Source organism: Mchenga conophoros, linkage group LG10 (assembly GCF_057382185.1).
Source record: "Mchenga conophoros isolate Kocher_MC1m ecotype Shallow Benthic linkage group LG10, M_conophoros_male_GT1.1, whole genome shotgun sequence".
Lineage (NCBI taxonomy): Eukaryota > Metazoa > Chordata > Actinopteri > Cichliformes > Cichlidae > Mchenga > Mchenga conophoros.
The window spans coordinates 31,656,948-31,729,036 of record NC_140535.1 but is presented as its reverse complement, the minus strand read 5'-3'; the positions used below and the strand labels follow the sequence as shown (position 1 = coordinate 31,729,036).

The 72,089-nt window shown below is 41.7% G+C and overlaps 2 protein-coding genes, 1 long non-coding RNA gene and 1 other non-coding gene across 9 annotated transcripts in view; 1 reads left to right on the top strand and 3 right to left on the bottom strand.

Annotated features, from left to right (window-relative positions):
- The first annotated feature begins 17,918 nt into the window (after positions 1–17,918).
- Positions 17,919–43,421, top strand: klf5l (Kruppel like factor 5 like). Its single transcript, XM_085289819.1, has 4 exons — positions 17,919–18,170; positions 29,605–30,538; positions 31,468–31,527; positions 39,921–43,421. The coding sequence occupies exons 1-4, from the start codon at positions 18,030–18,032 to the stop codon at positions 40,097–40,099; spliced, it is 1,314 nt and encodes a 437-aa protein (XP_085145945.1). The 5' UTR covers positions 17,919–18,029; the 3' UTR covers positions 40,100–43,421.
- Positions 43,422–46,525: 3,104 nt separating this feature from the next.
- trnav-uac (transfer RNA valine (anticodon UAC)) lies at positions 46,526–46,598 on the bottom strand. The gene has a single exon. It is a non-coding gene; the product is annotated as a tRNA-Val (tRNA).
- Positions 46,599–53,159: 6,561 nt separating this feature from the next.
- On the bottom strand, positions 53,160–54,106 carry LOC146566227 (uncharacterized). Its single transcript, XR_014894027.1, has 3 exons — positions 54,010–54,106; positions 53,583–53,865; positions 53,160–53,455 (listed from the first exon to the last, which is right to left on the bottom strand). It is a non-coding gene; the product is annotated as an uncharacterized LOC146566227 (long non-coding RNA).
- A 4,957-nt stretch (positions 54,107–59,063) lies between these two features.
- The window catches only part of klf8 (Kruppel like factor 8), an 89,323-nt gene continuing 76,297 nt past the window's right edge, over positions 59,064–72,089 (bottom strand). For 5 of the 6 annotated variants that reach the window (XM_085289828.1, XM_085289826.1, XM_085289825.1 and 2 more), the window contains 3 exons: positions 67,456–67,567; positions 65,058–65,197; positions 59,064–64,493 (listed from right to left, as the gene is read on the bottom strand). In XM_085289828.1, the coding sequence (XP_085145954.1) occupies positions 64,312–64,493; positions 65,058–65,197; positions 67,456–67,567 (434 nt within the window). In that variant the 3' untranslated portion in view covers positions 59,064–64,311. The remainder of the gene's footprint in view (positions 64,494–65,057; positions 65,198–67,455; positions 67,568–72,089) is intronic. The other variant, XR_014894192.1, reaches the window with a different exon arrangement.

The window sequence follows — 72,089 nt, the reverse complement described above, 5'->3', positions numbered from 1 at the left end:
TTTATTTTATATGCTGGAAAATGTAGAAAATAGGTTTAAATGATAAGATAAGATAAGATAAGATGACCTTTATTAGTCCCACAGCTGGGAAATTTGTTTCGTTACAGCAAAAGTGCAAAGTTAGGTAGCAGAAATTAGAAAATAAAATAAATAATTAAATAAATTTCTTTAAGTCAAAAACTGTTACATATAATTTAATTTTTGCTTGATGCAATGTGAATAAAATCAAAAGATTAAAGCTAATAAAACAAATTTTAAGAAGAGACTTTTTCATTTGATTCAGTTTTATATGATGGATTATGCAGAAAGGTCTATTGCTTTATATTATATTCAGGTTGTGTTTCATGTTTTTTAAAAGTAGCTAAGTAATAAAGTAACTAATTACTTTTGAAAATAATTAATCATTAAAGGAACAGGATTACTTTCTTGGACAAGTAATCGGTAATTAGTAACTAATGACTTTTTTCAAGTAACTTGATCAACACTGTTCTCAAATGTATGGAAACCAGAAAAAAAACACATTTGTATTAAAGCATTTCTCTTTTTTTCATTTAAGAAAATACTTTAAGTCATTTTAAATTATTAACTGGTTTGATCTGGTATTTGGTGCTCACGCACAGTCAGAACATCATAATGTGGGTGGCTTGAGAAGACATGAAGAGTAATGTTGCAATAACATTTTTGATGTTTTTCTCACTAGGTGGAACTTCCTCTTTCAATTGCTTGCTTGATTGATTGAGCTACCGTATCAGCACATTACTGTGGTCTCTGAGATAAGTCCTATATACTGCAACCCGGCTGAAACACAACAAGGGGGTATGGGCAATAGATTACACACACTCACCACCCACTGCGTTATGTGCTCTTGTTCAGCTGCCAGTTAATGGAAATATCAGCGTATCGTGTAGCACCATCTCACTGCATTTAGGCATGTAGACACTGTCAAGATGATCTTGTGAAGTCCAGACTGAGCATCAGATTGGGGAAGGAAGATGTTTTAACTGACTTTGAACGTGCCTTGGTTATTGGTTCCAGAAAGGCTGATCCCATACAACCATCTCGAGAGTTTGGTCCGAAAAAATATCCAGTGAGCAGCAGTTCACTGGGCTGTTGATTATAGAGGTCATTAAAATAAAAACTTCTTACAACCAAGGTATGCAGAGCAGCACGTCATTTCTTGAAGCAGATGGGCTACAGTGGCAGAAGCCCACATGTAGTGCCACTCCTGTCAGATAAGAACAGGAAAGTGAGGCTGTAGTTTACATGGGCTCATCAAATTGAACAACAGACCGGAAAAACGTTGAACCTCTTAATAATGGCTGATCATCATTTAAATGCCACAGCCTGCTTGGAGATTGTTGTTGACCATATCCATCACTTTATGACCAGAGTGTACCCATCATCTGACGGCTGATTCCAGCAGGGTGGGTGTTTTTGTTGACAATGAATTAACTGTACTCAAATGGCCAACAGAGCACCTTTGGGATGTGGCAAACAGCAAAATCACGTCATAAGATGTGTAGCAATCAGCAGAAACTTTGATATTATCAGGTCAATATGGGCCAAAATCTCAGAGGAATGTTTCTAGCACCTTGCCAACCTTTGCCACGAGGGGTAAAGCAGTTCTGAAAGCAAGAAGGGACCCCGTGCTATATATAATATAAGGTGTATATCCACTTCTGAAGCATTTTGGTATTGGCTATAACATGAACATCACAGAGCCATGTGATTCTATGCAGAGAGACCATAAAAGAACTTAAAAAGTACCTATAATTTGCAATTAAATACTTAAAAGCCACCGGCCAAGTTATTCGCACAGCTCCAGCAGGTGTTTACCAGCTTGTGGGAACGCTGTCCTCATCTGTCCTCTGGCTAATTACAACATACTGCCACTAGAAAGAGAGCGAAACAAAGGAATGTTGTGCACCCAGTTTCTTAACCTCACATGTTGGCTTCGCTCTAATAGGCGATTAAGCTTTAAAGAAAACATTTCTTATGTCGTCTCTTTCTCTTTCTTTTTTTGTTTGTTTATGCCACCCGCCACACAAAGATACAAATGCACCGAAAAATTGAAACCGACAAAGTTCTCACACAGGTTTTAACATTAGGCAAGGCAAGGCAAGGCAAGGCAAGTTTATTTGTATAGCACAATTCAACAACAAGGTGATTCAAAGTGCTTTACAGAGACATTAGAAACAAGAACAAATAAAAAGCATGATTTAAAATTGAATAAAACAAGCAAATAAACTAACTAACTAATTAACAAACAAACAAACAAACAAACAAACAACAGTATATAAAATCAAAACAGATAAAATCAGAACAGTAGATAAAATCAGTAGTTAAATGTAAGTTTTGAAATTTAAGCTTAAAGTGTGGATTTGGTGCTTTATTCAAATGCAGCTGAGAACAGGTGAGTCTTCAACCTGGATTTAAATAAACTGAGTGTTTCAGCTGATCTGAGGCTTTCTGGGAGTTTGTTCCAGATATAAGGAGCATAAAAGCTGAATGCAGCTTCTCCGTGTCTGGTTCTGACTCTGGGAACTGATAAAAGACCGGATCCAGATGACCTGAGGGATCTGGAAGGTTCATACTGGGTCAGGAGGTCATTGATGTATTTTGGTCCTAAACCATTCAGAGCTTTATAGGCCAGCATCAGAACTTTAAAGTCTATCCTCTGACGGACAGGCAGCCAGTGTAAAGACCTCAGAGCTGGACTGATGTGGTCCACTGTTTTGGTCTTAGTGAGGACTCGAGCAGCAGAGTTCTGAATGAGCTGTAGTTGTCTGACTGATTTTTTAGGTAGACCTGTAAAGATGCTGTTACAGTAATCAAGCCTACTAAAGATGAATGCATGGACTAGTTTTTCCAGGTCCTGTTGAGACATCAGATCTTTTATCCTTGATATATTCTTGAGGTGATAGTAAGCTGACTTTGTTATTGTCTTAATGTGTTTTTCTAAGTTTAGGTCTGCATCCATCACTACACCCAAATTTCTCGCCTGGTTTGTGGTTTTTAGATGTATAGATTGAAGTTCTCTGGTGACCTGTAATCGTTTTTCTTTGGCGCCAAAGACTATTACCTCAGTTTTGTTTTTGTTTAGCTGGAGAAAATTGTGGCACAACCAGTCATTGATTTCCTCAATGCATTTACCAAGAGCCTGTACAGGGCCTCGGTCTCCTGGTGACATTGTGATATATATTTGTGTGTCATCTGCATAGCTGTGATAGTTTATTTTGTTGTTGTTTATAATCTGTGCCAGTGGGAGCATGTAGATGTTAAACAGAAGGGGTCCCAAGATGGAACCTTGGGGAACTCCACATGTGATACTTGTCTGCTCAGATGTGAAGTTACCTATTGATACAAAGTATTTCCTGTTTTCTACGTATGTTTTGAACCAGTTTAGTACAGTTCCTGAAAGACCTGTCCAGTTCTCCAGTCGTTTGAGTAATATGTTGTGGTCAACTGTATCAAATGCTGCACTGAGATCCAGTAAAACTAGGACTGACATTTTTCCACTGTCTGTATTCAGACATATGTCATTAAACACTTTGGTCAGAGCGGTTTCAGTGCTGTGGTTCTGTCTAAAACCTGACTGGAAGGCATCGTAGCAATTATTCTGTTTTAAGAAGTAACTGAGCTGTTGAGAAACTGCTTTTTCAATGATCTTACTTAAAAACGGGAGATTTGAGATCGGCCTGTAGTTGTTCATTTGTGTCTTGTCAAGATTGTTCTTTTTCAGTATAGGTTTGATTACAGCAGTTTTTAGTGATTCTGGAAACACACCTGATAATAAAGAAAAGTTGACGATCTGTAACAGGTCTGACTCTAAACTCTTTGAGACCTTTTTGAAAAAACTTGTTGGCAGGACATCTAAACAGCAGGAGGAGGAGTTCAGTTGACCTAAGATGTCCTCCAGGTCTTTGCTGTTAATAGGTTGAAACTGTTTCATGGTGTTTAAACAGTTTTTTGGTGGACACAGTACATATCCTGGATCTGCTGTTGATGTACCAATTGCTTGTCTAATTTTTTGGATTTTTTTCAGTGAAGAATTTGGCAAAGTCATTGCAGGCCAACCTGTGCGAAGATCTCTGGTCATGATACTTCTTCATATTCATTTAGTCTTTATTTTGTCTTCTGGGTTACATAATAAAGGTGTTATGAAAGCATGATTATAATGATCATCCTTTTTAAGGCATCCAGCCTTGACTTGCATGCGTATTTCCCTGTGCGTCTAAAGAATTTCAGTGACAGGTGATCTCTGCAGTAAACCAATTTAATTCAGCTCTTGTTAGGGTTACAGTGACAACGTTTTATGCATTAGTGACTGTTTTGACTATGTTTGATTTGCATATTAGAAATGCATCATAAACATGATGCAAGAGAACAGTGGGAAGGTACCTGAAACTGACAGAAGATGACACGCCTGGAGGTCTTTGCACACAGGTTTTGTCGTGACAGGTTTGCAGGTAATCAATCTTCAACATAAAACATTAAAAAGTTTAAAAGGTTCTGTGCATGTACAATCATAATAAATAGAATTTTCCTCTGAAATACCTTGTTTTAAATCCTTGCTGCACTTTCTGGCAGTTATTTTCTACAATATTTAGCTTTAACCCACAAGTTTGTATGGCTGTATCAATGAAAATAAAGATTTGCCGGCACTTGTACCTGTTGATCTTCACATCAGCAATGTCTAAAAAGGAATAGATACTAACAGAGGTTTTCATGAAATAACACACTTACTGTAGTGCCTTCATTAAAGATTGCTACCTTTGAATACAGTAAATTAAAGGTACACTTTATTTATGTCTTACTTTTCAAGATAAATATCATATGGTGCTTCACAACAAAATACCAAAAGCGCAAAAACAAAATGTTACCCAAAAGAAGTTTAAAATCATGAGTTTTTAGCAGCTTTTTGTAAGAGATCACAGATCTTAGGATCAGAGGGAGACTTCCAGGGTCCTTCAGTTCTTAGCCTTGCATTCTGTATAGCCAGCAGGCTCTGATTACATGAGCTCAGCTATCTGCTGGAGATAGAAAAGTTCACAGATGTACACCTGTACATGTCTATGAAGATCTCTAAAAATCTAAACCAGACTCTTAAAGAAGACTTACGTCAACTGGGAGCCAGTCTAACTGAATTACCACGTAACACGTGAGTGGTCAGAAGACCTAGTGAGAAGAGCAGCAGCAGCATTTTTAACAAGATGCAGATGTTCCAAGGAAGCTTTGTTATGGCAAATGAACAATGGATTACAATAATCCAGTGATGTAATAAAGTCTTTAATAACACTTTCCAATTCAAAGCATGACACGCAATATTTTAATGAGTAATGTATAAAACAATAAAATACAGTAAAAGAAAGAGTCAACCAGTGATCCAACACTAGCATCTAAAAAGTGGTTGGAGCCCAAAGTTACCCCTAGATTATTGATAGAAGATTCATAAAAACTGGCAAGAGAATTGAGAGTTTATATTATAAAAACAGACTCCCGCATTCTCTTCATTACATTGGAAAAAATTGTCTGCCATTCACCTTTTGATTGAGTCGAAGTAACTGTGCAAAATCTGCAACTCAGAGTCATCTGAGGGTTTAAAGAGATATACAACTGACTGTCATCTGCATAGCAGTGATAAAAAAATGTCCTTAACAGTGTTCTTAACAGTGTTAAGATGGCGCCGGTGAGGTCGGCTGCCGTCACGACTGCTCCGACCACTTTTTCTTTGTCTTTGTTTTTTAAGTTAGTTTTCAGCGTTTCTAAATCGGCAAAATCATCACCATTGGGTACATTAGGTATGACAGTGACACTCTTGTTTCTATTGGTATACAATGTACTCACAATTCGAAGTTTTTAACTCCGGATCCGAGCTGGCCGAGTGAGATCTCGAGGGAGAACAAAGGGAAGCGGCGGCGGCCTAGAGGGAAGCGAGCCGGCGTCAGGAACAGGCTGAGAGCTCGTGCACACCGCACACCTCTGCCTAGCATCCTGCTCGCCAACGTCCAGTCACTGGAGAACAAGCTTGACGACCTCAGGGCCAGGATAAAGTTCCAGAGAGACATTCGGGACTGCAATCTCCTCTGCTTCACCGAGACATGGCTGAACCCAGCGGTGCCGGACCACGCCATCCAGCCGGCCGAGTTCTTCTCGGTTCACCGCATGGACAGGACACGGGACTCGGGGAAGTCAAGGGGAGGCGGCGTGTGTTTAATGGTGAACAACAACTGGTGCAACAGTGCGAACGTTGTTCCTCTCACACGCTCCTGCACACCAAATCTGGAACTACTGTCCATCATGTGTCGTCCTTTTTATCTACCTCGGGAATTTACATCGGTCATTGTAAGTGCCGTTTATATTCCACCACAAGCGGACACGGTCACCGCCTTATGCGAGCTGCATGAGGCACTCACACAGCACCAGACACAACACCGGGACGCTGCGCTTATTGTGACGGGGGACTTTAATAGCGCCAACCTCAAACGCGCAGCGCCGAACTTTTATCAACACATCACCTGCCCCACCAGGGGTGAAAGGACACTGGACCACTGCTACACTACGGTCAAGGACGGCTACAAGGCACAATCCCGCCCCCCGTTTGGCAAATCTGATCACGCCGCCATCTTCCTCATGCCAAAATACAAACAAAGGCTGAAACAGGAAGTTCCGGTTCAGAGGAAGGTCGCGCGCTGGACGGATCAATCGGTGGCCGCGTTACAGGACGCACTCGATGACGCAGACTGGGGCATGTTCAGAAACAGCTCCGACGATGACGTCAACGTGTTTACGGAAGCGGTTGTGGGATTCATCGGGAAACTAGCGGATGATACCGTGGCGACAAAGACTATCACAACGTTTCCCAACCAGAAGCCGTGGGTGGATAAAACCATCCGCAACGCTCTGAGATCCCGCACCGCTGCCTACAACACGGGACTCATGACGGGGGACATGGACCCGTACAAAGCCGCGTCATATAACGTGCGGAGGGCGGTGAAAGAGGCGAAGCAGCGCTACGGGAGGAAACTAGAGTCACAACTCCAACAGAGTGACTCTAGGAGCCTGTGGCGGGGACTAAGGACAATAACGGACTATAAAGCACCAACAACCGGTATGACGAACGCGGCCGTGACTCTGGCAGACGAGCTGAACACTTTCTATGCTCGCTTCGAGGCTGCAGCTAAGGTCTCCAACAATGCTAGTGTTAGCGGCGCTAACGGCTGCAGACAGGAAGATACTGCCAGCACCGGAAACGTGCTCGTCATCTCCGAGCATGAAGTAAGGAGAGCCTTCAAGAGAGTGAACACCAGGAAAGCAGCAGGACCAGACGGCATCCCAGGTCGTATCCTAAGAGACTGCGCATACCAGCTAGCTCCTGTGTTCACTGAGATATTCAACATCTCTTTAACTCAGTCGGTGATCCCCACATGCTTCAAAGAGTCCATCATTGTTCCTGTCCCGAAGAAACCCCACCCTGCTTCTCTCAATGACTATCGCCCTGTAGCCCTCACCTCAGTAGTGATGAAGTGCTTTGAACGCCTGGTCAGAGACTTCATCATTTCTTCACTACCAGACACACTGGACCCACTACAGTTCGCTTACCGTCCAAATCGTTCCACAGACGATGCCATCTCTCATCTCCTCCACACATCACTCACTCACTTGGACACTAGAAGGGGGAATTATGTTAAAATGCTCTTCATAGACTACAGCTCTGCATTTAATACCATAATTCCCTCCACACTCACCACCAAGCTGGAGCATCTGGGACTCAGCTCATCTATGTGTCAGTGGATCTCCAACTTCCTAACTGGCAGACCACAGGCAGTAAGGATGGGCGGACATGTCTCAGCCTCCACCACTCTCAGCACTGGAGCCCCCCAGGGGTGTGTTCTGAGCCCCCTGCTGTACTCTTTGTACACATATGACTGTGTGGCCACTACCACCATCTTCCTCACCTCCTCTTTGTTGCCCCCTCTGAAAGAGGGCTTTCAGAGGGGGCAACAGAGAGGAGGTGAGGAAGATCCAGGTGTTACTAAAGGACAAGATCAGAGAGGCTAAGGACAATTACAGGAGGAAGCTGGAGTGGAAACTCCAGCAGAACAGCATGAGAGAGGTGTGGAGGGGCATGAAGACCATCACTGGATTCAGGCCAACCAACAGCAGGGGAGGTGAGGGAGGTGAGAATAGAGCCGACGAGTTGAATCTGTTTTTCAATAGATTCGACACCACAGTGTCTGCTCCCACCCCCACAACCTCACCTGCAGTCAGCCTGGAATCCAGAGCCACACCACTATGCCAGCCTCTCTCTTCACATGTTGCCTCCTGTGAGATTCCTGACACCCCTCCCCCACCCATCACCTTCACTCAATACCAGGTTGAGATGCAAATGAGGAGACTTCACTCAGGCAAGTCTGCTGGACCAGACGGAGTGAGTCCCCTTGTCCTCAAGGCCTGTGCCCCCCAGCTGTGTGGAGTCTTTCATAAACTGTTTATGCTGAGTCTGAGTCTGCAGAGGGTCCCGGTGATGTGGAAGACATCATGCCTCGTCCCTGTACCAAAGACGCCTCGTCCCAGTGGCCCCCAGGATTACAGGCCCGTGGCACTGACCTCCCACATCATGAAGACCCTGGAAAGGCTCATCCTGGACCAGCTGCGACCCATAGTAAGACCACATCTGGATCCCCTTCAGTTCGCTTATCAGCCTCGTCTCGGAACAGAGGACGCCATCATCTACCTGCTCAATCGTGTCTACACCCATCTGGACCAGCCGGCGAGCACTGTGAGGGTCATGTTTTTTGACTTTTCCAGTGCTTTCAACACCATCAGGCCGACCCTCCTGGGTGATAAGTTAGCAGCGATGCAGGTGGATGCTTCTCTGGTGTCCTGGATTGTTGATTACCTGACAGGAAGACCACAATATGTACGTCTCCCACAGTGTGTGTCTGACAAGGTGATTAGCAACACAGGGGCACCACAGGGGACTGTCCTCTCCCCCTTCCTCTTCACCCTCTACACCACAGACTTCAGCCACTGCACAGAGACCTGCCATCTTCAGAAGTTTTCTGATGACTCTGCGGTGGTTGGATGCATCAGCAAGGATGATGAGACAGAGTACCGGGCTGTGGTCGACTCCTTTGTCACGTGGTGTGAGCAGAATCATCTGCAGCTCAACGTGGCAAAGACCAAGGAACTGATCGTGGACTTCAGGAAGACCAGGAAACACTTGACCCCTGTTTCAATCCAGGGGGTCCGTGTTGACATTGTGGAGGACTATAAATACCTTGGAGTACACATTGACAATAAACTGGACTGGGCTAAAAACACCACAGCACTTTACAGGAAGGGCCAGAGTCGTCTCTATTTTTTGAGGCGACTGAGGTCCTTCAACATCTGCCAGAAAATGCTGAGGATTTTCTATGAGTCTGTTGTGGCCAGTGCGATCCTCTATGCTGTTGCATGCTGGGGGAGCAGGCTGAGGGTCGCAGATGCCAACAGACTTAATAAACTGATCCGTAAGGCCAGCAATGTTGTGGGGATGGAGCTGGACTCCCTCAAGGTGGTGTCGGAGAGGCGGATGCTGTCCAAGATAAAGACAATGTTGGATAACACCTCCCACCCACTCCATGACATGTTGGTCAGTCACAGGAGCTCGTTCAGTGAGAGACTGAGATTACCGAAAAGCACCACTGAACGACACAGGAAATCATTCCTGCCTGTGGCCATCTCCCTGTACAACGCATCCACTTAACACACTGCTTGCTGCTACAACTACACATGTTTCTTTTCCAACTATTTATTTATAAGTGACTTATGTATGTATGTATGTATATATATGTATATATTGTACTATTCTTAGTTAGCGTATTGTCTGTCTTGTCTTAATGTTGGTTTAAAATGGAGCACTGTAACAAAAAATAATTTCCCCCAGGGATCAATAAAGTATTCTGATTCTGATTCTGATTCTGATACCAGCTCCACCACCATCATCAAGTTTGCTGACGACACCGTCGTGGTGGGCCTGATCTCTGATAACAACGAGACGGCCTACCTGAAGGAGATTAGGAATCTGGAGAACTGGTGCCAGAGGAACAACCTCCTTCTAAACGTCAGTAAGACAAAGGAGCTGATAGTGGACTTCAGCACTAAGCAGGAGAGGAACTACCAGACCCCCGTCATCAACGAGTGCCCAGTGGAGAGAGTGGACAGCTTCAAATACCTCGGAGTTCACATCACGCAGGACCTGTCATGGTCCTGTCACATCAACACCGTGGTGAAAAAGGCCCGACAGCGTCTCTACCACCTCAGACGCTTGAGAGACTTCCAACTGCCCTCCAAGGTGCTCAGGAACTTTTACTCGTGCACCATAGAGAGCATCCTGGCGGGAAACATCTTAACCTGGTTCGGGAACAGCACCATGCAGGACAGACGAGCTCTACAGAGGGTTGTGCGGTCAGCTGAGCGCACCATCCGCTCCGAGCTCCCTGACCTGCACTCAATCTACAGCAGGCGGTGCTGGACCAAGGCCAGGAAGATCGTGAAGGACCTCAGCCATCCCAACAACAGACTGTTCTCTCTGTTGAGGTCAGGAAAGCGATTCCGCTCCCTGAAGACCAACACAGAGAGACTGAGGAGGAGCTTCTTCCCGCAGGCGATACGGTCTCTCAATCACACCACCACACAGTACTGACCCACACATATGGTTCTTACACACACACTGGACTTTCTGGACATTGTTTTTGCACAACACTGGTCACTATATTCTTCATTTCCAGTTAATACTTGTACAGCTGCTGTTATTGTGTATTTATTTATATTTAGATTTCTTCATACATTCTTATATAGTTCTATATTGTGTATTGTGTATTTTGTTGTACAGTTATTTTATTTTCAACTTTAATTTATATATTTTATCTTATTCTCCCAGTTAAATTTACCCTTCATTCTAATTTGTGTTGTACAGTTATTTCATTTTTAACCTTAATTTATATTTTATTCCTTCCTAGTTAAATTGACCCTTTTTAATTTTGCATATTTATCTTATTCATAGCCTTTTCCTTTCTTTGTTTTCTTTAGGTCACGAGCAGTTGTCCAAGCATTTCACTACATATCGTACTGTGTATGACTGTGTACGTGACAAATAAAATTTGAATTTGAATTCAAAATGTGCAGAAGACAGCGCAGATCTAACAGATAGAATAAAGGCCCCAGAACAGAGCTGTGTGCTCACTGTGGACTAGAGAAGTGGACGAATAAAACCCAGGTGGACCCACCCGGTATTTCATGGTTAACAGCATCCAACCGAGAAAACGAGTCCATCATCAGCAAAACAGAACATACACTAACATGTCATTACGCATTAACGTGGCATTAGAGACTCTAAGAAAAGCTGCTTTGATTAAATGAGGCCTGTGAATGACAGATTGATTTTATGCAAAATGCTTAATTTGTCTAAAACAGCTGTTAGCTGCTCAGCCTCTAATCTTAATGACAAAAGATCATTTTTAGATTGCTCTAAAACTGCTGAGATGACAGGATTCTGGGCTACATGGTGGCGAGGTGGTTAACAGCCTCAAAGCAAGAGAGTCCTGAGTCTGACCTGTGGAGTCTGCATGTTCTCCCCATGTTTGTGTGTGCTCTTTCCAGGTACTCCAGCTTCCTCCCACAGTCCAAAGACATGCAGTTAGTGGGGTTGGGTTAATTGGTTATTCTAAGTTGTCTGAATGTGAGTGTGAATGGTTATCCATCTCTCTGTGTTATCCCTGTGACAGACTGTCCAGAGTGTACCCTGCCACTCGCCCTATGGTAGCTGGGAAAGCCTCCAGCCCAAGACATTTTTGAATAGAGATGCAGGTAAAACATCAAGAGGGAAGCAGGACGTATTTATTGAGTCAACTAATTTGATTAGCTTGGGTCTTTACCCAAACAGATAAAAAGCTTTTAAAAATAACAGCATGAGCTCTGAGTAGGACAATCTTAATTTGAAAAACTTGGGAAAGCAGGTGAAAAACAATATGACTAAGAGTGTCAAATAAGATCTGAGGATTACCTCTGGTCTTAGAAACCAGGAATGGAAAATAGGCAGCTGTCACGTCTCCTACTGAAGTGTTTAAATAAACTGAAAAGAAGGAGATGAACTTTTAAATGAGTTGATCGCCACCTTTGGATATTTTGTAAATGGATTTATTCAAAGGGAAACGTTTCAAAGAGGAGATAATCTAATTTTAACAGGTCAGAATGACATGAAATGAAAAGACAATGATCATTAAAATTAAAAAGATTAATTACGAGATCAAGTTTCATCCTGGGGGATAAAAATACATTGAAATTAGCAGAAACTTTATTAGCAAAAAAGAATACGGATGGGATACAGATGGTCAGAAATCAAAAGTGTCCTCAGAATGAATAAAGTCAATATTTAAACCCAAAGTAAAAACGAGGTCCAGTGTGTGCCCTTTGGTATGCGTGAATCCCAGCACGCTCAATAAAATGAATCAGAAGAGTAAACAGTAATAAAAACCTCATGACAAAGTGGATAAAACCTTAATCAGAGTTCAAGCATGTGTGCTTTACTGAAATTCTGGCGAAACCGTGGTTAGCATTTTGCCTTAGAGGTGTGTTTTAACACTTAAGGCCTTTCCGTGTACATTTTCCTTTATGAATGCTCCAGTTTCCCCCTACAGTCCAAAAACATGGTGAGTAGGCTCACCATAAGTGTGAATGTGAGTGCTTCTGGCTGTGTAATAGCATGTTGTGCCACCCTCTTCCTGCAGTATACAGTGTTCACTCTGCCTGTAAGAGATTGAATTTAAGTTAATTTTGGTCATGCTTCACTGCTGAATTGAGTTATGCCAAGTCTGAGACTGTCAGGAAGCAAGTTTTACTACAGTGTCTTGAAACGCAGGCAGTTATTTTGAAGCATTATCAGTGCCGTGCAATAGAATTACCATCATTGTTGTCCCAATAAGGGTATTAAAACGTTTATTTGTAAGTGGAACTTAAACTTCTACCACTATCTATGTTAAATATTTCTCCCAAAAATTTAGACTCAGGGTTAATGTTACTATTTCTGTCTATGGCATCTCTTTCCATCTTTGCAATTAAAGGATTTATACGGTAAACGTAGAGTGCACAACAAGAACAAAACGGAGGCGGGTACATGGGGACAGACACTTAAGTTTTTTTTCATTCAACAATATCTTTATTCATATTTTAAAAACATTAATAACAACAACCAGGCAGAGCAGACTGTAGTTCGGGTATGTACTGAGCATGTAGGATTACAGCAGAGAAATTAGTCATCCTTCTCATGCAGTTTGAGCATTTTAATAACTGACCAAGCCCAAACGTCTTCCAAACACCTTTTAGGCAACGAAGAAAAAAATGCATGTTACTAAACAATGGGTGGGGTGTCATTTTTTAAATTCTCCATGGTATGACTGTGTTTGCACAATAATAGTTTAACAAAAGTGACATAGGCCACCTTTGAGGGGTGTAATTAACAGTTAATCATCTATATTTTAGCTCACAAATCTGGTTTTGTGGCTCCAGTTTGTCTTTCCTCTTAGAAACAACATGAAATACAAACACATAAATCATGTGTTTGATGGATTGCTGATCAGTGCAATCGGCAGGTTTCACAGTACTTTGACTATAGAACTGCTTTGGTGATCTTTAATTCTTGCTCTGATGCCACCACTACGTTGTTTTTGGAGATTTTTAATTTAAATTTTGGAGGGCAACGTCACTCTTAGGACTAAATAATAAAAATGGTGATCCTCCATCAAGTTCCACAATCAGGTCAACGTTCAAGTGACCAAGTGGGCTCATTTATTCTGTGTAATGAGTTTTTCTGTCAGCTTTTTGCGGTAATTGATCCGTTTATGTGGCAACAAAAGTTGAATGTTGTGTGGATATAATTCTGAGAATTTTTGGCTTTATATAGCACGTTCATAGTTTTACTGAGCACTCAAAATACAGAAGTCACAGGGCAAACATTTAATGTCCAAAGTGACAATGAAACAACTCAGATTACACAATCAAAGGGACTTAAGAGTGTATGTCAAATATAAAGACATAGACACATTAAATTAGTCATTAATGACCCAAATTGGTCAGTTTAGTCACTAGAATAACTTGATTACTTTAATTTTTTAATTGTCATTTTGGTTCATCATGGGCACTCACAGCATTCCCATCAGCCTCAAATGTAATTTTCTGTGCCAGATTTTAGCTTTCTGCCAACAACATAAAATCATAAGGTCATCAAGACTGTATCATATATAATATATATATAATTTATGCATCAGCATGTGCACACGTTAGCAGTCAAAAGCAGGTTGCTAGTTAAAAGTTCCCCTGAACAGAGCTGCAAACTGTGGGGTGGGTCCCACTAGTGGGCAGTGGACAACTTGAGAAAAATATGTAATGAAAATAAGTTGTATAAATGGGTTTCTGTGGGGAAAATAAACAGATCCAAGTCTGCTGATGCTATCAGACTGGTGAAATGCACCTTTAGATAAGTAATATTCAACATGGTTCTTTTCTTAATGTTAATGATTGATTTAAAGAAAGAAGCTTATGCGTAAGTTCAATAAGGAAGATCTGTAATCACTCATCTGCCTGCTTTCCTGGGTGTTCAGCCAGTAGTCTGTTCTTTACACCACTCCACTTTCCCACACTGTCAGTGTCAGTGGTGTCATCATTGCTCTAGTCCAATCATCTTCTCGCCCACCTACATTGAGCCACTCAGCCTCCACTCTGCGTCATGCCCTTTGCCATTCTACCTTTCAGACTCTCATTCGTGCAACCCACCTCCTCCCTCCAACTCACCCAGGTCACTCAGAGCTCCATCCAAGTGTCAGTCTACATCTTCAACACCACCAGCAACTAGACTCTTGGTGGGTCTGTCCTAAATCCTCTAACTGCTGGGTTTCTGTTCTGCAGGGTTGAAATGATGAAATTTAGAGCGATGGATATCAGAGCCAGCAGCAGCCAGCTAATCATATCTCGCACAAGAAGAAAACAAATCTTGTGAAGCTAACATGTGACTAATTACTAACTGATTCATTTCCTCATACTGCACCGCTACACCACATTTTTGGGTTATCCCAACTACCAGATCCCACTTTAGCCACTGCATGTTACCCCCAGAAACTCTAGAAACTGTAGGAATGATCTTGTCCCTGGAGGCAATAGGGGATGGGTTGTAAATTAGTCAGCTATGGCCTCCTTCATTTTCTGTTATCTAAAAGTATTCAGAATGTTATGTTCCCCTTTGCTATAATTATAGACTCTAAATATGCAGGCCAACCAGTGTGGCGGGAGTTCCTATTGTCATATTAAGTATACAGAGAAAAGCATACCATTTGTGAATTTTCCCACAGATTCTCAGCACATTCAGACCTTAAGTCTGACATCAGCAAACTGACGCAATTGGACAATAAAAGCCTAATGATACGTTGTTACTCTTTTCTGACATCTTTTGACACGTGCATCACGAACAGCTCAACCATGTTCTCGCTAGTTATGTGCATAAATAAACTCAGTCACACTTCATGAAAAAAGACAATTGCCAAATGATACGTGAAGCACAGTCTCTAAGTTAACAGTCGTGTGATTTACATCAACCCAACCTTCGTTGTTATGCAGACGTCATATGGTCAAAGCTGTATTGGACACCCTAGTAGTTTTCGTGTCTGACTGCAAATGCACTGGAAAAACTGCTGCTACAAGAGGGGAAAGGTTTAGTTCTGCGGTGTGAAATATTGTCAGATACAGCACTGATAAGACACGCACATGTTCTTTGGTGTTAATTGTGACAACTCTGGTTAGGTATTTCCTTTTTTTTATTTTATAGTAGTGTTGAGTGTTTGCCATTTGGTTTTACTTCCACTTTTTGTTTAGTTTGCTTTCAGCAACAACTGTGTTCAATCAGCTAATAAATTATATATATATATACACTAAACAGATTTTTGTCTCTTTAGATTTGAATGAAACATTTGAGATTTTATATATGACACAAGATAGTTGATAAGTGGTAAAATGGTAAATGGCCTGTGTTTATATAGCGCTCTACTAGTCCCTAAGGACCCCAAAGCGCTTTACATATCCAGTCATCCACACATTCACACACTGGTGATGGCAGCTACATTGTAGCCACAGCCACCCTGGGGCGCACTGACAGAGGCGAGGCTGCCGGACACTGGCGCCACCGGGCCCTCTGACCACCACCAGTAGGTGGTGAAGTGTCTTGCCCAAGGACACAACGACCGAGACTGTCCAAGCCGGGGCTCGAACCGGCAACCTTCCGATTACAAGGCGAACTCCCAACTCTTGAGCCACAAGTGCGGGGTATTAATAACTATTAATACCCCGCACTGTGTTCATTAGTGCTTGTTTCATGATACTGCTCTAAGTCACAACGGTTTGTGCCTGCTGGTTATATTTAAGAAAACCACCCTCAACAAAATATTGTTGAGCCTGCTTAAACATGCCAACAGAGTTGCCTGTTTAACAATCCATAACTACTTGCTATAAACACAGTGGAGTCAAATTTCATCACAATTAACAATGATACGTGTGCTGGTGTTTTAAGCTGCCAGGATTGAAAGTGCCTTGTCTACATGCACGTTTTGTGGCTGAAAACAATATGAATTTTAAGTTACACAGCATTTTTAATGATCAATTAATATGATATACAAACAATTTAAATCTTGTGGCAAAGACAGTGAAAATTAAGATTAATGTTTGGGTGAAGCTAAATAAACAGAGCGCATTCAAAGGGTGAGCAAATCTTATTGCTCTACTCTAAGAAAACACAAGGTTTAAGCAATGAGCTTCACTGACTCATTACCCACATTTTAACTACTCAGTGTGGAAAAAGTCACTCGCACCAGACTTATTCTACACTAGCTTCGCCCTGGTCACACATCCAGTCAGCTTCTTAAGATCAAATTAGGAAACTGAGCTATTGCATTTCATACTTTTTGTGGAAAACGTGTTCAAATATGAAAATCTGTTCTCTTGGTGTGGCTTTGGAGAAATTTCCAGGGCTAGTTTTAGGCTACATATATTCAGGTAGGCTTGTTAGGGCAATCACTCTCTGAGAGACTGATGAAGGTTTGCAAATAATTGCTGTATAATTTATAAATGCAGACATGTTGCCATCAGTCTGAATGTGTCTTTGCCAATGATCTCAACTTGAGGGGATTCGACTCAACTGGCTGCCAGCTGCTTGTACTCTGGTTATAATCCTGTAGAAGGCGGCTGCTGAGCACAAACGTTAATGTGTGAATGTAAATTTCTGCTACATATCAAGTGATTTTCGATGATTTATCACAGTTAATTAATGTATTGTCAGAAACAGATTGCATGTAATTTCCAAACTTGACCCCATTCAATCTCAGAGCGACAGCATGCTGACTGTCTTATGGTAACATTTGTGTGTTGGTATGCTTGACAGTCTCATTTTGCAGCAAAAAATAAATAAATAAAATAACAGAAGTAACATAATTTGATCTTATTGGATAAAACTGATACTGATAAAATTTAACTTTTTGCACACATTGTGATGAGTGGATGATACATGTGGATGACTTCACCCTGCGTATATGACACATTCTTATCCCTGGGTGTTTGACGCTGCGGTTCAGTCACGTGTGACAAAATATCATTTAAACAGCTTTTTTTTTTTTATTCAAAGCAAAGAGAAAAATAGAAAGAAACCTTGGTTAAAATGTGTGTATTTCATATGCTTGGCCTATTATGCAGGGGCAACATTTCACCTGATGCTCTGTTGTTTTCCTGCAGGTGAGTCCCGCCTCCTTGAGTGGGCTGGAAGTCTGCTCTGATTGGCTGTGTCTAGTTGAGCTCAGGTAAAGTCTACCTGCGAGCTACAAGAAAAGGGAGGGCTGTGGATTACACCATAGCATTCAGCTCCAGTAGGGCGTTATTAACGTTAGTAACTGTATATGCACTTAAAAAACAAATTCTGAAAAAAAGATAAACTTGTTTAAGCAGAAACTTTAATGGCAACGAGTGTAGGATTGGCCATGAATCCGCCCCACGCGACTGAAGAAAGGGCAGTTTTCACGCAGCTGAAGCCGGTGAGGATGTCGGGAGCGGAGGGCGCCGAGGACACGTCCGTGTTCGAGGACGTCAAGCCCGCGGTAAGAATCTCCCCCAACCCGCTGAGCGCGGCCGGGCTTCAGGAGAGCCGGAGATCCGGCCTACCTGAGAGTTTGAAGGTGTTCGCTGCTTTTCGCAGAGGATGGGAACCACGTGCCGCTTTAAGCAACACGTAGTTGTTTCTGGCATAAGCAAACAGTAATAGTCATGTAACTGGCTGAGGGGCTAATGTGTGTCGTGTTTATCAGGCTGCTTTTTCATGTGACATGTAGCAGCTCACCTGTAAAGGCGGGCAGGCAACAGGTAGAAGTCCTGCATAGAGGCGCAGCTGATGGTTAAAAACAATTGCAGCTTGGAGAAACTTGTGGCAACTTGATGCGCTATGCGGTTTTTTCATCATATACTATAAGGTTTTATGTGGATACAGCGGGGAAAGCCATGCACATTCCTGCTAATATACTTTTGGGGACGCAATACCAGGTGTTCTAGCCTGCCCTTGTTGGCAGTTGTTTTTGCTCTCTATATGCTGTTAAATGAAAAGCTACATACATGTTTGCTATGTTTATTTTTATAATCTTTCACATTAACAAGTGAAGCTGAGTACATGTGCACATTACACCTTGTTTCCTCAAATTTTATTCACCATCCCTACCTGTATATTTTTTTATCTTGGGGTTTTGGTCACGTGATATAGCATCAGGTTGAAATTTAGAGAACTCTGCAAAACAGCTTCTTCTATATTAATCACTGCAGTGCTTTGGAGAGCTCACTGTGCAAGGCTTTCTGGGGATACTTCCTGAAATTCCCAGCAAGCATCTCATGGTTTATGTAGATATATACACGAGATACATGGGGTGCCTAATTGTTTTCAGAAAATCATAAATGCAAAAACAGTACACTATTCACAGCAGAGACATGACGACGGCATTAAAGTTAAATGGCTGTGAAGCACGTGTTGTTCCTGCGTGATCGCAGCAGAGCACAAACAGAAACCGAACGCCTTTGTATGGTGCTGAGTTTGGTCTCCTGCCACATATTTGGTAAACAAGTAGCTGATCCACAGACCTAAGGCTAAAGCCACTCTGCCAGCTGCACGTGACCAACAAAGCATAGCCAAAGTGGATTTGACAGGTTAAAGATGTTTGCGGTCTGTTCCTGGCTTTTATTCCATAGGTTCATATATGCGGATATGATACACGTTTCTCACAGGCTGTGTCTGCACGCAATAGGTTCAGCCTGAAACATCATTAGCAGAGTGGGCTGGATTCAGGCTGTGCCTTTCGGCAAACATGGGAGTAAAGCATACATTAAAAGCTTTTTTGAAAAGGCTCAGTGGGCTTTGCTACTAGACGGGTGCAAACATCTGTCCACAGCCATCAACCATTTAGATATCTGCATGTTTGTACAACTTGAATGAAGTTCATTGTGCTGCTGTGGTATGGAGGAAAATATTTGTATTATATTTTCTAATGGCAGATCATTTGTTTCAGGTTATGCTGCTTCAGTTTTTGCCTGACCAGCACCATCACTGAACTTTCAGTGGTGATGCTTTATATTTTGTGGCTCTTCTATACGGAACTATTTTATATATTCTGATCAAAAACTATACATAAAAAAACCTTTATTCTATATAACAATGACCATCGCCTATTACGCCTGCTTAGTAGTTAGTTATTCCAGAAACAAGGCAGTGCTAAAGCAGATATTTTTAGACAGGATTACCCTAAAACTGAAAAGCTAGATTTTCATGAACTTAATTGAGAGGGAGAATACTGGGCAAGGAAGCACAGGACACCAGCGTTTCCTCTATTACAGCTGTCTCAATGAAAATCACTGTGTGAAGTAATCAACCTCTAAGACATGTGAGAGCACTGTGTGTAGCCGCAAAAAGCTTAAAATGATGAACCCTGTCGTGCTCCGCGATGGCTCATTTCAATTGTGTGTCCATGAAAGGGAGCGGAGGAACGAGCAGAGAAGTTTTGAGATGCTGGGACGAACATTGGTACTCTGAGTTAAGCCATCATGCTCAGGTACTGGATAAGGCAACTGTGGGTAGTGTGGGTGATTGATTTTTAGTAATCTTTTTAGATTTTCATCCAGTTTTCTGTACGACTTGGAAAACACGGTCTACCTTGTCTGCCTATCTTCCTGCAGATGTATTTAGAGCACAATGGCTGCCATAAACTAAAGTATTTTACAACCTAAACTGGTTTGTGTTCTTGTAGAATTCCATGAACTGAAATGTAAAATGTCTGAAAGCGTGAACCCAGAAAAAGAAGCGTCGATTTTAAACTGTCAGTCACTGAGATGATCACAAGACAAAAAAGCGAGACTTGTTTGTTAGGTTCCAGATATGATCAACTATGAAGGTTAGCATAGAAGTATAGTTGTTAATATCAACTTTGCCACTGTTTTCTCCAACAGTGTGACTTGTGTCAGTTTCGGCAGTTGCGTCAATGTTTGGCTCGTGCAGCCAGAATTCAGCTGCTGTTTTGTTTGGTGCTCATTGCTGTAACATGCAGTGGTCTTTGTGGAATTATACTAGAGCTTAACTCCAGTGATGTCGTGACAAACGTACGTTGCCCGACCTGTCTGAGCAGGGCTCGCATGTCCACAGGCCGCCCAGAGGCAAAAGAGAGGATGATAAAGGTCGACCTCGTGAGAAAGTCACGGTGGCAATGAAAACTCAGTGGGAATGGTCGAACTCCAGGACTTCGAATGGCTGGAATATTCAAATCAAATCAAATCAAATCAAAATTTATTTATATAGCACATTTTTAAGACCGAAGTACACCAAAGTGCTTTCCATTAAAATCGCAGTACAAATAAAATCACAATAAAATATAAATTACAAATATATAAAATATAAGATAATTACATAATCTAAATACAGAGCCAGATGTAAATTACCCTAATTTGCCTTAAATGCAAATAGTGTTGCTTTTCTGTAGCCATAAAACAAAATTAGCGAATGAACTCACTGATCTTGAGACGTGCTGTTTGGAAAATGTTTCAAAGCAGATCCAGCAGCTTGGTCTTCTTTAATAAGTCACAGAAAATTCATTAAAGCTAGTCTGGGTCCAGCTGATCTTTTTAGCTCGGTTTTGGTAAACTAAAGCAAAAACTTGACTTGTTTTCAGAAGTTAGTGGCTAACTTGAGGTTTGGATTCGAGATCATTGGTTAACCACATGCTTTCTGCTTAAACTGTAGTTGCTTGACAAGGCTGGTGAAAGAATTCTATATTTAAAAACTACCAGTTTAATAACTTTAAGGACCACCACTGTAAATGCCACGTTGTAACCTTAAAGTCCAGCTCTCTGGATAATTCATGGATACTCGTACTCCTTTGCAGATCCGTGCTCTTTTTCTCTGGCCTGACTCATAACTGATAACTGGACTTTATTCTCTGGACTCTCGACTCTGCAGCGAAATGCCGTCATAACATTAACGTGGGCATATGTAGACACTTTATGGCTGATTTCCGGAACTTAACTCCCTGTCATTGTGCACTTTCATGCACAGTTGCGTACTACCTCGAAAATGGCCCACAACTTTACTAGTCTCGGCTATTAACACCCACCTCTTTTGTGCCCGTATATTTTGGACACCTTTTCATGTATTGCACACTTTTTTTTTATATACAGAAACTTATCATGTGAGCACAGGACTCTTGAGTTTGGTGTTACAAATAAACACTAATAGTTTAACATTATCCCTTTGTTACTGTTGTCATCGTGCTGTATCCTCTCCTTCTATTTACTTTAAGCATATTGAGACTAGTTCTTTAAAAGCCATACATTCCTTGTGATTACACGGGCATTTATTCAGCCTGCACATAAATCTGCTTGATGAGTTTGAAAGGAATTCTTCATTTATGTTGCAAAACCACAAATCTGAAAAGCTTGAAGGGTGAAAAGCTGTGCATTTTTCTCTTGTAAATGATGTGTCACTATTAGAAAAGAACCAGTCCTTACAGGCATCAACATTTCAGCTAAGGTTTGACTGTTCATTACGGTATTGTTGAGGCATCATTTGTGTCTTTGTCAGTCTTCTGACACACTGCATTTTTTTTAAAAACTTGAACAAATCTGTTCATGTTCTTAAGTATTAATACCGGAATAAGTAACCGATATGAAACTTGTTTCCAGATTCTTTTGTCATTATATCACCTGTGGGTTTCCTGTATGACTGCGCGCAGACGACAGGGTAGGTTACAGAATAACTTAATGGAGCATAGATCAAGAGCATGTCGCCAGTCACGCTGAATGCTTCCTGAAGATCAATATTCAGATACGGCTTTATAAATATTTTAGTTGTACCTCCTGGGATACGCGTGGTGTGTTTGGGTGTATCCTTCCTGTGCCATGGTTTTGACCAGACTTGCCTTCTTTTGTGAACCCCGGTCTCCCCCATTAGTTTATAGTCGCACAACCCTTCCTTTATATGGCCCTCGCGGCTGACATGCAGCTGAGGTCTGAGATGGTTTTGGTTTGACTAATGATTTGACTTCCAGGACAACACATGCAGCTGAATTTGCATCTGGGCAAGTGTCTGCTGACTACAAGTTTCGACTTGCAGGGATCCCTACAGTGATCGGTGAAAGGAAGTTTGCTGTGGGGAAACACTTTTATTTGCGTTATTGAGAAATCTAGGACGATTTTCTTTTGTCTCTATCTAAAGTGAACTTAAAATTTATCTAGCTCCAGGAACTCTTCTTCTACTCGTATATTTATTGATTTTTTTTTTTCATCTATAACATGCGTGTTATTGTGCTCACCTAACTGCCAGTTTTGTCTTGTTTTTTTTTGTTTACTCAACCGTCACTGCTGTTGATTGCCATTGTGTGTTTTGTAGCCACATATCAATAAACAGGTTGTCTAAAGACAAACGCCTTTGATTCATATGGGAAAATACATTGTAGGTTCAAAAGTCTCTTTTTAATAAACCTTATTGTATTCACACCCATAAATCAGTCTGATCACACTGCATCTGAGAGCAACAAGAAACCTAGGAACAATTCCTAGCATGACTCATGCTTTGCTCTGTTCACTTTGTTTGGTCTGCTGATGTCAGCTCTCCCCATCATGCCCGGCTGTGTTACCATACCAGACAACACATGCTGCCCGCAGACAGTCATATTCTGCCATTTCCTAATGCTTATTGTCTGCAAACTCATCTACCGAAGCTGCAAAATCTCTTTAATGACCACCACTGTTTACCCTCTCGCTCGTCTGGAAAAACAGTCAAAACTGCTTTTGTGAGGGAAAAACAAAAGCAGAAATCATTTTGTGGTGAGACAAAAAAAAATCTCTGTTATCTCTAAACATGCAGTGAGATACTGGACTTCCTCAGTTTCTTCAACCCAACTGCCGGCTAATCTTGAGAGACCATTTTCTGGAAGAACAGGGAACAAAGACCGATAAGAAATAAGAGACAGAAATAGGATAACGTGTGAAAAAGGTCACCGTTTGGGCAAAGTGGTAACAGGAATATAAGGAAAGTGTTATTTCCTTTCCAAAGACTTTGCCTCAGAACGGCGTAGGTTTACACAATGATTAACAGCAAAGACAGAGACTTATAAGTGCTAGTTCATGCTGCAGGTCATTGCTAGAAGCAGAGCTAAAATTAAGATATGTAAATAAAAGAACAATGACCACAGAAGGGTTCCTGAGGATTCTGCCTAAACATCGGTTTTGCCCTCTTTTACCTCAGAACTGTAAACCAAGAAAAACAGTCCTTATTCAAAATTACTGTTTGCAATTTTATGTGTCAGTGCAGTAGCATATACAGTATAGTAGTGTGTCTGTATATACAGTTTATTAGCTATGCCACATCATCAGTGGCATATAAAATACCCCCAAATTTTCCAGATTATGTAGTTGTAACAAAACTATGCAATAGTTAACGCATGCTTAAACATCCAGGTAAGGAAATCAGACACTAAAGAAGGCACTTGGGTGAATATCGAAAGATTTCTCACCCTCTTCACTCATCTTCAGATGTTACTAAAGCAGTGAGGCAGTACATTTTTAAAACAAAGCAAATTCTGCTGGCTTGTTTCACTTTGCCACTTTTACCCTGGAAAGCTCGTCACTTTCTTGGGAAGTCAAACACGCTTCTATTTCTCTGTGATCATCCGTGCCAATAAAACATCACCGTGGTATGAAAGGTCTTGTTGTTGCCCTGATGACCTTGTCATGATTTCTGCTCTGTTGATTCCCAGCCAGGGAGCCCTGACGCAGAGCTCTGTTTTTTATGGAGATCCAAAGGCGAACGACCATTGCATTCCTGAAAGCCATAAAAGAAAACTGGCGTGCAGACGAAGCCATTTGTTTTGCAATTAGCAGGAGGAGGGGGATTGACCCTGCAGCTTGGAGGTTTTCAGGGTTTGAATCAGGATTCACACGGCTACTCTGTGCAGGCGGAAAACGACACTATTCTCGATGATGCTGGCATGCGTGTGGTGGATCTCACAGATATTTTAGAGATGAATAACAATATTTATATTGAGGTATGCCTTACAGCTAAGAAGCAAAGAATGTGGATGTTTTGAAATCATACCAGCTTGAGTATGACTGCAGATATGTTCAGTGTATTAGAGCCTCACGCAAGCTTGATTCTGAAGGCTAATTTTCATAATGAATGGAAACTTGAGGTTGCAGTGACTGTGAAGGGAAAAATACCAACAAGTCCAAAGACAAGTATATGCTGCTATGTGTGAACATTATTACTGATGAGTAGTGTAAAGTTTTTGCTCATTGTATTAGTCGGCCTTAAAGGATACAGTGGGCCTTTAAGAATGGACGTGAAATTGGCCAGAAGTGTGGAAACTCCCACTCTGCCCCATAAACCTGAACACAGCTGATAAGAGATTGTTGTTATCAGGCAGAAGGATTCATAGCAGAACAGTTATACATGTTCTCCAATTATTAACCAACTCAGTCTTTGCCGAGAGATATTCTCCTCATTTACCACATAAAACAAAAGACTTTCTGAACTGTAAACCACTGGACTCCTTTGAGATCACCGTGCTTCTCTTGTTAATGAATTAAAGGCAAAAGAGAAACCCAGAATAGTTGTAGGGCAAATGAAGGAAATACGTCCTTTTATGCAAAGGAGAGGGTTTTAACCTTAGCCCTGTTTATGGGGCTGAAGTGATAACGTTAAACCTTTCCTGAAGTCTGGTGAGAGTCGAGACAGGAGAGTTCTTGCTTTTGGCAGGGACTCGTTTTAAGTCGATTGCATTTTTAAAGCTCTTTCAAAGTTGGTCAACTTAAAAATATGTACATTCTGTGCATTTCCAAGTAGCTGGTATTCTCTGTAAATGTTCTTTGATGAGAGCCCTAACCTTTCTCTTCATGCCTTCATGAAAAGAGCATATGGAGAGTTTGCTTGTGTTTGTATCAGCGTACAGATGCTGACAGGAAGACAGATCAACATCAGTCCAGTAAGGGGACATGACCAAGGGCACCCAAAGGTGACAGCTGCCAGCACCCCGGCACTACAGAACCTGTTTGTGTCCCATCGTGAAAGGAGCTCTCAGTCAGAAGGAAACAGAGAGTCTGTTTTTGTTTTCACTTTTTTTTCTCCCCCTCAGTAAATACCCAAGACTTTCGTTTCACCAGGTGCTCAGATTCCACTGATGACAGGGCAGTTTACCGGCGATGAATGGCGGCCATCTATCCTAGCCCTGCAGGAAACACGCTCTAACAGTAATACGCACATACAAATGTACACACAGAGACATGTGCATATAGCAATATGCAAAAAAGGCACGGAACGCCGCTCACGCCAGTCTTTAGTACTTTGTTTCGTCCTCTCAAACACAAGGAGTATGCTTATTCGTTATACAATGACTTTTTTGAGTTTGTTTGGCGAGGATTAGAAAAGAATCACAATGAATAATAAGTTAAGAATAAGCCAACAGAAAATCAGAACCCACGTACACGACACAAATAATACTCCTATTTATTCCCCGCCCTCAGGTTTATGTTCTTGTCATGTTTATAGTACTAATCACTGCATCGAGGCTGTTTGGAATGCATGATAGGCATTTCTATTGTAAACCACTTCAGCGACTGGTGCATTTGGCCAAAACTCGTTTTCACTGTAAAATCAGTTTTGCTCATTTTGAATTCATCATAGATTTAGTTTTCCCTTCTTAATTGTGCCTCTTTAATTCATGCATTTGCCTATTGTTTCTGTTGTTAATTGTTACCCACCATCAGTAAAAACAGGGATGCGCCTTTTAAGTAAATTGAATTGCACGTAGTAGAAATTTTCATGCAGCATACACACATTCCTCAAGTTCAAGTGCACACAGACCAATAACCACCCAAGGTTTGTGTGTGCAAATACATCAACAGCTTATTAGCAGAGTGTGTGTGTGTTGGTGTGATGATGGGGCTGGCACTGGAAGCAGCGCTGCAGAATAAGCGCATTGAAACAAGCCCGCTCTGCTCTTTTGTTCGGTTGCAGGACACGACCTCCAACGCATCAGCACCTCATTAGGTCATTTGTCCCAAATGGCTCGTTTCAGAGCGGGATTTTACTGCGAGCTGTGGATTTGTGATCTCCCACGGAAGGGGCGTAGTTCATGGAATTCACTCTCCCACCGATCGGGTCGAGATCAGTTAAAATAATTCTTGTCTTCCAATCTCGAATCACCCCAAAAAGCACTATAACTGGTGCTGAAATAACACGTTTTTGGTCAGTGAACATTATGTTTCAGTGACTGGCAGAGCGCAGTATTTGGTTTGAGTTTGTGAGTTTATTCTGGAGTTTGGAAATCTTTACAAACAATCTCTTTGAATCTAATCAGATGTCCCCGTTAGATTAGCTGCACTCATTCAGACATAACTATCACTTTCAGAATTAATCATCACTTTTACCGCTCACGTGGCTTTCTCTCCGTCTCTTCTCCGGACCTTTGTTCTTCCTGATTCCCCCCACCCCCACCTCTCTTTTTAACCTGGTCGCTCCTCCCTCCCATCATCCTGGGTGTATATCTGTCGTCACTGTGCGGATCAGATTTGTCTGGTAGGTCTATTTTTACCTGACAGTGTTTAGGTTTCACTGCACCTTTCTCATGCCTTCAGCCTTTGTTTTGGTTTAGCTGTGAGTGCTTTCTCCCCTTTTTTTTTCTCCCTCCTCCTCTTCTTCGTGCATCAGACTGTCGGCCACACCCATGGAGCCAACTCTCTACCTGTTTGTGTGTGTTAGCATGCTCGTGTGAACTTTAATTTGTCAGTAAGTTGGTGTGCATGAACAGTATGAAATTCTGCATGCATATGTACAGCATATAAATAGCCTGCATTAAACGGCTTTGTGCATTTATGATCGTAGACACAGTGTGTGGCTTCTGCAGTCTAGATCCTTTTTTTGTTTGACAGCTTGTGCACCTCTGAAGGAGCAATAGTCCACATGTAGACTTTAAATGAGAAACGGTGCCAAGGTGCACTTTGGATGAAAATCAAATGTTTTCCACTTAATCAGAAGAAAATATCTGCAGTTTTATTTTCTTCTTCACTCTGTCTGTTTCATCCTGTCACCTGAAAATGGTTCTTTTGTGCTCCAGCAGACATTCTGGTAGTTGTAATGATAAATGCTACCTGTTGCATTGAAAACCTGTGTAGCAGACACCCATACAGTGTCTCACTTTTACAATTTTCTTGGCCTCCTCCAACTTTCAAGCCTTTTTTTTTAATGTAGACCTCACCATCTTTAAATTAGCGAGAGGAGTACAAATAAAAAATACAGTCATAGAGATGTAAGTACTGTGGATCAAAATTAATGAGGTATAAGGTGAAAAATGGGTTTTATAACCTTCCTTGTGCAACTTTTAGTGAGTGAATTGCTAAAGTGGGATGCCTTCTATATGCATCACTGTGAGATATCTGAGAAATCACAAGTTCCTTGAAAAAGAAACTTGTTAGGAACAAGAACGCTGCGCAGCTGGGGATCCCGTCACTACACGGAACCAGATAATCACATCTTATTTACACAGAGCTAATTAGCTACTAGTTATATAATAGGGAGTTATTAACAAACTAATTATCAAATATAAAACCTTCCTTACATGCAAAGCCATTAATGATCTGCCTTCTCATCTTACCATTTTTGATCCAGTAGAGTTCTTTACTCCTATAGTTAGAACTAGATTATATGGCCTGGAACCTTCTCTTTATTTATGCTGCTATACGTCCATCGGGACCTCCCATGATGCAGTGCATCTCTTCTGTTTCCTTTTAATTTCCAGGTATTTGCCTGGCACTGTTGCACGTCATTAGTTTTGTCTTCTCTTTCAGTAGCCTGGGCTTTTTCATCTCTGTCTTCTTTCATTCTGTACATCAGGTCTACGATTACAGGCCCCGCCAGCCTGTCCATTGTTGGTATTGTTTGTTGTTTCTCAATAATTTTTTTTTTTTGCTTTTCCCTCTCTCCCAACCGGTTGCAGCAGATGGTCGCCCTCTCTAAATGTGATTCTATTGGACGTTTCTCTGTCTAGTGCTCGGTCACGGGGAAGTTGTCAGATTTGCTTCTTTAAGATGACAAGACTTGAACAGACTATGTAAAGTGACCCTAGATTACTTATGTGCTTGGTCTGCCACTGTGTAAATGAAACTTAACTGAAGGTTTGAATCTATTTGCATTTTTTTTTTCCTTACAATTTTTTTATGGAATTCTACCTGCGTTGCTCTCGCTGTTGGCTGTTTGCATCTTCTTCTCTTTATCCCAATGGAATGAAAATGTAAAACACGTCCCTTCCTTTGTCCCAATGGATTTTTACTGGCAAAAGCCTGCTGCGCAGTGAAAGCAAAGGGGCAAGGCTTTCAGCTTTCAGCAGGGAAGCATTTGTTTTTAAATGTGTATCACCTGTAAGAGTGTATGCATGTTTATATGACAGTGTCCAGGATTATTGCTGCAGCTGCATAATTGTCAGTGAATGATCATTCAAGCACATAGCAGGTGTGATGCACTCTAAAGGCCTGGAGGCTACAGTATTATAAGGTTTACTTGTAGGTGAATTCCCTTTTTAGCTATCTGCCCCAACTGTCAATTGTGGCTGCTTGTCAGGACATTGAGCTTCAGTAGGAAACAGGAATGTGAGCTATGACGCAAGGAGGATGCTGGGAGAAACAGCATCCTCCAACCATGCTGTGTTTCCTTTTTCATGGAATGGGTGTAACTTTCTGCATCCACGTTCACCAAATAATCTCTTAAAGCGCTGATCAGATTAGGACTCAAAAGCACATGAAAAGAGTCCAAAACTATGAACATGGAAGTCTGTCGTAGATGGATGGGATCTGTGAGTTTTAACAGCAACAGTCATGTGCAAATCTCAGCTTATGATGTATTGTTATTTAAAGGGTGTGGTAGGATGTTTGTGAAATAACTGTGTGAATGTTTTTTCCCCTAGTTTCAGTACACATTTGAAGTATTTCTGTTAACTTTGCGTCTCTTTTCTTTTTCAGATTCAACTCGAATTAGACAAATACCTTCCCCAGCACAGCAGTCCTCTACTGAGTACCCCGAATGACACTACCGACAAGAAGTACAGACGAGAGAGCGCCTCCGTGGTGGACGAGTACTTCGCAGAGGACAAACCTGCCACCCCATACAGCCTCAACATCAACGTCATCCTTCCCAGCACCACTCACCTCCGCACAGGCCTCTACAGGCCCAACACCAAGACCCTCACACCACAGCAGATCAAGACGGAACCCGGGATGGAGGTGCCCTGCTCCATCCCAACCAGCCAGGCCCTTCCAGACTTCACCTCGGTGTTCAGCGTGCCGCCTGTAGTCAACAACGTTTTCATAAAACCGGACATGAGCGCTGGAGGAATGGTGAACGTGACCACAGGATCTCAGCAGCAGCAGCAGCCAAACTTGGTCACAGAGCTTCACATCGGACCTCCACCTCCACAGCCGCAGGTCTACCACATGCCCATCGCGAGCAGTGGCGACCTCACCATGACCCTATCGCACAACAGTCCCTCACCGCACGGCTCCAGCAGCGGCAGGACCATGCTGAACCTCAGCAACGCCACATTGCCGACGACCAACGGCAACTACATGATGGCAGAGCACCAACTGCCACATCATCATCCCAGCTACTACCAGCACTCTCCAAACAACTCATCCCAGCACACAGCGCCACACAGCCTACCGCCTTCGCCACCAAATTCCCAGCCCGGAAGCCCAGACGGCCAGGCAGAGCTGCTGAGCCTAGCACCCCAGGGTCCACCCCCTTACCAGCAGCGTATGGGAGGAATAAAGCTAGCGGGGATGTCTCATCATGCCATGCTGATGACACACGGCCAGGGTGTCTTAACAGGTCCAAAATACAATAGGCGAAACAACCCAGAGCTGGAGAAGAGGAGGATTCACTTCTGCGACTACCCAGGTGGGTGGTCTGTTTCCATATCACTATAAACTATGGTTTACAACTGAAGTTTCTCCATTAGAAAGTAAACCCACGTAGCTGGTTTTAACAACGATTCTCTGAAATGAAAATAAAAATATGAGCCGATGTGAAATGAAACTACGTTATCTGACTTCACTTTCATTTGCATGTCCTATTGTCTGGACCGGTATGTACCATTGTGATGCTCAAGGCAAAACTGTTTCCAAAATCAACATGAACAAGTCAAACCTTGCAGCTTACCAGGATGTACGCAACACATTGATTCTTGTGCCTCACCGCATGCCCCCAAAGCCCAGTCAGGGGCAGCTTTTGTCTCGCTGTACTGGGATCTTACTGGTGACATCACCTGAAAGCGCGAAAAGTGGTACACTTTGCCGGCTCAGGGCAGTCGGTGCTTCACTTACAATCTTTTCTAAATTACCAATGGGACACACAAAGCATGGTTCAGTCAATCCCATATCTGCACACATGAACTAGTCCAATTCCCAGTGTCACTGAATGTAAATAAACTCTATACCCAAAGCAACACACATGCAAATCTTTCGGCAATGCACGGCTCTGACCTGCAAACGAAATCCTCACAGTCATTAATACTGTGAGAGAAAATGTGCAAAAACCAGGCTGAAAGCAAACTTTGCATCAGTTACTTTACTCTTCGTTTTATAAATAATACATATTATCGTTGTTCCTTTAACTGTTCATTGCAGTAAAGACTACAACCTGTTGCTATTCAACTAAATTTGCAGTTAAATTAGAAGCAAGATGTTGCATTATGTTATCCAAACAGTGTACTTTTAATATGTTATGAGTAAGTAAACACCTAATGATTCATGTTGAAGACAGATTTTGTGCTGTGTCCTCCTGTCAGCTGTCCTCCTGGCTTATGATCCTCTGTTATTTCCTCACAGGCTGCACCAAAGTTTACACAAAGAGCTCCCATCTGAAGGCACACCAAAGAACACACACAGGTAAGAAAATAATCTCCCCGAGGGCTGAAATACAGTCTTTGCTGTTATTTACAAATTTATACCAATTTTAATTTAGGATTGATTCACCAAACATTCAAAGGTTGGAAGTTAGTTTTTTAACTTTACACTGTAGGTGGTGAAGCAGCAGCATGCTGCAGTCATGCATCTTTGTCATCCTCTAAGTTCAGTTGCTTTAAGCTTATTTATTTGTGCTTTATGTTGGCGCCAGTTTCGATACACCCAGCAACAATAATAGAGATGATGTTGATGAAGAAGGTAAACGCAATGAAAAGAAAAGGCACAGAAGCAACATATTTGAGTTTTTGTTTTTTCTGCGCCGTGTTTATACATGTTCATACCTGTCTACGTAGCGTCCCCAGTGAAAGAGAACAAAGGGCCGAGGGAGGAGGGTAGGACGAAGAAAAGAAGGGTTAAAAAAAAAAAAAAGAGGAAAGACACGCAGTTAAATAAAGGCCAAACCAGTTACTCCTGCTTTTCAGTTCCTGAAAGGAAGGATGGAGGAGGAGGAAGGTAGGGGGTTCGGAGAACGGAGCAGGGGGGCGGAGGGGCTGGTTTCAATGTATTTCCCTTCTGTAAGATGAAACCTGTGAATTCCCAGAGGCCCCAGACCTGGATTTTGAAGATTTACTCATGCAATTAAAGCTGCAGAGCTCCTCCAGTGTGAAAATATTGACAGAGCGAAGCGTGAACACGTGAATGAACAGACAAATAGAAACAGATCTCTCTGCGGTCATAAATAGATAAGATGAAATTTTATGGATCCCAGTGGGGAAGTTGGGCTGTTGAAGCAGCAGGATGCAGCAGCACAAAAGACAAACAGGCTTCGAAACATGCAGTGAGAATGGTAAACAAAACAAGAGCAATTAAAGAGTACGCTGACAAGTGTGGACCTCAGTGGCTTCAGCCGCATGTTTCAGCGCCTGTTGTTTGTGAAAAGAAAACAAAGTAACCTTTACAGTATTTACTGTATCACTGGCTAAGCAGTATTTTTGGTTGTGGCTCCAAACCTGCAGTTTGTTACGATATCATGACCAAATGTAGACAAAATTCGGACACTTTTATTATGACCTACAATGTCGAATTTCATATTCTGCCCACGTGCGTTAGATCTGTGTCATGAGGTGTGACTTGCAGTGAATTTATGAGTTGGCACGTGCAGATACCTTTACAAAGCAGAACAAAGACGTTCACATGCCCACACACACCTCGCAGTGCACGTCCCATCCTTATAATCATCTGGCAAGTCGATGCGGCTACTAAATGCGTCTTACTAGCAAACCGCAACTGGACGTAGGCTGAGTGCGTGATGGAGTCATGGGCATTCATTTCAAAGAGTGCGTCACGGTTAGCAGATCCCACAGCAGCAAACATGTCACTGACCAAGGATTCCTGGTTTACTTGTTTTGGTCAGTCCACGGTTCCCACCGCAAGGCTTCGCTTGCTGTCTGGCCAAACCAGGCTTGTTTGGTCTTGTTTTGCATTCAGTTGATGACTCATAAGTTGAGCATGTAAAAGAAACATTGCACCGACTGTTCTGAACTCCAGGAAATGTTTAAGGCAAATCAAAAGAAATTTACAAAGCTAATGCAAGTATTTGAGGCATATCATGACACAATACAGTATATGTGACACAAGGTTTAGTTATTTTATGTGTATTTCCGTAACAAATGTGATTTGCTGGATGGATAGTCGTTTTACATCGGCCTTAAAAATAGCTTGGCTTATCTATTGATTAGGCATCTGCATACTGTGCTTGTGGAGTGCCTCACAGCTGCGTTCTAGGCCCCCCTTTTATTCTCAGATTTATTTGGGTTGCTGAACTTAGTCACACACATGAATCGGTGCGTAATATTGGACCTTAAATATAAACCAAACACTATAAAGTTGCCACTGACTTCACACTGACCTTTTTAAAGTTACATTACAGCATTAACCTTTCTATAATTGGTTCTGTTTGCCTGAGTTGAAGCAGTCCACACCTTTAACTCATAAAGAATGCTGTATGTAGTTTTCTTATCAAAGAAATTGAAAATAATCTATTTTCTAGAGAGATTATCGTTATTTTATTATTAATCTACACATAGTATCTTAACAGGACCTGCCAAGTTTAAACCCATGTTTACATTCTGTAGATCGATAGATAGATAGGACTGATAGGATTGCAGTGTTTGTTTACTCGGTGTGTAACTATGAACCAGTCACAAAATCAAAAGTGAGACATTTACCGAGAATCGTGTCTCCCACCGTTTTATACCACCGAACCAGCAGCTACTCACGGTGTTCAATGGTGATAAACTGGCTGTTATTGATCCCGATTAACCCAAAAGTGTTTAATTGGGATGGCTCATTAACAACTACATAGTAATGTACGCCTGCATGACTGGTGTCAGTCTGTGTGTACAGGGTTTCCTGTGAGGTATTAACACATACGTTGCATCAACAGTCTGCCGGCACAGAACCTTTAATGTGGTGAAACATCATCCCTCATTTATGTCTGTTTCAGTTCACTGCCAGAGAGACAGGAGTTGTTTTTCTTAAGGCAATAGTATCAGGAAGTCCTTTGTGTGTGTGTGTGTGTGTGTGTGTGTGTGTGTGTGTGTGTGTGTGTGTGTGTGTGTGTGTGTGTGTGTGTGTGTGTGTGTGTGTACGTACAATACAATATTCTATAAGTCTTTCACAAAGCATTAGTCATGTTTTCCCAGGCTAACAGACTTGTGCTTTTGCAACTTACTGCTAACAAATCATTTGCTGTAGACTGCAGGTCCCCGGTCTGGGCTTGGGTTTAAATCTATATACACATAGGGTCCAACAATCTGGTGGCTCATTGAGCTTGAAATCCTCTTTAAGTAAAGATCTTTATGTTCAGATTCCCACCCACAGATTAAAGATTTGCATGTTAAGTGAAATGGAAACTTGAAATTGCTGTATTAGTCTGTCTAGTATGGTCTAATGTTCGTACACAGACCTTTTGGCTCCAGTTTACTTTTACATGTGACCAAATCTTTGGTTACTTTTCAGTCCCTCTGCAACAAAACTTTAAGGTACTTTAATAAGCTATAGTTACTTAGAGTTACTTTGTTACCCACTACAAAAAAGATAATAAGACAACTAAACTGAAGACTAATAATAACACATTTGCATAATAGGAAATAATAAAGGCCATTAACATCATCGAATGAGGTTATAATTCAATCATAGATATACATTTTTGGTTCGTTATATGTTATTTCTTTTGTTCCTTCCTTCCTTATTCCTAATAGCCATTACGTCTCAATCCTGGTGAGCTTACAGGCATTAACCTCTACATCATAAAGTTGCTTAAGGTTATATAATAATGTGTAATTAATAGTTAACTTTTTTCTTTTGCAGCTACAAGACTGCTAAACAATATATACCATAATATTGTGCTATAAGTGTGTATAAGCTTCTTATTCCCTATAATCTCATACTTATATAAAGATCTTAAAAGAAAGTGTTACCAAAAGGACAAAGAAACCCAAATTCATAACCACTGATTAGTCAGATATGTAGTAGCTGCTTTGGTGATATAATTATTCAAATAATGGAAGTTAGTAAATCTTGAGGTATAAAGTGCTGATGTACTAAACCAGGACATGAAGTAATAATATTTAGGAGTAAAGTGTAATGACTAATGTAACGTTAGGCTTACTTATGTTGAAGATTAGACTTGGAAATTGTATAATAGCTTAAGATATGACACTGCCATGATATATTGATGCTGTCACAATATATTAGAGTCAATCCCACAGGACACGTGACTGTTACATATCCCAAGAGGAAGCCCTAAAATATATTGTTATTACAATCTTTTCATAGATTACACCTTATGGAAAATAAGCAAAATATTTCCTCTAAAGTGCATTTAGTGTGTCATTTTTAATTTTATACAGAGGAAGGGTCGGGCTATGTAATCCACTACTGTGATCAACATTTAACAAGATGGAGCACATACAGGTCGCCCATTTGAATGAGGAAGAGGAAGAGCAGCTAAGCGGCCGTAGCCCAGGTGCCCTCTGTGGAGGCAATCGGCATGAACCCCCTGAGGGAGCATCTGATGTGAATATTGTTTAAGTGCATCGCCATCTGTGCTCATCGGCACGTCTGTGATAACAGTCTGCACCTCCCACTGGTTCGTGGGCGTAACCTTGACCGTGGCCTCAGCAGCCACTCCAGCTCTTCACAATGGCTTTTGCAGTTGTGTGTGTGTGTGTGTGTGTGTGTGTGTGTGTGTGTGTGTGTGTGTGTGTTTACATGTGTGTGTCTAAAGAGTAAAATACTATCAGTTTGATTAGGGAACCCTCCAGCCCTCTTTACAAACACAGAGTGAGCTGATAAAGCCAAGAGGTCCACAAAGAGTTTATTGGCGTCCTGAAGAGCCTGAAAATGTTTGCTCTTTGACTCAGTAAAGCCAGGTAGAGGTGGTTATAAAATGTTATTATTACACTTCTGGTATATTCTACTTGAGTGTGCATTGCCATGACATTAAGCAGAAGGTATAGAAATGCATTAGGTTAGAAAATCTGTTGCTGTTTTTTTATGGACAAAAACAACTTGGAAAAATCAGTTTTGTGCACAAGTTAAGACCCAGATCGTCATGATTCTGAATGTGTGTGTTTCATGCATTCATTAATATATGGTAAATGGCCTGCATTTGTATAGCGCTTTACTCAGTCACTAAGGACTTTACACTACATTCGGTCATTCACACATTCACACACTGGCAATAGCAAGCTACATTGTAGCCACAGCTGCCCTGGGGCACACTGACAGAGGCGAGGCTGCCGGGCCCTCTGACCACCACCAGTAGGCAACATGCCCAAGGATATTTGGCATGCAGCCAGGAGGCAGCCTGGGATCGAACCACCGACCTTCTGATTAGTGGCTGACCTGCTCTGCCACCTGAGCTACAGCCACCCATGTGTGCATTCTAGAGAAAGAGAGAGATAATGGCGTTGCCGTTTGTAATCGGCCACCTGATCAAACAGCTACACAAATGCCTGTGAAGTCTTTTGAGTACTGGTACCTTTTAAGAAGCGTCCCTGTTAAGCGATTTAAAAATAGACAGCGAAGTCATGCAAATTTCCAGTTTCCACTTGAACAGCGCTGACAGCCAGAAAAAAGTTAAATTCTTTGTGAAATGTCTCAGTATTGTCAAAGCTCAGTTTTTCTAGTGCATGAGGTTCCAATACATGATGGATGTGTCAGTTTTTACCTTCTCATGCATGTGTAGTAAATCTCCCACAAACCCATTTTCCCCCCTTTGACTAAAGGAAGGGATCCTATGCAAGTTTTTTTTCTTCTTTTTATCCACCGTCTATATATGTACCAGTCAAGTCTGTTTGTTCTGCGTGTGTGTGTGTGTCGTATTTCACCGTCATGTTTGCTGTAGCTTTCAGGGATAATAGTCTGAGAGAGGCGTCTGTGCTTTTCACCTCATCAGCGCAGCTATAGAGGAAAACCAAACACACCTGTGGGTTGAGAACCTAAACCTTTTATATGGAGACATTTGCACTCCACCTCTTCACACACATCAAGTGCGGTTACCTCTAGAAACAGGATATTGCCCTCAAAGGAGGCTGGAGTGCCTGTAATGTGGGGTTTCGGGGCTGGTTGGATTGTTTAAAATCCATTAACGTGTTCATGATCATTTAATTTTTATTTATTTAGAGCCGGTTAAGAACATGAGTAATCTCAAGGCACTTTAAGGTAAAGATGCTTGAAAATAGTAGAGAAACCCAATGATCCACTGAGCTAGCACACTTGCGGTCCTGTTATTTTTAGCTTGTACCTGCCCAGAAGAGTGGCTGGACTAACTGAGGACAAAATATTTGGAAATGTGAATTGCAAATACACTTTTTTTTAGGATAAGACGCACAAAATGTTGCATTTCCTTCCTGTCACCTAAATTCTCCGCCCGCCCTTTGCTCTTTGGACCCACTCACTCCAATAATGGCTGTCACTGGTGATTGATGGTCAATAACAGAAGCTATCTAATCAGCACAAACAGGGCCCATGCTAATAATGAGCACTTGATGGCCCACACAGCCGAGGAGAGGCACACTCCCTCGACACTGCCTGATAGGTTACCTCAGCCTATCAGACAGAACTTAGAGTCTTAGAAATTATACTTTATGGCATTGAATATCTACCGGATTGCTTATTTGGAATGTCAACAACACTACAGTCTATTGACAGTGAGCAAACAGTACAAGGTATAAAGCTATCGCTTTTATTCTGCATTGGAACCAATAATAAATCTAGTCTGGATACTTTCCTGGAACTGGGGCATTTGATTTAGGAAAACGCCATATTTAAACTTTTAATCAGGGCATGAACTTTTTTTTTTTCTTCTTTTGGAAAGCACCGACTCAAAGTTGAAGGAATCTGGCCTGAGCAGACCTTTATTGTTTGCTTATCTCCTTTTCACTTATGTTTGTGCTCAGGCCTCGCATTGATTCCTGAACATTAATTTCCACCTTGGCTATGAAAGATGACTTTTTTCCCCCTCTTTCTCTCTTGTCATGTGCATACCAACCCTTTCAACTGCGCCTTTTTTTCTCTTTGTTGATGATTAGCTCACTGTTTGGCAAGAGCACGTTGCGGCACAGCAGAGAAATGTCCATGTTTGGGTGGGGTAAGATAACTGTCGTGCTAGATTTACTTAACTCGTTATTCCACAGTGTTTTGAATTCCCATTCTACAGGTTCTCTGTCATTATACCTCCTTACCCATTACTACCCACTACTGTTACCTTATAATTACAGGAGCATAATATGATTTATGTCCCAGACAATCAACAATTCAGGGACATTGTGCTTTTGCAAGAGTTCAAGTTGTACTTTCTCCAATAATCCTTTTAATTTTCTCTAAAACATGGATTTAAAAAAAAAAAAAAGCAACTGATGACATGAAAACAAAGCAGGCTGTGAGCCTATAGGGTTACACAACACTAATCTCGTTTTTACATCCACACCTCTGAACAATTTTGTTTTCAGTCTCCAGCAAATGGCACAAAGCCATAACCTCCCCTCCGAAAACAAAAAAATGGAAAAGTACAATCTCACAATTACATTTCTTAATGTGCAGTGTGACAATCAAACACTGCCACACCTGTAACAACGACTCGTGCTGTGCTCCGAGACTCCTGACACAAAGGCCGCTTTCAGTGGTTACAGATAAACTGTCTTATTGATGTTCACTCGCTTGTGATGGGATATTAAAACAAGTCTAATTCTTGTGAAGGCAAAATACTTTGATGATAATCACATTAGAAAGTTGACAGAATGACATAAAGTTGAGCTGATAGAATAAAACGAGCTCCATCCATCCATTTTCTTCTGGTTATCCAATTCAGGCGCTCATCAGTTAAATATTATCAGAGAGGAGACAGACTGCAGTGCTGACAATGGTTTCGGTGCGATGTTTGTGTGGAGTTTCTTTAGGATTCAGAAGTAAAGGATTGATGCAAGCACACAGAAAATTGGTCGTTAATCTTTAATGCTTTGAAGTCATCAAGTTTTACTGCAGAAAAACTTGATTTGCTGCTGTTATATTTACAAAAAAAAAGGAAAAGCAACCTTCTTAACTTTCTCCCTCGTATGCACCAAGTCTGATAATTGAAACTGTAGCTGAAAATGTCCATAAAGTGAGCTGGGATGACACGCACGCACACACTGCTGCAAGGTCCTTGCAAAATTTCTTTAATTCTTTGTGTCTTTTTTCATTTTTCTTCTGTTAATTCATGTGAAAACAAGTTTTTTTTTTACTTTTCCAACTCAAATCTTTCCTTTCACAATTTGACACTTGTTTTTATGCACACCACCGTCACAATGGTTGAACCCATTGTCTGAAACACTGTTTCATGAGATTTTTATCTCGGTTTAGTTTCGCTGAAGTCAGACAGGAGTTTTTACAGAAGGAAGCAGTAAACACCAAAAGTGCATGCTAACTGCCATTCAAACAATCCCCCCCACATTTAGAAATACAACTACACACAGACGTCATACAGGCACACAAGTCTTATTGTGAAGGGATGTTATTTTTAGAGTGCTGACATCACTGTAATATTTCAAACAGCAGGAAACAAACCGCCAAACATCAAAACACTCAGAAATATATGAGCTAAAATTATATCTGATAGAAAACACGATCTGGTATGTTAAAGGAATTTTCTTTAGCACTTATGTTGAATGACTGAGTGTGGGAAAGTGGAATCGCTTTCTGTGGTGTGTTCAAGTAAAGTTGGTCCTTTGACTGATGTGTACTCGAACTTGTCTTTGCTTTAAGAAATTTAAGAAAAAACCTAAAGTATGTAGCTGACGCCTCTGCGCTCTCCTCTTCTCTTTTTGCAGGCGAGAAGCCATACCGATGCACATGGGACAACTGCGACTGGCGCTTCGCTCGATCCGACGAGCTCACCAGACACTACCGGAAACACACCGGGGCCAAACCCTTCAAGTGCATCGCCTGCAGCCGCTGCTTCTCACGCTCGGACCATTTGGCTCTGCACATGAAGCGTCACCAGAACTAAACCAAATATACCTGCATATACAGACACACTCCATGTTGCATAAAGAGACAGCCGCCTGAACCAATCAGCTTTATAAGAGTCAGAAAGAAAACCAAAATCACCCCACCCCCAAGTGCTCTGGTGTTTAATTTCATGAGTTGTCCAAAAATCAAATTAAAAGTTGCACCGCACGTGAAGTTTACCCGTGGATAAACTCCAGCGTAGGTGCTACACCAACAAGTTTTTAAATAAATAACAGACCTGCATATCTGTTGTCAACATGTCGGGTGAACAGGCCTTACAGTTACTAGCTGCTCTCTCACCCGGTTAGTTTCATTTGTTGTTCAAACAGCAAAGGGGATCCAGGCAGATGATAACAGAACAAGACTTTTGGAGCTGCTCCATGTTAGATAGAAATCTGTCTGCAGTCAGTCGCTGCAGAGTTTGCTGAACTCTCACAACCAGAGCCGACGGTTTAGCAAAAAAATTCGACCACTGTGGTGATTTTGGAGTTTGTCCTAAATCACATGCTCTCTCACGAGCAGCTCGTGAATCTCGATTCGAATCCCTCCCTGCAGACTTTGCAATCAGGACTTGGGACTCTGATCAAATCCTGGAAAACTTTCTTCTGCTGCATTTTTAAAAAGAGTAAAGAAAAAAAAGAAAACCACCAGCAACAACAACATGAACGTTTCAAACAAATCTGCTGCCAACATCATCATCATCTTCACCTCTGTCACCGCCTTTTATCGATTGAGGTATGAACTGTAAGTAAGAGGTGGAAACACTTGCCTGTCCTCTGTACATACTTGTTTGTAAGTGTGCGTATGTGTGTTTAATAATATGACGAATGTATTGAAATTTATACTTGACAACTTTTTTTTTTTTCTTATCGAATGTCTTATCCCACTTCAAAACTTCCTTGTGGTAGAAGGGTCAAGGGTCTTTTAAAAAACAAAAAGAAAGAAAAGAGAAAAAAAGATCAGTCGGAATCAGAAAACTGCACGGAAAAGTTAATCATCTCCTAGTTCTGCATGTTTTTCTATACAGGTAATACCTGTTGAGCTCACGGAGCAGCGCAATTTTCCAATGTTTGTATCCATGACATTACCTGTTGCCGTGGCAACGGAGCTCCTATGACAACAGTTTGGTGTTTGCTTTCCTTTTCCATTCAGCGCTGTTTTTCACCCTCTTTTTTTTTTCTCTCTTTTTGCTTAATTGTCCTGTATTTATTCAACACTTCAACCCAAGAAAGATAGAGATGGGTGGATAGCTCTATTATGTAATCAGGTTTGTTAATACGCCGTGCGCCTGGTACATTACGCTCTCACAGGCGGCCCTATTAACTGAAAGAACAGGAAGTGCACATTCACATGAATGCTTAGCATTTAATCGATGGGGCTGTTGCATCTTTTTGACTTTTATTTGGAAAGCATAGAAGGCTTTTCGCCCCCACACTGTTTTTGAGCAGTGCTCTTCCAACATGCTTGAGCACTAAAGAAGGGAAACCTTCACTATTCGTGGAAAAATGTTATCAAGTAGTGGATGCTGTAAAGTGAACAGCACTAAAAGTCATCTTCCTGAAAACACGATCCTCGTGGAGATCTAAACCTTCTCAGGGTAAAAGGATTAGCAGCTGTGTCGTGTCCTCGTGCGGCTTCTCTTCAGAACAGACTTAAACGTCTTCCAGTAAATCTTGCACGCTGATCAATAACAGGAGTGCTGCTGGAGTTCATACTGTTTTTTGTTTGTTTTGTTTTTCACCATTCAGAGGCAGTGAAATGTTTGATCTGCAGTGGCAGTGAACTTTTTCATGCCTCAGTTATAAACCAGCAGGCATACACCCACTACGTTTACCTACCTTATTTTGCAGAGTTCACTACAGGCTGTTTTTATCACTTTTTTTCAAGCATGCTGCTTCTCCACAGACCAGATCCACCACCCACAGAGTTTCAGCACAACCTCATCACAGAGACACACCCTTAAAGATATTGACTTGGGGTCTGTTGGGTCTTTTTATATGACATAGGTGAGATGGAGATTTCTAAAATCTACTGTATAGTATGTTTACATTACCTGTCAGATTTCTTTCAACTGGGGTAAACTGTAAAGAAATTCGTGGGCTTTTGTGATTCTCCTTGAGCCTTTTATCTAAACGTATTTAAAGCGAGGCCACTACATTCTCAGATTATTATTTTAGGGTCTTTGCCTTACAATATAAAGCGCCTTGAGGGACTGTTATTAATGATATTAATGAATTGATTGATACTTGGTGAGCATAGTTTTGGTATAATGTGCACATTAAAGACAAATTGTACTCTAATATAAAAACAGTACAAAATCTACACTGATTATTACAACAGAAGACGACAATCTTGCAACCAAAGAGGTTTTTCTAAGTGAACGGTGCGTGCACACCCACTCTCTTTAAACAAATAATCCAAGAACGTAACAGTGGCAGCATTTCAGAGGTCCAGAATTTGGATCCTGTAATAAGAACAACTGCCGTCTGCAGACATGTCAAAGCTGAAAATGATTAAGAGCTGTCTATGTTTGTTTTTTTTGTTTGGTCTTGTCGTGAGCCCTTAAAAAAACAAAAAAACAGGAGGGTTAAAATATAAAACAAATACAACTGCTGTCAAAGTGGAGCCAGAGAGTGCAAGACTCTGTCTGCAGTGGAAACGTGCAGCATTCAAAGTGAAGCAGCTGAAAAGGAAAACATCTGTTGTAATCCCTACTGCTGCTGTTGCTTTCCCAGGTGTCTCGTACCATTAGCACTGTGCCTCTTTGTTCTTTTAAAACAACAAACTTTGTGAGCAAATACTCAGCCGTACTGGTGTTTTCTTATCTGTAACGGGTGCGTGATGCCAGAACATTTAAACAGTCGCATCGTCCTTATTGTCATTTTAGCTTGGCCCTGTTTGTATCGAGAGGCTGAAGGTTCGGCCCAGATCCCTGCAGGGGAAACGCATCCTGTTATTTCAAATCTGATTGTTTTATTTTATTTTTCATCCCAAGGAACAAGTTCTCCTGTCTCTCTAAAGAAGGGAGCTCTGACCACCCACTGTGTACATACTGTAGTTTTAGCTTCATCGAAAGATTTTGTAAATATTTGTTTTACTTCCTATTATAATATTGATATTTTTTCCTTTTTTTAAAATAATGGGATTTTAGATCAGCCGTATGTGAGTTTGTTTAATTTTGTTTTGATACTTAATGTGTGTAAGAAAATTATCAAATTGTTTATGTTCCAATTAATAAGAACAATGGTTTATTTTGCTTTTTGTTTGTGCAGTAATGATGCTGCAACAAAATAATAAAAATGTTCATAAAATAATAGATTATCTGGTGTTTCTTACATTTTTTCCAGCTTTCCAAACTCTTATATAGGAAATAATTGGTGGACACGTTTTAGATTATTTGTGTCGCTGCTGTAAAAACAGTTGTTATAATGAAGAATCACTCTGACAAACACTTCAGTGCCACACAGCAACCAGTAAATACCACATTCATCAAGTGGTCAGAAATAGGGCTGGGTCGTCACTGATTTCTAGAATCGATTCGATTCATGATTCAATTCCATTTGATTCAAATCAGGGAAATTTTGTCTCAGACAGTCAGAAATATTATAATTCAGATCATTCATCAGTACATTTCCATATTTTTATATCAATAAAAAAAGAAAACTGACCCTTGCCAGACTTTATCAAAGGTGTAAGCATCACAGCAGATGCCTTTGTGTCAAAGTAGCTGAAGATAAAACAGAAAAACATGAAGGTGATTTTCCTGGCCTGGGATTTTATAAAAATATTCTGCAGTACATCAAAAACGAAAGAAAACCATTAATCAACATATGAACATTACCTGATGCTGCTGACATGAAGCAAAGCAAAGCTACAGAGGTTTGATTAGAGACACAGCTAAGCGTTTTGCAATTTTGCATAATTTAAAGTTTACATTTGTTCAGTATTGAACATCAGAAATTACGCTTTCTTTTCGGAAGTAAGTAAAAGGAAAAAAACGTCCGACAGCGCTGTAAACAACGGTAGACTTGTGTGTAACTAGCAAGCGAATAATGCAGAAAACAGATTTTTAGACGAGAGAGAGAGAGAGCTGTGCATGAAGTGTGATTTTTATCGTGGTGGAAGCAAAACAGGAAAAGTAAGAGGGAGTCCATGACGATGTTTATGTGAAGCGTAGTTTGCTGCTTCTTTTGCTGCTGGTTTGGTCAATATTGTTTGGTGAGAGATAAAAACCTGCAGCTTCCAAAGCACAAAGCGCGGACCCGCCGAAACATCAGAATCGGCGAGCTGTCGGCTTTCAGCCCCGACCGTGTCCGTGCCGTCGGGTGATTGTGTTTACATCTTTGTGCAGAATCCGTGTTCCTGCTCTCATTTACTGTTTTAGCTGTTTGGTGGTTGTTGAAATTTTGTGAGGTTTAACCTGAGATTCTGGCGTTTCGTGCAAAATAAATTTATATTTAAAAATCGATTCAGGATTTTAATGAATCGATATCACGTTATCCAAGCCAGAATCGATTTTAATCGATAAATCGATTATCAAAACCCACGCCTAATTACTATTTCCATCCATTTTCTTCTGCTTGTCCAATTCAGTGTTGGATGCAACTGCTGTTGGGCTGTCATAGCTGACCCTGCACAGGTCATTGCTAAAGTTGATTTAACTGTTCTAGCTGTTCACTGTGTAGCTTTTCTAACCGAACTGATCTGATAGCTACAATAAGAATATTATAACTATTAATTTGCCCATAAGCAAAACTCTTACTAAGACGCACAGCATAGATCTTTGACCAGTAACCAATCAGAATCGGCTGTAGCGACCACGTATGTGTACACATACAAGGAACTGGCCTATGGCTCTGTCTTTGCTCTCAGTGTACATAACGTATTTCTCATACAATAGTGGAGTCTGCAAAGATGCTGGAATAAATTATGGAATATATATAATATGGAATAAATAAGTGATAAGTAGCTTCTATATGTGCAATTTATGCATGAGGATAGATAGATGGGCATGGTTATGAAATTAATTGGCGATAACCTTAAATATCTGAATTGCAAAGATACAAGGTTGTTGACGTCATGGAAAAATCTCACTTCCACAAAAGAATCCTACCTATGAGGAGATAATAGATTTGCCAGCTCTTCACAAAAACAGTGAGGAATCACAGTCACTCATTGCCCTGTATCAACTCATCCACTTTATTGTGGCTTTGCAGGTCGGCGATACCTGTTTGTCATTGCGTGATGTGACAGGTGGAGGATAACGCTGCTGTCGAGCAGCTCTGCTGAGGCTGCGTGACACAAAAGAACCTGATATTTTGACAGAAGAAAGTCAACAATTAAGCAAGAAGAATAAGGGTATAATGACAGAAAGGGTGGAGTCACCGCTGAGTTCGCTGGCAGGAGAAGTAATCATTATGTTTGCGCCAAGACGCTTTCATTCAGGAGCCTCAGAGATTTGCTTCATCATCTGGGGACAACGCCCTTAATGCACGGTGTGTATGCAAGGGTGTTAGCCTCCTTATGCACAGTACGAATGAGTAAGAATTGTGTGCTGGTAGGGATTGCATGTGAATGTGCACTGACTCAGTTAAAATTTAGTTCTTAGTGGCACTGACTGCACCTCAGCCTATGATTTTAGCTCTTTCTGTCTTCCCCCAAATTACTAAAGCTCTTTAACCTCACAAGCAATTTATCTCCACTGCCAAGTTTTTTCTCAGTCCTGACTGTGACTCCACTCAGGATTTCCATTTCAAACGGATTCTCAATATTCCAAATACTGGAAGTTATGTTATGTAACTTTTTTGGGCAGAGCGTGATGTCATCATGGGTGATAATCTTAACATTACACACTGTAGCGACAAGCAAAACAAACTTTTTTGGGGGGGGGGAATGTAAATAGTTTTTTATGTGTGACAGAAAAATGTATTATCATTATTAGTAGTAGTAGTAGTTCTCCCATTGACCACTTTCTTTCCATAAGCCTTATTCACACAAGCACTTTTTTCCATGCCTAAGCACTCGGCCTTGTCTACTAATCAGAAGGTTGACCCGCAAACAACCTGCTCCACCTCCTCCTGAGCCACAGCCTCGCTGGTTAAGTCATGCAAAATGACATATTCTGATTTCCTGAGAACATAGTTAAGGTTAGAGTTAAGTTTGGGACCATAACTGCTGAAAACCTTGTGTTTTGGGGTGTTTTACTTTAAATGTGAGTGACAGATAATGACCAATCACTGCAGGTTTACTTTTGTAGTTCTGACTGAGATGTCAGATTCAGGGGTGCAACATTATCACATATACTGGTTTAAGCACATTGTCTTAGTAGACTGTGCTGTTTAGCTTTTGTGTTAAATACAGAAAAATGGAGGTAGTAGGTTTCTATTATTCAAACACTTCTCACTATGATTTGATAAGTATTTTCTGGTTCCACTGGGGATCGAACTCAGGACTTTCTGCGTGTAATGCAGACATGCTAACCACTACACTATGGAACCACAATGCAGAGGAAGATGAGCTGACTGACAGCACATGTGTTGGTTAGTTTCATGTTTCCATGTTCTGCCCACTGCACATGTTCAAAGACATGCACTGGTTGGGTTAACTGTCATAGGCGTGAATGGTTGTCTGCCTCAGTGCAGTAACTATCTGATGAACGCCTATAACAGCTGTTCACCCAAACCTATAATCCTCACAGTAGTTGTAAAGACAATTAACTAACCACAGGACTTTTACAAAGTTTTTATTACTTTTTGCTTGTTTAGGTCAATTGATTTTTAAGTGACAGTTCACAACAGCAGTTATCCCAAGGTTCGCTATATTGCAGGGTAAGATTCATGCCATATTAAAGAGTGAACCTCAACAATCTCACTTGGGAGAAAGAACTCCCGTTAAATCCTGCAGTATCAGGATGTCTAAAAGTCAAGGATACGTGACAAAGCACAGACTAACGGCTGGAGAATGCACAAAGTCTATGACATGCAATAGTGGCATGTAAACATGACAGGAGTGCACGGTGTGCCGCTTAAAAGAAAAGCGTCAAAAGAATTCTTTTAAATATCTCCCTCACTGACAGTTGCCAGATGTTAACAAGGACAAAGTCAGCTACAGGTTGTTCCCTGCAGGTACCCAGATGACTCACCTGTTTATCTACAATCAGTTCCTTTTCCATTTGATGCTCAGGTACATTTTCTTTGGCTTCGACCTGCCGAGCATTCACCCGGGGGCCTGGTGAAGCTGGCTGTTTGACTCGCAGCTCATTCCACAGTTGCTGCAGTAAAACTCCTGTCAAAACTTGTCGATCTGATTCTGCAATGCTGCCTGCAGTCCTCTCTCTGAGGAGTTAAAACAGCTCTAAGACGAACAGCTGTAGAGATAGATAGAAGACCTCTGAGGATTGTGAATACATTTGAAAATATTTCTTCCTGCATCCTGAGCTATTTCTTCTAATGATTATACTGAACACTCGATGTAGTATTTGTCTCAGCAAGCTGCTTTTTGTAAGCTCATCCTAATTCAGTTCTTCGCTGCAGGAAAATCAATACTTTTACATATGCGTTGACAGTACTGGTAGATATTAATACGCTGTTTATGTGAGAGGTATTAGATTCGTAAATAAGCTATATAGACGTGTTTGAGCTAACGATACCCGTTATCTCTGTCTGCGGGTTTAGGTTTTGTTGAACCAAGAAATCCTAGCGAGGTTGAGCTTCCTTCATACCCCTCTGGCCAGCATGCCGATTATTTTTCAGCATTAAGCTGCATCATTAGCTCATTTTGAGATAATGATATTAGCTATATGAGCGATATCATTGGCTCGTTTTGCGCTAATGATATTAGCTATATCAGTGTTTCCCAACCTTTTGGAGCCACAGCACATATTTCACATTAGAAAAATCACACGGCACACCACCAAACAAAAATGTCACAAATAGCAGATTGATCATTTTTCCCTGCACACCAAGTATAGCGGAATTAGCTCGGTTTGTCCCTAGTATACCTTTTTTACTTTTTTTACTACTTTTTCTTTTCAAATATTTATCTATTGTAATGCGCTGCGTTGTCTCACTCACAGCATGCCTATGTAATTTCTTCTTCGTCTTTTTCTGTTTTACTCGCTGTTGGCAACCCATTTAATTAGAGCAAGCAGTTGCACTGCCCTCTAGTGGAAGAGGGTGTAATTGTTCTGCCGTTACTCACGCCAGTCGCTTTGGAGCACCAATCAAGTGAAAACAGATAATCTGGAATACCTGAGCATTTCTCACGACACACCTATGTGCCGCGGCACAGTGGTTCGGAAACACTGAGCTATGATATATGAGCTACATCATTAGCTTATTTTGAAGTTGAAGGCAGTGGCACTTCTCCAAAAAGTTGGGACAACAAAATGCTGGAAATATCCGTAGTACTGAAAAAAACAGCTGGAGGAACAGTCTGCAACTAATTAGGTTGGCTGGCAACGTGTCAGTAATTTGACTGGGTATAAAAAGAGCATCTTAGAGAGCTAATGAACTAATATTCTCACCAAACAGTAAAATATTTCAGTTTCATTTGATGTGTTTCCTGTGTTTTGTTCTGAATAAAATTTGGGTTTACAAGATTTCCAACCTACTGCATTCAGTTTCTGATTGTCTTTTATGCCAGTGGTCAAGTTGGTGGTAGCTCAGCACAGGCCAAAGTGGTGGACCTGTTTGAATATTTGCAGTCCAATTTATTCTTGTCAGTCTACTTTTTGTTCTTTACTATTTTAGTTGATGCCTCAAACTACTTGCAACACAGTGCTGTATGTTGCACATCTGCCTGTGCCGCTGTACTTGCTCGTGTATGATAAACATCTTTCCCACTGTGTAACGCAGACGTTGCACCTGTTCAAGAACTTCCCTTGTCTTCATTAATGCAGTGAGAGAGGTGACCTTAAGTAACTTAGCAGATTTTAATCACCATTAACTGAAAGCTTCTGTGTGGGTGTGCACATTTTTTGACTTGTGAATCAAGCAGCTGGATGAGTAACCTCTGGTGATAGATAAGGACAGGCTGGCTAGACAGAGATAACTTCCCGCCTCGCGTGTTTCACCAAAACGTGCCCAGGTCAACCCTCTGTGGGGAAGCTTCCTTGCCATCCAGACCCTGAGCCTGAGCCGGCTGGTCTGACTGGAGCATTATATATGGTCTTGTCTTGGTCAGTCATCTCCTTTTGCCTTTTATTTTATTGTGTTTGTTCATGTTTTAACATGTGGGAATATTTTCAGCTCTGTTAAAGTGTTCTTCCAAGAAAAGATATTGTCTAACCAGGAAGATAGTCTGGATGCCATCAGCCTCCAGCACCACTGTGAGGAATCTCGAAGTCATTTTTGACCACGATATGTCCTTCAGCGCACACATTAAACAGTTATCTAAGACTGCCTCTTAGGAAGATCGCTGTCCCTGGTCCACTCCTTTGCTGCGTCTTTCTATACAAATCAATAAAATAACTCTTATTTAAATATTGGTTCCTCTCAATTAATTCATATTGTTTCATCAGTAACTAATTTTGTAGGGATGCTTGTAGTGGATTTACTGTATGAAAATTACATAATCATAAACATCTAAAAAAACTTTGTTGTGAAGCTGAAGTTCTGAGATTTCTCCAGCTGTGTGTTTTGTGAAAAATATATTTGTGGTCTGGAATGTTTTGGTTGTGGTTGCAAAAACAGCATAACTTCATGTCCGATCTTAAAACAAACAAGATGTATCTTTAAGTGATAAGTCGTCTGGTATCTTTTCATCAGCAGTCATTAAAGATCTCTGCGCTGCAAAATGTGCACCTCTTGGAACTATTAAAGTAAGGTGAGGCTGTTGTACGGCAATGACTGACTTGTTTCAACAAAAGCCAGGAAAAAAGTCACTTGACATTTCTTGGAACGTCAGCCATATGCAAGGCCGTCTTTACTTGGAACATGCACAGAATCCTCTTCATAATCTTTTGAAGAGCCTTTTGAAAGGCCACGTGACCCGCTTCAGCATCATCTGTCAGGCAGCTGTCGCGTATAGGCGTTACTATAACTGCATGCATTTATGGCAGTGCTGCAGACAAAAGCAGCACACTGTGCCATGCCCAGATAACATGTGAGAGGATGGAAAAGGAAAACGAGCCAGCGGATCTGTCAAAACAGCCCACAATGCCCGCAGACTGTGAGTTGTCACTTAGATATGCAGGGATCAGCTGTATTGTTCACCTGGCTTCCATGGTTTGGTGAGGACCTGCTTTGACAAGCTCTCTCATACCCACAAGTATATTTTGAATTATGGTGTAAAAACAACTTGTCCCTGTGGCCGCACAGTGAGATATTTATGGCAGTCCTTACCGACCCTGGCTGCAGTTTAACTGCACAGTCACGACGGGCGAGTCAGACAAAGGCTCACGTGATTACTTGTTGCACTAGTTGTTATTTTGAGTTTTACCTTTAGACAAAATAACCCTTTTCTGGTCACTCTCCTTTATTTTTTCTTATGCACCCATGACTGAGATGTAGGAAAGCACAATACAAAATTTGGAAACATGTGATCACAGAGGTGTACTTATCAGATTGTATGAAAACGATAATCACAGCAACAAAACAACATGAGCGATCTACAGTAAGCTGAGCTGAATCGGGAAATTGTGCCGTCTATCAAATATGTGTTTCGGCCCGAGCTTACATTAACAGGCCAGTGAGTGGAAACCTAAATCATAAATGCAACTTTAAAGACGTCATTCACTTTGAAATTTCTCACTACCAAACATGGCTGGTGTTGTGCTATGAATCTGATTTGTCCTGTAATGAATTTCTTCTAAATTACTTTATATTTATAGGGATGTAGCACATTAACTTTGTGCTCACTCTTCATTTTGCACACATGTGTGTTACGATCCAATGTTGTCAGTGTTTTGTGTTAGGCGTGACTGTTATGTGTTTCCTGTTTTACTTTGAAGGTCTGTCTTATCTCAGTGTGTTCAGGTTACGCTTCCTTGTCTCGTCAGTTCTGATTTGCCCCAGCCGTGTTTCCCTCCTGTTGTCCATTCCCTGATTGCTCCCTCTATGTATTTAAGCCCTGTGTTTCGGTTTGTCATGGGTTGTGATCACTGTGGTGTTGGTATCTTAGTTTTGTAAATAGCTGTAAATAGATTTGTAAAGTAGCAATTGAGTATTTTTTCAACCTTGTATATATTGTTCACTGCAGCAGCCAGTGTGGTGGGCCAATGTTTTTGTTGCGTTCAGGACACGCCTAGACCTAGAACGTAACATGTGCATTATATTTCATTTTATTTTATTTTATTAAAATTGTCCCAGATAATGAGAAACATCCGTGCCCTCACTTGTGTCCAAGCTTTTGGCTTTCTCAGCTATTCTGCTGTAGATTTGCTGCTGTGACCCAATTTGGGCCATTTGACATCTGACTCTGTATATGGTATATCGTATGTATACAGAGAAACACGTGGTTGGCTTAATGACTTCAAGGTGTCCGGTTTCTGTTGCTCCAAACAACCCAAATCATCACCCCTCCACCGCTGTGGAGGTTTTCACCAAATGTGTTGCTGTGTTTTATGGCCAAACATCTCCACTTTAGTCTCACATATCCCAAGGACATTGTTCCAGAAGTGGTTTGTTAAGATGTAGCTTTGCAAACCTAAGCCATGCTGAGCCAGGAAGAGGCTTTCTCCCAGAAACCCTTCCAAACAACAACATGAAATTTTAACAGCTAACATGTTACCTGAGGCTTTTTTTTTTTATTGTCTTTTCTTTTTATAACTTTTTTGACTTTGGGGTTAATTTTCTGGGACAAGACACACCCGAATCCACAATCTGGGACAGTGAAACACAACCTAATTATAATTTAAATGGGTGGTCACCCTGTTAGACTATGTCTGTGTTGCAAGAGCGATTGTGCAGAAACGGTGCAGCAAAACAAATTTGTGACTGAAAAATTACAGGATGTAGTTCCTGTTCTTCGGGTAGAACTGTGAACCCTCCTAAGAGGATTCCCCATTAACTGCATCAGCCAGAGGGAAAACTGTTAAGCCAACCTCTGCATCGTGTTGTTCATCTGCAAATGCATTTTTCTTAAGTTTATCTACCTCTGGAAATCTGTCTGGAGATATACCATATTGTTGCATGGCGTAGCGGCCAGCATACCTGCCTTAAACACAAAGGGTTCTGGGTTCAATCCAAAGTGGAACCACAATAACCTGGACACTGAAGCATTGATAGACAAACTGCTCAAAGTTGTCTGCAGATACAAAAAGGAGCCTGTGTTTCACATATATAATGATTACAGTTTTTCTCGATTGCTAAAACACATTTCTTGAAACTACGCCTCATATCCTCACAACAGTAAACACAAATCCATAACATCTCACTCAATTTCCCAAACATCCTATTTCCAGGTCAAAATGAAGCTCTACACCCAAAACTATTCACTCCTGCTGAAAAACCAAACTTTGCCCACAGACATCAAACACAAGCCCTCAAAAACACACACACTACAACAGAGTTTTGCACACTGGTACAATTAATTCAAAACAATAGTTCCAAAACAAATAGGTTGCTTATGGTTCTCCCCTTCAAAACCCTTGTCACATGATAAACACAAAAGACGCAACCAATGTATGTACAGTGGCACATTGTCATTCATGTACTATACAGTACGACACACACCAGAAACATTATCCCACCTCAGCATCTTGTCTTTGGTCTGGGTCAGGCCAGAGAATCTCATCCACATCACAGGCTATATTGGCCCCAGCCAGGCAGCGGGGGTAAAATCCTCTTGCATGCCTGATCCACCCCTGGCATGCATCTACTGATATGTCTAGACAGGCCTCTTCCATGGCCTGAAGGAGGTGAACACGGACATAAGGTTCTCGGTCATACACTTTCCACCGCCATGCCGAAAATAACTCCTCTATCGGGTTTAGAAAGGGAGAGTATGCAGGCAGAAAGATATTAGAAAACCTTGGGTTATTGGTAAACCAGTCACGAACCAGAGCAGCGCGATAGAAGCTGACGTTATCCCACACAACAACGTAGTGAGGCTGCTCTGGCTGTGCTGGTTCCCTGTAGTCCAGCTGGAACATATGTTGTCTTAAACCATCAAGAAAAGCAAGGAGAAGCATAGTGTTATAGGGTCCTAGTACGGCATGGCGGTGGAGTACCCCTCGTTGGCTGATGGCTGCGCACATAGTGACATTCCCCCCACGCTGACCAGGGACATTTACAATAGCCCGATGGCCAATTATGTTCCTCCCCCTTTTCCTTCTTTTGGTCAGGTTAAAACCTGCCTCATCCACAAAGATTATTTCATGGGGAACAGGCCGTCCTTCAATCTCAAAGATTCTCTGCAAAACACATAACACAGTAGAGTCAATCGGTACCCTGAACCACAGTTCAAGAGTGCTGAAATGGCAGCATAAACTGCCATGCTGTGATGGTACACAATACTTTATACAGTATCAAAACTCATACCTGAACATATTCCACACGTTGGTTTTTCACTCTGTCAGAGTTTCGTTCGAAAGGGACTCGGTATGCCTGTTTCATCCGGAATTGATTCTTTCGGAGGATGCGGTCAATTGTGGAGAGGCTGATGGCATTTATGCCTCGAAAAAGATGATCATCCTCAATCACTCTCCTTTGAATCTCTTGCAGGCGGATTACATTATTTGCAATTACCATGTTTACAAGTTCCCTCTCTTGCTCCTCCGACAAAAGCCTTAACCTGCCTCCACCAGGTGGTCGTCTCTGTGTCCTACAAAAATAGAAGCACTCATTACTGTAACTGTCACACATTCATTTTACAGGCAAATAATGGAAACATACTGAAACTCAAGACACATAAGTTCAGTAACTTAAACATTACTGTACAAAGCAGTCTTACTGCAAGTACACCTACCTGTTTTCCTCCCTGAAGGTTCTGATGATGGAGGCAACAGTGAAGCGACTCAAATTTGGTTGTACTCGTTGCCCAGCCTCCCTCATAGTCATCCCATGGACAAGGACATAGTGAACTAAAGTGGCTCGAATTTCATCCGAGACTGATTGTCTTCTTGCCCTTGCTCTTCCCCTTCCTTGTCGCCGTCGTTCTCCACCTCCACCTCCTTCACCACGTCCTCCTCCTCCTCCACCTCTCCCTCCTCCTCCACCACCTTCCTGTTGTCCTAGACCACCTCCTCCTCTTCCTCCACCACGTCCTCCTCCTTCACCACGTCCTCTTTCTCCACCACGTCCTCTTCCTTTGCATCTCTTTGGATCCATTGTTTCAAACCTGAATGAGCTGACTTTGGCCCTTTTATCTATCCATCGCAGGTTCTGATTGGTGTGTGCTAAATTTTGACTCCTAGTGTTTCCACCTGGTTAATTGTGTGCTAATTGAGCTCAAGCTATGCTGACTTAAGTTAACATTATTGCATGCTAGTACTTTCTAAATGACTACATGGTGTAAGCACTGTAAAATGTAGGGATTTGTGTGTAGAGTTTTGCAGTAACAGTTCACCAAATTTGAGTCATGTGTCAAAGCAGGGAATAGTGTTTATAGTTCAGGGAAATGGGTGAGCTTTTTGAACAATAGCGTTACGGTTTTGAAATTTTAGTTTAGAGGCCTGGTTATAGTGTTTAAGCAATCGAGAAAAACTGTAATATAATATTATGACCACAACGAGGCACGACCTCCACTGGTTCATTGGACTGCTTTCGATAGATACTGAATACTGCATGAACACTCTGACCCATTTATCTACCATCATTTTGGCCCAAACTCCCTCAAATCCTTGTGCATGTCCATTTTTCCTGCTGTGCGAGGGAGTCAGGCAAGAGACTTTAGTCTGTGGTGGCCGCTTGGCCCTCAACATTCACACATATTTCTGTTCTGAGAAGTGTAAGGAAAACATGTCACCTGAAAACAGATCTCCGACAGGGCAGATGCATATCACTTCAGACTGTTGAAATGTTCGTTTCTACAAAAACACAACAACCTTTCATCAAACATTTTTTTGCTGCTCCTGGTCTGTAGTTATCTGCCTTGCAGGAAAATAAAAACAAGGTAGAGGAAGGTGGCACCTGTGTGGCTTCATTATGTAGGGTTTACTGCATTTATTTTGCATACAGAAGGTCTTGGGTTCAGTCCCCAAAACTAGACCTTTATAGTTCATACAAAGAAACCATAAACCTTTAACTTAACAAGCTCACCAGGCACAACAGCCTGCAGCTGAGGACGCTACTGTCCACGTGGTATGTCAGAGTGTCTTTGGACAAGATTCAGGACCTGGGGAAGAGTGTTAACAGTGCTGTCAGTGGTCAGTAAGACCAGAAGAGCATAGTAACAAAGTACCTTTAAACCGAGTATTTATTTAGTATAAGTAAGAGTTTTAATACAGTAACAACAGAAACTGAACAAACAATATAACACCTCACTGCCACACCTGAGTTATAAACTCCACTCAGCCGCAGACCGGTGCTGATTTACTTACGTTTGAACACAGCGCTAAACACTGAGCTTCCAAGAGGGTTAGTAACTTTGCATGTAACTTTGTGCCTGTTTTAATACTGTAACTATTAAAAGTAACACTAAGCCAGCAATACACTGAAAAAAAGATATGTAGCAAAACTGGACAGTTCTCTTAAGCTCAATTAAACAAACACACAGTGTCCCAGGGCATGCTGGGAGATGCCATTTAGCCAACCCAAACATGTGACAATATTTTACTCGTTTTAAACCCTGAAAAACAACACATCATTTGCGTCTGCATTTCAGCCACACCGTTACTGCTTATGTGCAGATTTGTACCTAAAGCAGTGTGTGCATAACACTAATGCTGGATCCATCGCACTACTGGTGATATTTTGTGCATGGTTGTTCAACAACCCTATCAGAAATAAGAAAATGTCTAATAGGTTTTATATGCATTTTTTAGGTATAGCTTATACACTATACCTAAAAGTATTCGCTCGTTTACCTTCACACACATGTGAACTTGAGTGGCATCCCACTCTTCCATCCCAGATATCCCATTCAAGTTCTTCCACACCAATCTCGCTCATCTCAGTCATGTTGGAACAGGAAGGGGCCATCCCCAAACATCTCCACTGCTGTGTAGCCCAGTGGCAGCGTGCTTTACATCACTGCGTCTGATGGAAATATCCTGATCCTTTTGGAAATATAATGTAGCTGACTTGGTAACGATTTTTCATTGGTTAAATATACCAAAAGGTAAATAAATGTGGACTGAATAGCTCAACATCTGACAGCAGGCTTATTTCTCTAAACGTGATCGCTCAGTTTTGGGCGAAACGGTTTCATAACTTAATCCAGAGGTGATTTAAATGTAGTCTGAGGCACTATAGGGCACTAATTTCTGAAAGTAGACTGAGTCACATACACACATGCAGGGCTTGTGGCTTGTTCTGAGTTGTCGTTCGGGATTGCATAAGTGCAATTATAGCAGAAACAGCAGCGTCTTCTGTTCGGTGACTGTGTACCCACAAGCAATGAACTGGGTCTTGGAATCATGTCAAATGTGCTATTAAACTGTACACAAAGACCAAATTGAAAACCAGTAATCTTCTGTATGGGAGGCGAAAACCTTTCACCTCTAAACTATCCCGACTGGTTTGGTGACCGAAGAGATGCAGGCAGTTATGATGAAAGCGTGGAAGTGGAATGATTCATAATGCGGATCTGACAACGGTATGCATGCGGATAAACCTCTAAGCAGCAAGGTTTTTGTTCTTTTATTGCTCTTATATGGTGTGTGTCAGTCTCACTCTCCACCTGTATGAATCCAACGACTGACATGGTGTGTGTTAATGATTGGCCTGATCATGACTGCATGAGGCCCATAAACCCATTTAGACCATACGGCAAAGACGCAAAAGTTTTATTCACAACGCACACACACACACACACAAGGAGGTTTTTATGACTTAGTACATGCACTTCATGCTGGGAAGTTTTTACTTATTAACCTAGTTCTAGCTCAGTGTCGTTCTCTGGTCTGTTATTCCAAGTTGATAACTTGGTTTGAGATGAGGTCGGCTAACATTTACAAGTGCAGATGTAACTGAGACACTAGGTGCGCCTGAGTTTATTCGCTGTTTCACTACGCCCCCTTGTGGTGCACACATCAATTTGCAAGTGTATCAGCTGAGATTAATCTTCCTTCTCAGTGAGTGTATCATGTCTTTGTAAGCGGTAGCATTAACCTCACCGTATTTTCACTGTCACTGTCCAGTTTATGTAAAGCAAAGCATTACCTGTGTTTCTATAATGTAGCCGTTATCACATTTTCTTTACACACAGAATTCCCAGTGGAACCAGTTTTGGAACAACGGTGAGCTCTAGGTCCCACTGGTGCATCCTCACATCTCATGTTTAACTCTCTATTCAAATGCTGGTTGAAATGTCCTTAATTAGTGTGTGAGTGGGTGTGGATCTATGCACTGCATACAAATTAATCAGTTAAAACTGGAAGAAAACGTGCAGGCTGTGGAGACGTGTTCGAGCTGGTGCTCTGTTCCACCTGTCAGGTGGACGTATCGTCATGAGCTGCCAGCATTTAGTGTCGTTATCTAATTTGCATTCAATAAAAAGTTTGCATGCTATTTTTTTCTCTCTCAAACACTCTTAACCACATATCCAGCTGAGGGTGATGATGATTGGTGGTTCTAAATTGGCTCTAGGTGTGATGAGACGGTCAATGATCATCTGTCTTTGTGTGATAGCCTGCAACATCACCGGGGTTCACACTGTTTTCACTCATGGACAGAAAAGATGCTTCATTACCTAAAATGTAATATCTCAAGAGAGACTGACTGTAAAATAAAAATCACAAAATATAATATGGCAGACTTTATATGGGTTTATGAAGAATTCTGTGCCATTGTTATCACTGTTATTAGGAGCACAGCTCGGATGAAGACTGAGAATCAGATCCACATTGCCGATTTGGAATCGTATGCAAGCTTATCATTTCCTTCTATTATGTCTGGCGTGTTTCAGATAGTCACATATTGCAAAACAAAAATCGAGTTACACTTTTGCACATGTAACACCCATGCAAGCTTTTTCTCCCCTCAATCTAAAGACCCCTTGGATAGAGCTCGCTATACAAGATTTGTAGCTGATATGAATCTGCAGATAATGGCTGAGCTTGACTTTGTGACTTGCCTGAAATTGTTCAAAATTTTCATCCCACTAGTGTTAGAGGCTAAAATTCACACAACTTCACCAAAACTGGACAACAGAAAATTGCCTGGTCTGAACATTCTGGATTTCTCCTTAGACTTTTACATGGTGGTTTTATAATTTGGCATAAACATGTAAGTATAGATCCATCCAGCCTTGTACCAATGGTTTGAGCTACAGCTGGTGATGTAAATATGTGGGGGATATATTACTGGCACACTGTAGGCCCTTTAGTACCAATTGAGCATCATTTAATAACCGGAATCTACCTGAGTGTTGTTGCTCACCATGTCCATCCCTTTATGACCAAAGTGTGTTATCCTCTTGGACATAATAAGTTCACTCTACTCAAAGGCCTCCACAGTCTCAAGATCTTAATCAAATAGAGCACATCCATGATGTAGTGGAATGGAAGATTCACATTATGGATGTGCAATATGGACCAAAATCCCAGAGGACAGTTTCCAGGGCATCATTGAATCTGTGCCACAGAGAACTTCTCGAGGCAAAAGACAGAGCAACCCTAGCAAGGTGTACTTAAGAAAGTGTCTGACGTACATATACTATAGATATTGGTAAAAGCAGCAGGTCTGGAATATAAATGTGGGAAATCTTTTTTCTGAAAATGCCAGTTACAAATACGACCTTTTCTGCCATTTTTCTGATTTCATTGCCACAGCAATTTACAAACACACTGCTTACATTTCGATTTAATAGCAAATGACACTTAAGAACCAAAGTATAAGAAACAACACAGACACAGGGTATTAAATTGCACCAAAAACATGTTTTATTCTATAAAAGAAGAAGAAAGGGAGGGGAAAATAATCACAACTGTACAGGGAGAAACTGACTTTTAAACACCATGAGTCACAGTATCAAAAAGCTCACGTTTTCCTCACTGATCTTTACACATTTGTTCTGTACAAATACAAAAAAGAAAAATATTATTAATAATTGTATTATTATAATGATAACTGCATTGCACTGAGTAAATATAGTACTGGCCCATAAGTTACTGCATTCAATAGAAAATACCTAAAAGTTCCAGATTTGCAGAAGATGTGATTCGTGGTGAGTCGAGGCACTCGCGCACAGACGTGACGTCACCCTCAGACACGAACTCGATCCCGTTACGGTTTCAGCAGGGATAAAACTCTGTCTTTATGGTTCTTTTTTTCACAATCCTGCTTTTATACAAGAACAAAAAGGGGAGGAAACGGGGAAAAAGAGGAATACTGAGGAAAAACAAGCTTGCACAAACCAACAAGAAGCAGGAGATAAATGTACACATGCATCAGTCTCCCTGCCAAAGCTCCGACACCAGCGAAAATATCCTGCCCAGGGTGTCGTCAACAGGCTCGGATGTTTAACCGACCATCGTCGGTGTGTCTCCAGAGGTTTCAGTGCGTGTGTGAGTTTGTCTCGGTGTGCAAATATACCAACTGAGCTGATCAGTGTGCTTGTAAAGCAAAAGGGCCAATAGCAGATACTAAATGACACAGAGCACATGTGCTCTGTGGGGTTAACATTCCCAGAAATAAAGGGGCTTAGCATTCAGGGGTACTTTTTAATGCATTAATCTTTGGGACTTCTGCCTCTGTTACGATATATTTGAGATATGTGAGAGGGAAGGTTTCATTCGTGGTGCTAAAAGGAGACAAGAAGCTGTATTTGGAGGTCTTGAGATTTCGCTGGATTTCTGCTAAACGTTCATTCATTCCTGACCTCGTCCACTAATTAGTCATAAAGATGACATTTAAACGATAAACGAGGTCAGTGCCGAGCAGTTAGTGTGTGTGGTCGAGGAAAGATCAACGATTCCATTCACATACAACAAAAAAATCGAAAGCAATCTCCGAAACAGACACGAGGCCGATGGAGAGATAAAACTGAATGTGCTGGAAAAACCAGAACCCCATTTCCTGTTAGCACCACAAAGAAACGTCCACGCACCTCAACTGTAACGACGTGGAGCCAGGAAGCCCCAGAAACAGATAAGGTATACGACATCTGGTCCGATAACAAGTGAATCAGTGGCTCTGTGTTTTGTTTTTGTACTTCAATTAGGTATCTTTAAAAGAACCTTTTAGTTAGTGCAGCACTTGACTGATCTAACATGAATAATGTTTTTGCTGCTTGGATTTCAACATCGATTTTAAAAAGGAGAAACATATCAACACATTTAAACTGGCTACTGTAAATCTGGGGACTTCCTCTTACTTCCTGTTAACTTATCTGAGCAGAACACACCTGAAGCTGAAGGAGGAAAAAATGGGTCTGACCCAAACCAACTGAATCTCACATTTAACTTGACATTTAAAACCAGGTCCAGTACTGGGACATTAAGCTCGGTTGTTATAATGAATCCCTAGTTAGTTGAGTAGGGGGTCGTTTCCCACCCCCACCCCTGCTGGGGCATCTCAACGGTCTCACACGCACTTGACATGCTCACCAACGTCACTATAAGAAAACAAGAAGGCTACTCTCCATGCAACACAAATGTGCACAACACAAGTGGGACCATATAATTGTTCTTTTTTTAAGAAACTACGAAACAAATGTATTAGATTGGAAAAAAAAAATACACGTGATGAAAAACACATTTCATCAAACCAACAGAGGAAGAAGAGAGAAAAAAAAAGATTTTTCACATTATCTAGTCAGTGTTAAAAATAGAAATTCACCCGTTACATTTACTCTGCACTTTGATTATATACATTTATGTACACGGATTTCTCTTAATTATTTGTCATTGTCCTTAATGTCTTTATCAACAGTTTACAAAAGAAAGAAAATTGCAATCAAATGCATATACTCTCCTAGAAAGATGTGCTTAGTAACTTCTTTTTTTGTTTTTTTACTTGAAGCAGGGGATGTTAAGAGAAATGGGAACATTGCATTGCTCTGCGCTGCAAAAACATAACAAATAAACCACTAAAATCCTTCCAAGCGAGTGACTGAATTCTAAGTAATGCTTCCCCTGATGGGAAATGGAAAGACAGGAACTGATTCCCTCATTTTTAAACCATATTCAGTGACTCGGCTAAGACGGATTCTCTTCGGTTTCGCAGCGCGGAGACCACGCAACAAATCTGCCCTCTTTACGGCATGCGCTCAGCTCACAGCAAGCCTGCATGTCCATCTCATTTATCGCAATGTGAAAAGTCAAGATGTAAAACATTTTGCTCTCACTTACTAGCTTCTGAAATGATGACAAAGACGACTGTAAATGGCGAGAACGAATTCAAAGCAAAATGTGTGTAGCCGTTTTTTATTGGGGGGGGTTGTTGCTTGAAAAGAGACGAGCCAGGATGAGAAAAGCCTGCTCCGTCCATCACAACCCCAGCTCCCCACTCGCTCATTACCAAGTCTGTTTGAAATTATGGATGTGTTTCCACACCTTAAGTCTTATATACCAACACAGAGTAGTGATCAACAGCGCAGGCCTCTACACAAACCTGACCTTCCTCTTAAGGTTCCTGCAACAACCCTACGTGAGCTGCTTATCAGGAACCCAACTACCAGCTAGTGCTCTAGGACTGAGATCAGAACAGCGCTTGGAGCTGCGTCTGCGTTATGTTGCATAATCAAGTTCAGCCCGGATCGGGAGCTGAAAACCAGCCCACTTAAGACATGGACACTGTGGGTAAGGAACCAGGGTGAGGCGGGGGTCGATTCTGCTCCAAAAGAACCCAATTCGAGACACGATTCATCTGTTAGTATCTACTCGAGGCTTTTAACTGAGATTCTATTGCCATTAAAAACAAACCGGAGTGAATTGACCCCCACCCTGGTAGAAATGCTAGTGAGGAGAGCGCTTAAGTTTCCCCGTGGTTTAAACCCCAGGCGCCTGGACCCCGACAGCCCTACGAGACGCCCGATTTCTCCCAGAACCACCGACAGACGACCTTCACCACTCCGTTATCAGTCTTCTTGCTCTCATAACGATGCAAGGTTACAAAACCATTTAATTATATTAAAAAAGAACAGTCTCGAAAGAGTCTGATGAGCAAAAGCTGGAAATTCTCAAACCATCTGATTTGTTAAGACTTTGAAATGCTTTAGGTTCAACTCACTTTGGTGACACTGTTAAAATAAATGTTAAAATTTCTATTTTAAAAGGCTTGAAAATCAGCAAGCATGTTTTTTTCAGCCAAAAAAACTTTTCTCACCAAATACGGAAACAAATTCCACACATAACACCTTTAATTTCCTGTTTTTAAACTTCAAAAACTAAACAACTGAACTAAAGCGAACGCTGTGGCCAGTCGTCGTCTGTCGGCGGTTCTAGTTTTGCCCTTACAGATTGACTTCGGTTATTAAGGCTCGACGGGCAAGAGGTAAAAGAACAACAAGTGCCCGGAACAACGCACTCATAAAAATCTTAAATTCTTGATTATGTGTTTGTCTCAAAACATGCACACTAACTCACGGACACGCACACACGCACACTCAGAAAAGCTCCCCTATTCCCTGCATGAGAGTTTTACTTGTATTCTCAATCTATTTGTGTCCTTTCCTCTGTCTTTTTCACAGCCTCAGAAAACAACGACAAAAAAAAAAGATCTGAAAGTTTTTTTTCTTTTTAAATAAAAAACAAAAGAACAACATTTTGTTTAGAACACCAAAAAAGAAAAGAAAAAATGTAGACAGGACTAAAGGCCTTTTTTTGTGTTTTTCTGATAAAACAACAGCGACTACGGCGCAAACAAAGCAAATACTGTTATTCAAGAGGAATCGGAAAGGTGTGTGCGGCGGGGGAGGGGGCGGGGCGATAACAACCACGTGATCGATAGATCGATACAATGAAAACAAATGAAATTTTATTAAATTCACAGTCTTGTAGCTCCCTGTACCGGGGGAGGTGGCGGGGGTTTAGGGCAGAAGGAGGCGAATGGCGATGGGAGGGTGGGGCGCAGTGTTTTAGCCTCAGACATGCTGATGCATCTGACGTCACTTCAGCTGCTGTCAATGAAATAAGCGCACACACACACACACACACACACACACACCGATATGCACAGTTAAGTAAATACCTCATCTGAATTTATGATAAATGAGTTTTGGTTCTTTTACTTTTACAAACAGAACCAGGAACTAAAGAACTCCAGGAACTGCACTTCTCTACGCTCCACTTTGAAATCCGAAGACAGTCCAAATATTCAGCAATTGTAAGCAGTTTACTGTCATCCAAGTCGCAGCTACTTAATATTTAAGGAGATATAATGATACCTGGAGCATTTTTGCATAATGCTGTATTTTATATTTATTTACCTGTTATTTGATCAAAAGGTCATTCAGTAAGATCACATTTGCCTCAGGCAAATATAACTGGGGTGGAACGAAACTCAAAGTTCTCAAAAACAACTTTTCCTGGAAAAGCAGTGGCGGGAAGCGGCGTCCTCGGAAGTCTCTTTAGCTTCCAAGAAAATAAATTTTGGAGTCACGTAGATTCCAAACTCAGGATATGAACAAAATAAAAACTGTAAATCAAGAAAAGAGCAGCTGAAGTGACATCTGTGTGAGCCCTCCTCTTCCTCTTTGCCTTTTGGATGGACTGATGCATGTAATGGATGGATGGAAGCATGAAAGTCCCTGCTGCTGGATGTCCTTCAGTCCATCCTTTCTCTTTCTGAGGAGGCAACATCTTGTGTGACTGAGTCGGAGGATGGTAGAGAGGACTGCTTTGGGCTGGACGGTAATGATGACAGACACACACACACGCAGCAAAAAACATCCTGCTGCCACCACCGAACAAACACACAGACACAATTGTCCTATGACTGTGAGATGAAGATGAGGAGGAAGAGGAGGAGAAGGTAAAGTCCTTTTTTTTTCTATTTGCAAGGTGGGTTTAAAATCCCGCAGGAGAGCAGAGAGGAAACAGGAAGTATAGTGTGAGGTGTGGGGGCACTGGTACAAGATGTGCTGTTTTTGAGAAATCAAAGGGTCAGAGGTCAGTTTGATAGGGAGCTGGGGGCATCAGGGGAGAGGAAGGAAGGAAGTCAGAGTTCACATCATCACGTGGCGGCGGCGGTGCAGGGAGAGGTGGTCAGACCGGGAGAAGGAGCGGTCGCATTCGGTGCAGCGGAAGGGTTTGATTCCGGTGTGCTTGCGAAAGTGTCGGGTCAGCTCGTCGGAGCGGGCGAAGCGCCAGGTGCAGCCTTCCCAGGTACAGTGGTAGGGCTTCTCTCCTGGAAGAGACGAGGAGAGGAGTTAGCAGGAAGGAGGCAGGGAAGGAGGTTAAAGAAGGAAGAGGAGGGTCAGGACGATGGTGGACGAAATTGAGCAAACAATTTATTTACTACAGGTTATTTACTACAATTACTCTACCTAATCATGTCAATCACTGTATGATTGTAGAATAAAATTAAGATAATATTCAACACAGGAGCTTCAAACAGCCAAATCCTGCTTACTATTCCTACACACACCTTAACAGTGTCTTACCTCAGGAAACCTGTCTGAAAAAAAATACCATTGGGCACTTTTTCCCTAATCTCCTTCAGATTAGGGAAAAACTACTGTCTGCTGAGAGCAGATAAGACGTGAACTGTGCACTGACAAATGTTGAGCCACCGGAGGTTACATTAAATTCTGTAAAGGGGCCATTTTAATCCTTAAAGATCACCCTGCAGTAATCTGTAAATAATGATTCTGGTCTTCACCTGGAGATGAACTGCTCCTTTCAAAGAACACCTGGACTGCACTGATTTATTTGTGGCGTTGTTGTGATGCGTTTCTAGGGCCGAGCTCACCTGTGTGTATCCTCCTGTGGGCTTTGAGGTGGGAGCTCTTGGTGTAAACTTTTTTGCAGCCTTCGTAGTCGCACATGTGGATCCGTCGCCTCTTGATGTCTGGCGAATCTGGATCGACGGGCTCCAAGTCCATAACCGACCTGAGACACCGAAAGAGGAAAAGGACGATTCTGTTGAGAAACGCTTCTTCTTCTCTCATCATGTTCAGGAGAACTTAACACCGATTTAGCCACCAGGGGGCATCAGAAAGTCACACAGCTCCATTTCGATATTCCTCCCCTTCCCTCTATTTGTCTTGAATCGTTTCACCTTTAAACTTATTTTTTACTCCCTTCTTTCCTTAAACACATGAGATAAACTCAAAATTAACCCATCAGCACTCCTCTTTGTCGCCCTTTTTCTACCTTTGACTTCTTCCTCTTAAATGATGCTTCAGTTTTCCAAGAATCAGCTGTGTGAATTATCATATTCATATTTACAGGCAGTCAAACTTTAAATACATTTGATTGGAAACAAAAAGACTAAAAAAATAACACCGCTGATGTCCCTCTTTACAAGGAGGTGTGACGGTGAACTGCATTACATAAGCTTGTTTATGCCCCTGCTCTGGGACAGCCCTGCCCTGCAACACACACACACACACACACACACACACACACACACACACACACACACACACACACACACACACACACACACACAGAAAATCACAAATAATCTTCCTTAAACCACTTTAAAAGACACAAAATCCACAAAAGACTTACTTTTGTACTCTGAAACACACTTTCTCTCTCTCACACCCACACACACTCTCTCTCACACACACACACACACACACACACACACACACACACACACTAGATAAGGGCGCTGAGCAAACTGTCAACGCCCACACCCTGAATTTCAGTTAGTCAGGCAGCCTCGCCCACTGGGTGTGGCCGGAGCTACGTCCTGATTCTCTAATAAACACAGTCTCCAGCGGCACACCACCCTTTACCCTGCGATATAAAACAATCTTTCACATGTCCGCGCTTTCCTCTGGAGGGCTAAATGTCCTAATTTATGTCTATAGAGCGCTCGCGACGCACACATGCGCCCACTTGTCTTCCTGTGTTACAGTCTGGGCGTCTCCAGTGTGTTCTGCTGTACAGAGGGTTATATAAGGTTATATAAGCATCCAGTCATGGCAGTGCTGCAGTAATGTAATTAGTCAGGAGCCTGCAGGCGAGGGAGGTGACCCCCACACAGAGAAAGAATTTCCCATAAACCCTGCTGTGCATTAGAGTCCCTCTTGCTGACCCTGCCGAGTCCTATTATCAGCAGTCATTACACATGGATTTATGCCTTTCCGACAGTTTTGCAGACATCTGATTTACAGTTGGCGTCTCCAAAAAGTGCTTTTCTGTCACAATTTTTTTCTGCTGCAGTACTTCAACTTGCCACCAGGAGATCAAGACTTATGCAGGTTTTAAAGATCTATGTTGCTGCCCATTTGAGGAACCCTATGTCTATGCAAAGAGAGGCTATGGAGAGTCACCTGCACGGAGCCAACAATCTAGCTTCACAATTCACTACAAAGAACTTCTTTGTCTGTTATGACTTCTACTTTCATCGCAGCGTCAGGCTACAGAAAAGAACCATCGAGAGCACAAATCTAAAATACTTATCCTTGTACCAAACATCTGACACTGCCCCCTAGTGGCACTTCACAATAAAGAACTGGGTCTGCAACAGTCTGCATACCAGGTTTTCTGTCACTTGATAAAGGTGTGAAACCACAATAAACCTTATTTATTATGCAACTTATAACTTGCACAAGCAACGTGATGAAGAGGCGAAGAGACCGTGCAGGAAGGAGGTTGGGGTGGACGGAGGGGTCAAAAAAAGAAACCCACTGGACTTTAACATGCGAGATAACCATTTCCTGTTCTGAACTGAGACTATGGCCATTCAATAACGTTTCAATATGCTCTACTTCCTTTCTCAAGTACAAGCTCTCCACTCGCTAGAGGAGAACTCAGGGCTTTGACTGGCTTATTGTTAAAGACAAAATGTTGGCTGCACTCTTAAGCGTACTGTCAGGATCCCTGAGCTATCTCCACTTTCCTGTCAATGCATCACATTTTAATTGCTGCTGATATCTAGTTTTGTATCCTTAATTGTTCATTGTTGTGGTTATCAGCTTTTGAAACCTTAGATCTAGAAAATATAATCGTTCATACTGGGCTCTGAGCATTTCCAAATAATGGGGCACCAGGGTGACTGTGTCTGAAGACCTGCATTCAACATTTCATGAATGCATCTTTCATTTTTTTTATATTTATTGATTGCACGTAAGATTTTACAGGTGTGGCTAAATACATTGTGCTTGATGCGTCCATCTGCATCGAAGACTCACCCCGCATCAAGGCTCTGGGCGCTGATGGAAGCCGATCCAGACTCTGTACCGCTCTCTGCATCGCTTTCACTTTGATATTCCACTGGAGATGTTGAACCTGGCTTGATCCGAACTGCGGGGAGGAAAGGATGAAAGGAAGATGGGTGTAAAGAGTGAATAGAAGGACATAGAGTGGTAGAAACAGATGAAGGAAAATTGTGGGGCCATGGAATTGAGAGGGAGGAGGAAAAAAAAGAAGTTGGGGGTAGGGGGTGGAAACGGAGAGAATAGAACAGCAGGGGGTTAATAACTTCTTAACAGCAATGTCTGGTTTCCAGCAACTTAGCAAGACAAAGGCTTGCTCCAAGTGTGTGTGTAGGATTAGGTGTGGTCTGCATGGCTGCAAAATGGATCAAATCTGAGGCCAAACCCCACGCTGGATTCCTCTGCATGTCTGCTTGTTTTCTCCATCTTTCTCAAAATGCCTGTTTTAGCCTCCAGTTTCTATTAAAAGAAGCATCTTCCAGTGGTTGTCTTTTACTTTCAGTTTCAACAACCTTTTACAATGTCACAGCAGGAGGAAGATGATGTGAACAGCTGTTAATGGGAAGAAAAAAAAGCTGAACTCACAGACAATGCTAATTAGCAATTAAGTGAAAGACAAATTTCCCAGAGCTATCGGAAAGCTTCGGCGCGCGTCCTCGAGGATTGGCAAGCTGTTCGAAATTCTCACAAAAGGAAGGAAGACGTTTAGATTTTAAACCGAAGGTCCTGCTTTTGAATTCTTGATTACGGAGAGTTAACCACTCTCAAGACATTTCCAGCTGCTCGTTTGGCTCTGGAAGTGTAAATTCATGTCCTCATCAGCTAATATGTAAAGGGAGGATGGCCTCGTCACACCGCCACATCAGAAAAGTCATTGTATAAAAGGAGATTATTGCAGTTTCTTGTTATCTGATGTGTTAGTTTCATGGCCTAAAAAGAAAAACAAAGCTTTACAAGAGACCAGATGCTACCTAAACGCCACCAGACTGGACACAGAGAACTTTATATATGTATGATTTTGATTTTTAATGCACCTTCAATGAAATCAGGCTGGGTCGATTAATTGTTAGATCTCAAAGTGCCCCCCCCCTTCTCCTCCTCCTCCTCCTCCTCTTTGTGCAGGAATGTGGCAGCCACACTGTTCAAAGTCCACCCAGCCCGGAGAGAGCAAGAAGGGGTGGGGTGGTTGGAAGGGTGACGCAAGGAATTTGGGTGGAGTGTGTATATATATCTGTATGAATGTGTGTGTGTGTGTGTGTGTGTGTGTGTGTGTGTGTGTGTGTGTGTGTGTGTGTGTGTGTGTGTGTGTGTGGGGCAGTGGTGGTGTGGGGAGGGTCATGCACCAAAAAAGAAAAAAAAAAAAGTGGTGCTCTTTGTCTCTGGAGACAATAAAGCCACCCCCACCCTCCTCTGCTGTCTTCCTCTTTCAAAGGCAGAACGACCCATCTCCTCTCCTTTTGACCCTCCTCGTGCTTCCTCACCCGACCGCCCCCCCTCCCCGCTACCACCACCTCTCCGCCTCACCTCGCTGCCTTCGCTGTGCGCCCACCTATCTAGCCTCCTTCTCCTTTTCCTCCCACTCGACGACTCGGCGCGTGAGCTGCCAATGTCAGCTGTCTGCTGCTCGTTCGCTTCGCATGGAAGAAGAAAAAAAAAGAAATCCAAGTTTCCGTGTTGTCTGCTCGCTCCCCTCGTCGTGCTCACAACTACGCTCTTTGTTTCCTCTCAGCGCAGGGATGTGAAACGTACACAGAAAACAGGTTTACAGGATAACTACGACTTCAGTTATCCACTCACTCGCTCACTTGATTGATGACTTTAGATTGTTTAGAGGATGTTTTGAGCAGTGAACAAACTGTTAACTGGAAACTGCTCCATCAACACCATCAAAGCAGGGATTAGAATGAGAGAGAGAGCTTTTTTTGCCCCATATTGGCTTCTTTTCATCAGCTCCCTGTTTAATCCAGAGTCCAATTTACACATATCTCCTTCTACTCACATATAAGGTCCTGAATAATCAGGCTTGTCTGAAAGACCCCATAGGACCATATCGCCCTAATAGAGCACTTTGTTCTCAGACTGCAGGTTTACTTGTAGTTCCTAGGAAAAGTATAATGGGAGGCAGAGCCTTCAACTTCCAGGCCCCTCCTCTGTTACGGCTGTTGTAGTTAGGGCTGGATCAGGTAACGCCGAATCCTGCGTTAGTTACACTGCAATAGGCATAGAAGGCATTGAGTGTTCCTTCTCCACTAACCTTTTTCACTCACCATCTGTTTATACACCACTCTGCATTTGTACAAGCACTATGCTTGCTCATAGGGGGGTCATGTGATTGTTGGCTTTTCTCTGTATTATTGTAGGGTCTTTACCTTGCTGTAACAATGTTTTTTGGCAATGAATCTTATACCATTGAAAAGCTTGTTTATTTCTAAAGAACATGTATTTGTGGGTTGAGCAGCAGAGTTGAGAGTATGTGCGCTGCATCCATGAAAAACTAGCCAAATCTTCTCTGCCCTTGCCAATCGTCTTATTCTGCTGCCAACACAACCACACTGGCTGACTTGTGGCAATGCTAGTTGAAGAAAAGGATGTATGAGCGTAACTCACATACTCAACTTTGCTGCTCAACCCATTTTGAATGTGACACCATTAAAACAGATATGAATGGCTTTCCAACATTATAAGATTTATTGTCAAGAAGCATTGTTACACCAAAGAATTAACAGACCAACCACAAATATCTCTAATAATAATAATAATGGATTGCATTTATATAGCGCTTTTCAAGGCACCCAAAGCACTTTACAATTCCACTATAGAGATTGAAAATGTGACGTCATTCAGGGGTAAAACCGCAAAGAATTCTGGGAACTTGTGGCAAGAGGTACTAGCGCACGCAGGCTTTCAATTGCAGCCATTCAAAGACCAAATATAACATCCCAGAACACTCCAGCTCACAGGTTAGTCTGCTCCAAGCATTTACACAAAGGTCAGTCTGCTGTTGTAGTTAATACGTCATTTTTCATAACATAATTGGTGATATAGGTTACAAGCAAGTCTGGCGCTGAACAGAAATTGTCGCGCTATGCTCCTTTGTTTATTGTGCATAAATAGTGAATTGTCCTGACACAATATTGTGTTTCGCTTCTGTTATTACCATGGTACATTGACAAAAACATATACTTTTATTCACAGGATAAAACAGTTGTTTTGTATCACTAATTGCCCAGTACGATTACAGCATACAATATTATTGTCACTGCTACATTTCTGTAATGCGAACCAGAAATTATTTCCACTACTAATTAATTACCGTTGAGCTCAAAGGTTATATTAATAAACGGTTAACGAATGTGTATTTATGAAGACGATTTGTGAGACTGGTAAACTTATGATACGTACGATGGTCTTTCGTTCTACTCTGTGCATTTCAAGGTCCTGTACCCATCCGTCGGTAAACTGTACCTGGGCTTGTTGCAGTGACCTGAAGTTACTAAACTTCATGAGTGTATGCACTCACTCCAAGAACCGTATAATTATAAATATGAGCGTGGTGAAAGTTGGGCAGCACGCCAACGTATTTTGTCCACTCTGTGTGCTCGTAAGGGTCTGACCCTTTCACTCCTTTGATTTTTTTCCTCGTATCTTTTCTTTGACTTTTCATTAAGTCTGTCTTTGTACGGACCGGCATTGTTCTCCTTCGTTTTGTACATTCCTTTTTTGGGGGGCAAAGAAAAAGCAAGAATTTATTGGAACCGAAGAATGAACGTTTTGCGGTGCTGCAAATGCTTGCATTTGATGCGGTACTTGGATTGTTTTGCCACGAGTTCCCGGCATGCAATGCGCGAAAGTCACGTGGTCTGTCAATCTCTATTCATTCACTCTCACATTCACACACTGGTGGAGGCAGCTACGGTTGTAGCCACAGCTGCCCTGGGGCAGACTGACAGAAGCGAGGCTGCCATATCGCGCCATCGGCCCCTCTGACCAACACCAGTAGGCGGTAGGGTAAAGTGTCTTGCCCAAGGACACAACAACCAGGACAGATAGCCTGGGGATCGAACCGGCGACCTTCCGGTTACAGATGCGCTTGCCTGAGCCACGGTCGCCCTACATTTCATACTACCAACATTTGCGATCATTTCTAGTTTTAAGTACATCATATTGTGTGGATTACACAGTCCTTAGTGTTGCCTCAGTATCTTGCATCTTAACCTGTCGTTAAAGTGCTTTTGCTCCTTTACTGAAGTCAAATGAAAAGTACAATCAAATCACAAAATAAAACTCTGACCCCAGACAGACATATAGATCACCAGGTTAAGTAATTTCACCGCAGCATCACTGTTAGGTGTGGCAACCAGGGCAGCACTGCAGAAACAAGCCTGATCTAAAGTTAATCTTCAATACAGAAAGACTGCAAGTCAACATGAAACATGATGTTATGTCAGCACATTACTCACTGACAGGAATACCAATTGTAAACAGATAGGCAATGAGTTATGGAGAGGTGGGCAGTTTATTTGGAGAGAAAGAGGGCCTTCATGATGACTAATTAGTTTGACCTACTGGCACGCGGCATGTGCACTGAATTTACATCATTTTCCAAGAGG

Coding starts and splice junctions, on each gene's coding strand:
- klf5l (XM_085289819.1), top strand. CDS start 18,030: ATGGCAACGAGTGTAGGATTGGCCATGAATCCGCCCCACGCGACTGAA. Junction 18,171..29,604: donor TCGAGGACGTCAAGCCCGCG/GTAAGAATCTCC, acceptor TTTCTTTTTCAG/ATTCAACTCGAATTAGACAA. Junction 30,539..31,467: donor TCACTTCTGCGACTACCCAG/GTGGGTGGTCTG, acceptor ATTTCCTCACAG/GCTGCACCAAAGTTTACACA.